The sequence below is a fragment of the Gossypium hirsutum genome, chromosome A05 (genome assembly GCF_007990345.1).
Source record: "Gossypium hirsutum isolate 1008001.06 chromosome A05, Gossypium_hirsutum_v2.1, whole genome shotgun sequence".
Classification (NCBI taxonomy): domain Eukaryota; kingdom Viridiplantae; phylum Streptophyta; class Magnoliopsida; order Malvales; family Malvaceae; genus Gossypium; species Gossypium hirsutum.
The window spans coordinates 109,475,318-109,545,651 of NC_053428.1; the positions used below are offsets into that span (position 1 = coordinate 109,475,318).

General features: G+C 33.4%; 6 protein-coding genes, 1 long non-coding RNA gene, 1 other non-coding gene and 1 pseudogene across 17 annotated transcripts in view; 7 read left to right on the plus strand and 2 right to left on the minus strand.

The window, feature by feature from the left end:
• The first annotated feature begins 1,200 nt into the window (after window positions 1-1,200).
• LOC107962226 (U-box domain-containing protein 62) lies at window positions 1,201-7,446 on the plus strand. 2 transcript variants are annotated; one of them, XR_001701544.2, is made up of 8 exons: window positions 1,201-1,884; window positions 2,004-2,292; window positions 2,943-3,024; window positions 5,769-5,826; window positions 6,310-6,398; window positions 6,564-6,659; window positions 6,747-6,827; window positions 7,103-7,252. XR_001701544.2 is itself a non-coding variant. In XM_016898544.2 (8 exons), exons 1-8 carry the CDS (start codon window positions 1,374-1,376, stop codon window positions 7,227-7,229), a joined length of 1,323 nt encoding a protein of 440 aa, XP_016754033.1. In that variant the 5' UTR covers window positions 1,201-1,373; the 3' UTR covers window positions 7,230-7,446. The 2 variants fall into 2 exon arrangements, 1 of the variants encoding a protein (XP_016754033.1); XM_016898544.2 differs by having other exon boundaries at window positions 6,757-6,827; window positions 7,103-7,446.
• A 9,652-nt stretch (window positions 7,447-17,098) lies between these two features.
• Window positions 17,099-21,058, minus strand: LOC107962224 (uncharacterized). Of its 2 annotated transcripts, XM_016898543.2 has the most exons (8): window positions 20,764-20,982; window positions 20,533-20,603; window positions 20,344-20,446; window positions 18,930-20,087; window positions 18,765-18,827; window positions 18,465-18,685; window positions 18,007-18,125; window positions 17,099-17,509 (listed from the first exon to the last, which is right to left on the minus strand). In XM_016898543.2, the coding sequence occupies exons 2-8, from the start codon at window positions 20,599-20,601 to the stop codon at window positions 17,392-17,394; spliced, it is 1,851 nt and encodes a 616-aa protein (XP_016754032.1). In that variant the 5' UTR covers window positions 20,602-20,603; window positions 20,764-20,982; the 3' UTR covers window positions 17,099-17,391. The 2 variants fall into 2 exon arrangements, with proteins under 2 accessions (XP_016754032.1, XP_016754031.1); XM_016898542.2 differs by having other exon boundaries at window positions 20,533-21,058.
• A 5,359-nt stretch (window positions 21,059-26,417) lies between these two features.
• On the minus strand, window positions 26,418-27,765 carry LOC107962223 (uncharacterized). The gene is made up of 2 exons (XM_041114558.1): window positions 26,712-27,765; window positions 26,418-26,638 (listed from the first exon to the last, which is right to left on the minus strand). The coding sequence occupies exons 1-2, from the start codon at window positions 27,312-27,314 to the stop codon at window positions 26,633-26,635; spliced, it is 609 nt and encodes a 202-aa protein (XP_040970492.1). The 5' UTR covers window positions 27,315-27,765; the 3' UTR covers window positions 26,418-26,632.
• A 3,675-nt stretch (window positions 27,766-31,440) lies between these two features.
• LOC121229837 (uncharacterized) lies at window positions 31,441-31,559 on the plus strand (annotated as a pseudogene).
• Window positions 31,560-31,569: 10 nt separating this feature from the next.
• On the plus strand, window positions 31,570-31,793 carry LOC121230202 (small nucleolar RNA U3). The gene has a single exon (XR_005928149.1). It is a non-coding gene; the product is annotated as a small nucleolar RNA U3 (small nucleolar RNA).
• A 5,630-nt stretch (window positions 31,794-37,423) lies between these two features.
• Window positions 37,424-45,040, plus strand: LOC107962222 (uncharacterized). Of its 3 annotated transcripts, none has more exons than XR_005927623.1 (4): window positions 37,424-38,307; window positions 38,390-38,747; window positions 38,854-38,973; window positions 44,736-45,040. It is a non-coding gene; the product is annotated as an uncharacterized lncRNA (long non-coding RNA). The 3 variants fall into 3 exon arrangements; XR_005927624.1 differs by lacking the exon at window positions 44,736-45,040 and adding an exon at window positions 42,306-42,659; XR_001701543.2 differs by lacking the exon at window positions 44,736-45,040 and having other exon boundaries at window positions 38,854-39,016.
• Window positions 45,041-53,203: 8,163 nt separating this feature from the next.
• On the plus strand, window positions 53,204-54,879 carry LOC107962221 (probable chalcone--flavonone isomerase 3). 2 transcript variants are annotated; one of them, XM_041111845.1, is made up of 5 exons: window positions 53,204-53,569; window positions 53,664-53,747; window positions 53,962-54,117; window positions 54,214-54,440; window positions 54,505-54,797. In XM_041111845.1, coding segments are annotated over exons 1-5 (633 nt in total). In that variant the 5' UTR covers window positions 53,204-53,568; the 3' UTR covers window positions 54,670-54,797.
• A 1,791-nt stretch (window positions 54,880-56,670) lies between these two features.
• On the plus strand, window positions 56,671-59,808 carry LOC107962219 (vesicle-fusing ATPase). Of its 5 annotated transcripts, none has more exons than XM_016898536.2 (10): window positions 56,684-56,991; window positions 57,110-57,174; window positions 57,339-57,503; window positions 57,723-57,807; window positions 57,890-57,955; window positions 58,063-58,169; window positions 58,305-58,353; window positions 58,764-58,829; window positions 58,967-59,049; window positions 59,433-59,808. In XM_016898536.2, the coding sequence occupies exons 4-10, from the start codon at window positions 57,742-57,744 to the stop codon at window positions 59,659-59,661; spliced, it is 666 nt and encodes a 221-aa protein (XP_016754025.1). In that variant the 5' UTR covers window positions 56,684-56,991; window positions 57,110-57,174; window positions 57,339-57,503; window positions 57,723-57,741; the 3' UTR covers window positions 59,662-59,808. The 5 variants fall into 5 exon arrangements, with proteins under 5 accessions (XP_016754027.1, XP_040970493.1, XP_016754025.1 ...); XM_016898537.2 differs by having other exon boundaries at window positions 57,140-57,174; XM_016898538.2 differs by lacking the exon at window positions 57,110-57,174 and having other exon boundaries at window positions 56,671-56,991.
• A 7,114-nt stretch (window positions 59,809-66,922) lies between these two features.
• LOC107962218 (transcription factor RF2b) overlaps window positions 66,923-70,334 on the plus strand; it is a 4,232-nt gene continuing 820 nt past the window's right edge. The window contains exons 1-3 of the mRNA XM_016898535.2: window positions 66,923-67,767; window positions 69,221-69,353; window positions 70,154-70,238. Coding sequence (XP_016754024.1) covers window positions 67,298-67,767; window positions 69,221-69,353; window positions 70,154-70,238 — 688 coding nt within the window. The 5' untranslated portion in view covers window positions 66,923-67,297. The remainder of the gene's footprint in view (window positions 67,768-69,220; window positions 69,354-70,153; window positions 70,239-70,334) is intronic.

Below are 70,334 nucleotides of genomic sequence, written 5' to 3' on the forward strand. Positions count from 1 at the left end.
GAGGTAAAATTTAAGACATGTTTTCTATATGGGTCAAGTATTGGACAAGTTTTTTTGACTCGAGCCCAGCGCAGCCTGGCTCAAATATATTATGTTATAAAAACTATTATATTAATTATATATGTTAAATAATAATTATATATATTTATATTTATATTTATATTAAATCACTAACTCAATAACAATTAAACCCATTACTCATTACCTAAAAATTTTTTATCCAACTAAATAACCCAATCCAAAATATAAAAATATAAAAATTATATTTAATACAATAAATTATTTATTATATTCATAGCTTTGTTTTTTAAATATAAAATATTTTTAATGCATTTTTAGTGTGTTAAAAAATTATTTTAGTATATTATATATATTTAAAAATTTTGTTTTTGAATAAAAATAATAATTTGTCAATATTTATTCTATATGCACAATTTTATTAATTTTTTTAAAAAATAATACTTTTAAAATATTTTTATTGATGCAATATGTCAGCATACTACTTAAGGCTAGTTTGACAATATTTTTGAAAAATTCTTTTAAAAGTGTTGTGGAAAAGTGCTTTTGAAAAGTTTAGTTTAAAATTTGAGTGTTTGGTATTGTTGTTAAAAAGTGCTTTTGAGAAGTAAAATGTCTATTTTAGACATGATATTATAAAGTAACAAATATGTATTTAAATAATATTCAAATTAATTAATATTATGATATTTTAGTAATAATATAAAAAAATAATTTATTATAACTTATTGTTAATATTTTAATATATAATATTAATTTTAAATATTTTTAAGTAATTAATATTAATTATTTATTAAGTAAACAAAAGAAAAATAGGGAAACAAAGAGGTCTGCCGTGCATTTGGAAAGAAGAAAAAGAAAAGTTAAAAAAGTAATATAATGCTAAAAGTACTCTTGATTGAGAAAAAGTGGTAAAATTGCTGCTTTTTCATATGTGAAAAAGTATTATTTGCAAAAATGGGAGTTGTTCTTTAATATTTTTAACAAAAAAGGAAAAGGACTTTTTTGACAAAAGCCCATCAAATAAGCATAGCCGAACGGGCCTTAGCTGACAGCTTTGAGTAGCTTTCGTCAATCATATCAATGCGGTTAATAACCAAACCGGTTAATTATTTTTTTACACTGAATCCGAACCCGAACACCGAACCATGAAAAAATAAAAAATCATGATGAAAGTGACGTCGTTTAGGTCTAATTGGAATTCCGCTAGTTTCCCTTTCCTTCGCCTTCTATTCCACCTGAATCCGAAGAGAAATCTAAAACCCTACTGCTCCGCTCTGTGGGAAATCAGTAAAGTTGGTACCTCAAATTCCCAATCTTACCCCTAAAAAGATGCTAAATTTCCTTTAATTACCATGTCTTCCGAGGAAATCAGCCTCCAGAACGGGCTCAACGTTTTCCAGGCCGACCCTATACGGGCCTTTAATTGCGGACCCCAATCTGCTAGTCGACCCGGCCCCAAAACCCGAGAACTCACCGGCTTCATCGACGACAAGATGTTCTCCTTCCCTCCTTCCCAACCCTCCGAGTTTCGCTCCTCTAACATCTTCTCCGCCGCCGCCGCTGCTGCTGCTGCTTCCGCTGACAGCCGAAACCCTCCAAACCACCACCATCGGAATTGGGAGAGAAGCGCCGGTGGTTGCTCGACAAACAGCGGCGACGACGAATCTGACGAAGATGATGTGGATGATGAGGAAGACGAGGATGATGACGGCCACGACGGAGGAGATGGCGACCAAAATGATAATAACCACAATAATAGTATAAACATAAATAATAAAAGTAATAGTGGAAATGAGACTGTTAATAATGCAGGAAGTGGAAACCCCGAAAAAATGGGAAACGGAAAAGCAAAGCCTTCCTTCGGTTAGTTTTCTCTTCTTTTCTATCGTTTCTATTTTTGAGAAATTTTATTGTTTTTTATATATAAAAGAAGGAACTTTATTGATTTATTTTTGTTTCTTTTTATAATTACTGTTGGAAAGTTGGAGGGAGCTGCAGGGAATCGGTAGTGAAGGAAGGAGGGATTGGGCAAGGTGTGAGAGAGGGTAATAATTATCAGAATGCGGTGACGATTGCCGATCCTGATGGGGATATTTATTACACGCAGTTTTTACAAGGGGGAGAAGGGTCTGCTGCTAGTGGTGGTGGTAACGCTCAGAAGGATATCTTGGTGGAGAATTGTGGTGGATATGGGTTTAGTGGGAGGAAAGATGTCCCATTTTTTAGTGAGTCTGGTGAGTCCTTGCGGGCCATTTTATCCGACCCTGTCACGTAAGTGATGATTTTAAGAAGTTGAAGGAAAAATAAGTGCTTTTGATAGATTTCTGCTCCCTGATGTTGAATCTGGCTATGGTTTTATAGCAGCCGTGCTTTTTTGGTTAATTATAGTTTGGTTTAATGTGTTAATGTGTAATGTTAATTTACAGTTCATGTAGTTGTGAATTTTACAAGTCCCTCTACTAGTGAGCTTCAGCTGAGATTATGAGATGCAGGAAAATTTATTAGCAGTAGTGCAGTACAAGTTATTGTAGCTAGTCATGTATGCAGTGCTACAAGGCTAGTGAACTATTAGGACTGTGGAAAAACATGCTTTCTTTTATCTGAGATCATTTAGATATGTTTACCGGTAAAAGATAATGTCTTTGAACTAGGAGTTTTACTCATTTGGTTCATGCAGTCATCCTTTAGAGGTGGCACTAGCTGATTTCAGGTTTAAATCCTAGTATTTATAACCCTCTTCCCATCCCTAGGCTTGTCTCCTTTGTTAAAAGGAAAATGTCTTTGCTCTTTCTGCACATATATTTTTAATTGATCCATTGATTTTTAGTCACTACTTATCAAGGAGTTGATGTACATACAGAAAAGAAAAAAAGGTTAGATTGATGTTTCAATCATTTGTTTCCTTTCATTTAAAATTTCAGGGGAGCTCTCATGGATGATGCGATGATATTACCTTGTGGACATTCCTTTGGTGCTGCTGGAATACAGCATGTTCTTAGAATGGTGAGTTCTTGATAAAACCTATTTCTTCTACTCTGTCATTAGTATGATGCTTAGTTGCGGATGAAGTTTGTGCCATGCTTCAAAGAATTATCTTTGATTGGCCAAGGGATGGTTTGAATCAGTACAAATTATGGATAAAAGTATAAAATAGGCCATTTATATATGGGTTCTAGGTTGTTACAGATATGAATGCCCTGTTTTGTGCCATTTCAGAGTGATTAAGTGCTCATGGTTACTATATTAGGTACAATCTTATTAACATCACTAGAAATAAAAGTAAAGACAGCAATCTACAATATCGCTGTTTAGAGATGGAGAGAAAAAAGGTAGAAGTGGTGAAAGTGAAGTAAATTTACCTTGAGAAATAAAAGGCTTAATACATCATTTGGTACCCAAGTACCTATTGTTGTTGCTTTTCTTTTGGTCCTATAAGGTACTTGTGTTCAACAAAAGTTGTACATTTTGGTATCTGAAGGTAACGGCAGCAATTTTTAATGTTTAATTCGAGTTTTAGGATTGATTTGCTGAAAATTCATAATTAACTAATAATATTAATAATTAACTTTCATCAAATCAACTATAAAACCCGAAAAAAATCACAGCCATCAGATTATATTTAACAAATTAAACATAAAATTAAACAAATGTACAACTAACACTAAATTATTCTGTTAACAAAATCATGAAAATTCAAAAAAGTATATTAGCTATTAATTGTCATCAAATCAACCTTAAAACCTGAATTAAACACTAAAAAATTAACACCGTTACCTTTAGGTACTAAAATTATAACTTTTGCCAAATACAAGTACCACATTGGACAAGAAAAATGTAGGTACCACATTAGAAAAAAATGTTAAACTCGGGTACCAGAGGACGTATTAATTCATAATAAAAGTATATGATCGTGTAAGTATGTTTATAGTCACCTTAGTTTGATAGGAGCCAGTCGTGATAATGTTTTGCTTAATTTTATTCAGTTATTACATAAAGTAATTAATTTACACATTTAACAACAAACAAAGAAGAGCCGTGTTTTGTAAGTAGCCAGAGACATGGTATGCGCAAAGAATTTCATTCAATTATCAGATAAACTAATTAATTAATATAAACAAGTATTTGTAGCCTAAATTGCTTGCATTCTCTTCTTTCAAATATCATAGATGTCCAAATTAGTTTCCACCTTACTAATAGGCCTTTCATTTGGGAAACAGACACTAAAGAATATGGAATGATTACAATTTGCAATATTTAAGATAATTCCTACATCACAAGAAAAGACACTTCCTACCATTAACAATACAAGATAGAATTGGATTTGACACAATAGAATGGAAGTCTAATGAGATCTTCAAAGAAAAAACTGTAAATGATTGAGAAAACACTTATGTCTTTCTTCAGTTATTACAGCCTTATCTTTTAGAATATCTGTCAGAATAATGTATTTTTTATTCCTTAATTTTCCTGTTTAAATACTACTATTAGTGTATTTTAAGATGAAGGCTAAACCAGTTCCAATCAAAAACTAAAATGTTAAAGAAAGAAAAGTTCTATTACCCCATCCAGCATCAAGGTTTGTCCTGATACCGTAAATTTCAAAGGTAAAACTATCTAAATCTCCTCAATTTAACCCTTTACTCCATTTGGAAAAGAAGTCCCACCACCTTTAAATATTAAGTGATCATATCTTGTCTAACTCAATTCTGTACTTTCTTGTACTGTGCCAGTCCCTTAAAAGGCACATTATTGAACTAACCAGGGCCCTATTTTGAGGTCAATCAAGCACCTTTCTCATAATTTTCTGGAATGACTTTCCATATGAGAGAATTTTGGAGCACTACATTCTTTATCTACATGGATATGGCAATGTAAGTAGGTGAAATTTACAGGGGAAACATTCAAGTTTTTATGGTTTTTTTTGGTGTGGAGGGAGTTTGTGGAGTGGTTCAAAGTTAAGAGGAGGTGAAAAGTGGTTGTGGGTATTAAACTTTAGCTGTAAACAGTGAGGTCACTTATAGTCTTGCTGCTGAGGGATAGTGAAGTTAGAAGAGTAGCTGTAAGAGCAATTAGGTAAGAAAGGGAACTGAAATGGTAAGTTGAAGGAGCCTCAGGCCCTCAGTAAAGGTCTTTTGAAAGGATTTGGAGATGGAGCAAGGGCTGCATTGGTGCTACCATTTCATGTTCAGCTTTGGTAGAGATTGCAGAGAGGATTTAATCTTAGTTTCAGTCAGATGTCAGATGTCAGTACTGATGTTTTAATGTGACAGATTGACATAGGTTCAAGATTGATAATAAAAGAATCAATAACTCGTAAATGCCTCGAAATTCACTGACATTGTAGACCATCTGGGGCATTGATAATAATACCATTATCCTTTGTTCAATGTGAATTTCAAGGGTTTTATTCCTTATCTGTTTTGTGTGTTTATTTGTATTGACTTATAGGCAAAGTTTATGCGGCAGAACATGTTGCAAGCCATCTAGAGCGACTTACTGTGCATTGATTCAAGTGTTTATGCAAGCTGATGATAGACATGATTTATGAGGTGGCTTTGCATATTATTTTCATTGAATCACTGTTGAATGATATGTATTTTTTTTCTCCTTTAAATGTATTAACATTTATCTTGTTTTCCTTGATTACTTAACTAGCTGTTGGGTTGAAACTTTGTGGTCTGTCTGAGTCATTTGTTAACAATGATTATAACTGCATAATAATTTTGATATTATGAATGCTTTATCAGAAAGCTTGCTACACTTGTTCACATTCAGTTTCAGAGGAGTTGGTGGCTCCTAACTTTTGTAAGTAATATTCTTTGGCTTCAAAGGAAAATCTCTTCTCCTTTGTGGAATTTCAGTCGTAGTTTGTGAACTATTGTAATTTGCACAATTTTCCAGCAAGGATAATATGCATAGATTAGTATCTTATTGATGTTAAGCACTCCATCTTTGTGTCTGGCACATTATTTCCCTGGTTGTCAGTTGAGGCACTGGGCACATATTTTTCTTGGATGTCTATGTTTATCCCTTGCTCTTACATATTATATGAACAGTTTCGGCAACAAAACCTAGGTTTCCTGAATGTTAGGTGATCGTCTACAAGATATGGGTGAATTTTGATACGCTTTAAAGGAGGAGCAAATACATGGTGAAATTATTATGTCAGGAAGGCTATTAAACATTTTAATATGCATAAGCTATCCGTGTTCTATGCTACATGTATACATTATTTCTGTTCTTTGGAGATATTTAGTTATTTTCTATTTTGTTAATGTTCATGAGCAGCTCTCCGAGCTGCGGTGCAGGCATTTCGTCGGGAAGAAGAGTTACAGTTCTACCGCTCACCTAAAAGGAGGAGAGAAAGATTTGAACAGGTGTCTCTTTTTTATACCTCCTTTTGGTATCAATAGCTTTCAAAACTCCCTTTCTGAATTCGATAACCCTTATTGGTGCTTTATGCGTTTTAATTTCCTGCCATTGCTTATACCATTCCTGTCGTATCATTGCTGACACTCTCTTTTACTTGTCTGTTCATATAGGATAAGAGTAGCTATGGCGAATCAAATATCATGGATCCGCCAAGGGGTAGGGGTATCCAGTTTCCATTTGCTGTGACAGACCGGGTTATCATAAAGGTATATCTTCTGAAATCTTTTTCTTGTCAACTTTTTCTCTGCTTGTAATGCCTGTTTTAGATGGTCGAATTTGGTGAGTGGAGATAGATTGATACAGGGTAACAAGAGGACACCACAACGCTTTGTTGGACGTGAAGCTATTGTAACTACACAATGCTTGAATGGATGGTAAGTACCAGCCTTCCTTCCCTCTTCACGTGACATGTTATCAATGTATATTGGATTCTGCATTTACATCATTTACTTTTGAAACACGGGATCTCTCTCTGGCACACACAAATGCACTTTCTAGTATTGGTTACAAAATCTTGAATCCTCTTCCGAGATACTAATCAATTGGTTGGAAAGTAGAGTTAACGTGACATTGCCCTGAATATCTGCTTCGGCTCAAATCCAACGCCGAAACCAACCTTGTGGCCTTATTACAAAATTTTGATTTACAGGTATGTGGTGAAGACGTTGGACAATGCAGAGAGTGTTAAACTGCAGTATCGCTCGCTTGCCAAAGTTGCAGGTGAGACATTGTCATCAAAGCCAATGTCAAGCAAGATGGGACCGAATTGGTTGTAGATCACCTATGCTGCACATTGTTAAATGGGGGTCTTGCCAGTAATCTAACTTCAAATGTTTATCTGTGCTATTATTATTAGTGTTTCATGAAACCGAACCTACAGTGTGGTATAATACCTATAAATTACCCAAACGCTTCTATCACTTTGTACCTTACATACAATACTTGAACATATGTAATCATTTTTGTTTTATATTGTACTAGTATGGTTTTCCACTTTGGGTTAATTATAGAATAGGTTCATTGAGTTCATGATCTAGCAACAGCATCCAAGGTCCTCTCAGCTCAACTCATCCAATGTTTGTATTGTTCATTTTGAGTAATAGACGTGTTGGCATGTACCTAAGCTACTACGTGGTCATTAAGTCTATTATGCCATGTTGCTCTTGTGGATATTGTTATGATTGTCTAACCTATGTCAAGTAAGTCATTAAGTGTGTGTGCTTGTTTTAAGTTGTAATTAATGCTTTAAAAGGAGAATTAGTATGATAAATGATGAATAAAATCATGTTTGGCTGGTTGCTTGATTGCCAAGTAAAATTGATTGGTGATTAAACGTGGTAGTTTTGATTGTAGGTGTGTGGATCTTATGCTTTGGAAGTGTTAGTCTATGAATTTATGTTCTAAATTTGGTTTTGAAGAGTTTCAACTCATGGTTTCAGTTTGGTAATGTTTAGGGCCAAAATAGGTAAGTTTGAGATGATTTTTGGGTTTTGGCATACTATATTGGTACATAGGTTAAGTTGTATCGCAACAAGTAAGATAGTAATAAAAAATAAATAGTAGCAAGGGCTTGTATCGTTACAAGTCCCCACTTTGTACTGATGCATCTATGCCAGACAAGGATCTCTCTTTTGTTTTGAGTTTTGACTCTCGAGGAGCCATACTCGGTCTCAACCACCTCCATAGTGTTTTTAAATTGATTTTAAAGACTTAATAATAATTTAAAATATTTGAAAAAGTCTATATAAAGGATTCTTCATTGATTTTTTATTGTATTTAAAGTATATTTTAGTTTGAGTTGTTCAAGTAGCGAATGCAATGTATTGCATTTGGATCCAACGATCAAGTCGAATGTAGGGTGTCACAGGATAATTTCTCTATGTAGGCACTATTGAGTTCAATGGTCTTAGAGCTCAACCTATGATGCATGCTGTGTCGGTTGATTTTCTTGCCCCTTTAGATCTATCCTACAAAGTTATTCGATATTTTGTGGGTGTTTTGAAATATCTAGGGCGAATTAAGACTGTTGTTTCACCTAATTAGGGTGTTGCCTTTCCATGATATGGTAACAAATGATGGGCACCCATGCCTCGAATAATGCATATTGCTTGAAAGTTATCTTCGATAAGATGGCAAACATTGCATCATTGACGAGGCATTACCGTGCTTTACAAAAGCATGCAAATAACAACAAAATTTCAACAACAAACATGCATGGGATCTCTACTGCAAGCAGTACTACGAGTACAGTTTTTGTTTTTGTATTTTTTGTTTTTTTGCAATGAAACACAGGTAAATATTTCAAGAATCATACACAAAGAAGAATGGATGTTGACAATGACACTAAAAGGTTCCTATATGATGCAAAAGTCTATCAATCTAATAGAAATTCAAGTTATTGAAGCGGTTCATACTAAGATATGAGTGTTAACAATCTAGATTATTAAATTTTATTACGAAATACTAAAACTATGAGTTACTCTAATTAATAACTTCTCACGAGATCTTAGCAGTGACTGGTTATTCTTTTGATTGTCAATGGCGTCACAATAAATTGATATTAATGCTATATCTTTCCCTTAAATGATATTTCCTCTCGATTTCACTCGAGTAACGCTGGACCTCTCGGTCTTAAACATTTGGCTCAACTAATTTAATTTTACTCAATAAAATCTCTTTTTTCAGTCTCATCTATCTAAATTTTTAGATAGATTTCTCAAGTCCAACTTATTAACACAAAGCATCAACACTAATTTCATGAAATAATCACATAAACATAGTCCAAATAACCAATCACTTAATGGATTTAGCTCATGATTATATCAAGCATATCCATAAACATGATCTCTATATCCAGATTTTAGAAACTGAAGTAAATAAAAATAATATTAAGTTTAGAGATTGCTCATTCAAGAAGAACTTCCTCCATGATGAACATCCATTAAAGCCCAGCTTGATCTCCATTCCAATTTCATTGCCCATTATAAATTGTAGTAAATCAAAGTATAAAACTAAGTCAGCTAAATCAATGAACATGCAAACTTCATAGCTAAATCAATAAGCATCTTGTCGCGACAAGACATTCTTTGTGGTCGTACGACAGTGATTGGAAACAAGAACTCCATGGTTGAGTCAGTAACATCCTTGTCGCAACAAAGCTTTCCTTGCGACAAGGACTTTTCTTGTATAATTTTCAAGCCACTTGAATCCCTTATAATGTCAGTCATTTGTTTTGACCTACAATGTCATTTTCACATAAAGTAAATTCATAATTAAAGTGCATAGAATGCAATTGCTCAAAATACATATAAAAACATCCAAAAAAAGTGAATTCTACTACAACTCGTATTAGATATGCAAAATGACTCGAGAACAAGTTCCTTAAGTGTAAAAACAGCCTAATTTACTTTATCAATTTACAACGCATCAGTTGTCTAGGTACAACATCCACCAAAACTGCATATATATACTGTTGAAAAGTCAACAAAGGTAGGAAGCAACTTGTTAAAAAGGTGAAGCAAGTTGCACCGAATGTTGAAAAGTTGAATGGGATAATTGCAATTTTGGTCCCTAATTTTTAGGCCATTTACAAGTTAGTCCCTGAACTTCAACTATAAATAGGCCTTTTCATTTTTCATTTCAACCATCCCAACCAATCTTTCTCTCTTAGTTTTCTCTCTTCTCCCATTTGAGAATTCTTAAGGAATTCTATTTGTTTGTAATATTTTGGAGATAGTAAAATTATCATCTGGTGTTAGTGCCCGAGAACGTAGGTATAATTTACCGAACCTCGTTAAAACTCTTGTGTTCTTTCTTGTCCTATTTTTCTTTCAATATTTGAGGGTATAATAGTAGTATTTAATTGTGCTATTAAATTACTATAGAAGGGATATTCTGACTAAGGAAAGACTTGGTATTTAAGAGATCCTTATGATCCACCTCTCTTCCCTGGGAATTGAACTTTGTGTGATTTTTTAGTACAATAATTTACACGCTTCTGACCCTATTGGAATAACAAGTGGTATCAGAGCCAAAGGTTAATCGTAGTATGCTCTGTAGTTGCAGTTTAAACTGATCTTCCACATCAGAAAAAGGTTTCCTTAGGTATATTGAAAGATTATGGAGAAAACGGTCGGTGTAGGAGCTTCAACATCGTCCATGTGGACAAGACCGACAATTGCAAATGCAAGATTGGCCGTGGAGATCTTTGATGGCACGGGCCATTTTGGTATGTGGCAAAGTGAGGTTCTAGATGCCCTTTTTCAGCAGGGTCTAGCCATTGCCATTGATGAAGAGAAACCAGATGATGTACAGGAGAAAGATTGGAAGGCGATCAATCGGTTGGCATGTGGTACAATTCGATCATGCCTTTCTTGAGAGCAGAGGTATGCTTTTTCAAAGGAGACTTCTGCAAATAAGTTGTGGGTGGCACTTCAAGAAAATTTTTTGAAGAAAAACAGTCAAAATAAGCTCCACTTGAAGAAAAGACTGTTTCGCTTCACTTACGTCCCAAGTACCACAATGAATGATCACATCACCAAATTTAATCAGTTAGTCACTGATTTGCTAAATATGGATGAGACATTCAAAGATGAAGATTTGGCTTTGATGCTGTTGGGGTCACTTCCTAAGGAGTTTGAGTTCCTAGAAACTACTCTACTTCATGGCAGGAGTGATATATCTCTGAGCGAAGTCTGTGCGGCCTTATACAGTTATGAACAGAGAAAGAAGGACAAACAGAAAAACTCAATCAGAGATACAGAAGCTTTAGTAGTCCGAGGTCGTTCATACACTCGGAAGAAAACTCAGAAAGGGAGATCAAAGTCAAAGTCCAGACTCGGGAAAGATGAATGTGCTTTTTGTCATGAGAAAAGCCACTGGAAGAAAAATTGTCCAAAGCTGAAAAATAAGGGAAAAGCTGCTGTAGATGCTTGTGTTGCAAAGCATGATACCAGTGACTCTGAACTATCACTGGTTGCATCATCATCGTCGTTCCATTCAGATGAGTGGATATTGGATTCGGGTTGTAGCTATCATATGTCTCCTAACCGGGAGTGGTTCTTTGATTTAGTAGAACTAAATGGAGGAGTTGTTTATATGGGCAATAACAAAGCCTGTAAAACTGTTGGGATAGGTTCAATCCAATTAAATAATCAAGATGGATCAACCAAAGTTCTGACTGATGTTCGGTACGTGCCCAGTTTGAAAAAAAATCTCATCTCATTGGGAGCCTTGGAATCCAATGGTTCAGTTGTTACTATGAGAGATGGGATTTTGAAAGTGACATCTGGCGCACTTGTGATATTGAAGGGCATTAGGAAAAATAACTTGTATTACTACCAAGGTAGTACAGTTATTGGAGCAGTCGCTGCAGCTTTCGATAACAAAGAATTGGACTCAATGCAGTTGTGGCATATGAAGTTGGGACATGCCAGCAAAAATCCTTGCAAATTCTGTCAAAGCAAGGATTGTTGAAAGGTGCAAAGGCTTACAAATTAAAATTTTGCGAGCATTGTGTTCTGGGAAATCAAAAGAGAGTGCAATTCGGCACTGCTATCCATAATACAAAAGGTATTTTGGAATATGTTCACTCAGATGTGTGGGGGCCTTCCAAAACACCTTCGTTGGGAGGAAAACACTACTTTGTTACTTTTGTTGATGACTTTTCCAGAAGAGTTTGGGTGTATACCATGAGAACTAATGATGAAGTGCTTGGAGTTTTTTTTAAATGGAAAACTATGATCGAAAACCAGACTGGCAAGAAAATCAAGCGGCTTAGGATGGACAATGGAGGGGAATATAAAAGTGATCCGTTCTTCGATGTGTGCCAAGAGTATGGTATTGTTCGACACTTCACAGTTAGGGATACACCGCAGTAGAATGGAGTGGCAGAGCGTATGAATCGAACATTGCTGGAGAAAGTTTGATGTGTGTTGTCCAATGCTAGGTTGGGCAAGCAATTTTGGGCTGAGGCTATGACATACGCTGGCCATCTTGTTAATCGTTTGCCATCATCTGCATTAGAAAGAAAAACTCCTATGGAGGTATGGTCTGGAAAACCGGCTATAGATTATGATTCCTTACATGTGTTTGGATCCACTGTATATTACCATGTAAAGGAGTCAAAGTTAGATCCGAGGGCAAAGAAAGCTCTCTTTATGGGAATCACTTCTGGAGTGAAGGGATTCCGTCTTTGGTGCTTAAGCACAAAGAAAATGTTCTGTAGCAGAGATGTTACCTTTGATGAATCTGCCACATTGAAAAAGGTAGCAGATGAAGATATTCAGACAAGCGATACTCCACAGCGGGTGGAGTGTACTCCAAAACAGGTGGAGTTTGAGCAGATGGGGATTTGCCCAGTTAATAAGTCTAATTCTCCAGCCACAATGGAGGAATTAGAGGTGGAAGAGGTTCTGACCCAAGAACCATTAAATACACCAGAACCAGTTGCAGTTGCAAGGCCACGGAGAGAAATTCGTAAACCTGCTCGATTTACTGATATGGTGGCCTACGCCCTTCCCGTTGTTGATGATGATATTCCTATCACTTATCAAGAAGCAATGCAAAGCTTAGAAAGTGATAAATGGAAATGCGCCATGGATGAAGAAATGCAGTCTCTTTGGAAGAACAATACTTGGGAGTTGGCGCAATTACCGAAAGGTAAAAGGGCAATCGGATGCAAGTGGGTATTCGCAAAGAAAGATGGATCTCCTAGCAAGAAAGATGCTCGCTACAAGGCAAGATTGGTAGCTAAAGGCTACGCTCAGAAGGAGGGAATTGACTACAATAATGTATTTTCCCCTATTGTGAAGCATTCCTCCATTAGAATTTTGTTGGCCTTGGTAGCACAGTTGAATTTGGAGCTAGCTCAACTTGATGTTAAGACGGCTTTCTTGCATGGTGAGTTAGAAGAGGAGATCTATATGACTCAGCCCGAAGGATACACAGATGCTGGTGGTAGAAATTGGGTTTTTAAGCTGAACAAGTCGCTATATGGATTGAAGCAATCCTCGAGGCAGTGGTACAAGCGATTTGATAGCTTTATGAGAAGGCAGAAGTACACAAGAAGCAAATATGACAATTGTGTGTATTTGCAGAAGCTGCATGACGGATCTTTCATTTATCTACTCTTTTATGTTGATGATATGTTAATCGCTTCGAAGAGCCAAAAAGAGATAGATAAGTTGAAGGCTCAGTTGAATCAAGAGTTCGAGATGAAATATCTATGTGAGGCCAAGAAGATTCTCGGCATGGAGATAAGTAGAGATAGACAGAGAGGCAAGCTTTGTTTAAATCAGAAGCAATATCTGAAAAAGGTATTACAATGTTTTGGTGTAAATGAAAACACAAAACATATAAGTACCCCACTTGCTTCTCATTTGAAACTCAGTGCTCAATTATCTCCGAAGACTAAAGATGAAAGAGAATATATGGCGAAAGTCCCATATGCTAATGCAGTTGGGAGTTTGATGTATGCGATGGTGTGTACAAGGCCTGACATTTCACAAGCTGTTGGAGTTGTGAGCAGGTATATGCATGATCCTGGAAAAGGACATTGTCAAGCTGTGAAATGGATTCTACGGTATCTTCGAAAAACCGTAGATATTGGTTTAATTTTGGAACAGGATGAAGCACTTGGTCAGTTTGTAGTTGGATATGTTGATTCCGGCTTTGCTGGTGATTGAGATAAACGTCGTTCAACTACGGGGTATTTGTTTACTTTTGCGAAAGCCCTAGTGAGATGGAAATCTACCTTACAATCTACAGTAGCAGTGTCTACTACAGAGGCAGAATATATGGCAGTTACAGAAGCTGTTAAGGAGGCTATTTGGCTTAATGGATTGTTGAAAAACTTCGGAGTTGTTCAAAGTCACATTAGTCTATATTGTGACAGTCAGAGCGCTATTCATTTAGCGAAAAATCAAGTCTATCATTCAAGAACCAAGCATATCGACGTAAGATATCACTTTGTGCGGGAACTCTTTGAAAAAGGAAAAATTCTACTTCAGAAGATTCCGGCAGCAGATAATCCCACAGATATGATGACCAAGGTGGTAACAACAATCAAGTTTAATCATTGTTTGAACTTGATTAACATCCTGAGAATTTGAGCACCTTCAGGTGTATGGCGCTCGAGAGTGCATTTGTAGGTACTACAAAAGATAGGTTTATCGAATTTGGGGAGTTGAAGTAAGTGTGTGATGATGTGTTTATCCTAATCAAATCTTCAAGGTGGAGATTGTTGAAAAGTCAACAAAGGTAGGAAGCAACTTGTTAAAAAGGTGAAGCAAGTTGCACCGAATGTTGAAAAGTTGAATGGGATAATTGCAATTTTGGTCCCTAATTTTTTAGGCCATTTACAAGTTAGTCCCTGAACTTCAACTATAAATAAGCCTTTTCATTTTTCATTTCAACCATCCCAACCAATCTTTCTCTCTTAGTTTTCTCTCTTCTCCCATTTGAGAATTCTTAAGGAATTCTATTTGTTTGTAATATTTTGGAGATAGTAAATTTATCATCTGGTGTTAGTGCCCGAGGACGTAGGTATAATTTACCGAACCTCGTTAAAACTCTTGTGTTCTTTCTTGTCCTATTTTTCTTTCAATATTTGAGGGTATAATAGTAGTATTTAATTGTGCTATTAAATTACTATAGAAGGGATATTCTGACTAAGGAAAGACTTGGTATTTAAGAGATCCTTGTGATCCACCTCTCTTCCCTGGGAATTGAACTTTGTGTGATTTTTTAGTACAATAATTTACACGCTTTCGACCCTATTGGAATAACATATACAAGTTCAATTATATTCATTAATAGGAATATTGAATTGTAATGAATGCGGATACAACATCAATCTACATCTTTATCAACTCGTCAATTGATTTCTTATTGCATCCAAATCAAATCCCTTCCATAACACATATTATCCAAAGGACCTTTAAATTTGTTTAAATATTCAACACAATAATGGATTATAAATCTTGATAGTTGAATACATTTCAAAATATTATATACGATTATATTTTTCCTTCCTTTAAGAGAGAACTCCTATGATTGATGTTTAGGTTTGTAGAAGAAAGCAATAACTATTTTTTTTTTGTTAATTGATTCTTGCATCACTTTACAAGGCGCCCTGTATAGGTGCACTAGAGTTGCAAAACCTTGACTGAATCAACCAACTTCCTTAAAAGAATTCAGTAGAAGAAGATACATGCAATGGACCCTGTTGTCAGAAAAGTTTGGCAACAACATTCCCCTACCATTTGGAGCATATCGATTCATTTCCTTCACAATTGCATGTAGGGGAGCCCGTTGGACAAGTTTGTCTAAACCATGTGCGCTTTACTCGATTCCCATCTAATTTCTTCTTTGTTTTATCTTTACTCGGATGTCACATCAACATTACTAAATTCGATTACCATCTCCTTAACAATTGGAAATTCGGTTATTAAAGCAAAATCTGTTAGTATTATAGTTGTTTCCCGTATGAAAAAAAGGAATGTATGTGTTTCCAACCCTCATCTCTCCAACAAGGTGACAAACAATTCCAGTATCATAGTGAACATTGTCATCGTAGATGCTACATATAAATCAATACTCTTCAAGAGTTCTACGATATGTCCACCGACCTTTAGAAACTTTAAATTATACTGAGCTTGAAATTTTCAATCTTCTTACAACAACAAAAAAATCACAAAAGAATTTACCAAAAGCAAAATCTTAAAAATATTTTTACAAAAATTGCAAAAAAAAAAATAGAGTTAAAAATTTTACCATATTAACAACATAATTTGCAATATGTCCTTCCTGAAACATTGATGCGACAATTTTTCCTCAAGAAAAGAAGTTCAAAATTGAGTGGGGTACTATATTGGGGAAGTCAACTCCCATGGTTTTTTATTTTCACTTACTAAATAAGTTGGTTGGGACAGCAAGAAATAAATTTCCTAGTTAAATTTCAAATCCCTAAATTCAACACTTATGCTTGTTGAGATATCGCTGATTGTACTTTACAGTATTTCCCTTCTAACATGCAAATAACATACAAGCAACTAACTATTGTAATGATTTGATAAAACCCTATATCATTGAGACATCCTTAAAAAACATATTTAGGAAATAATTTTTGAAAAAATTATTATAGTAAATAATAAAAATTTTACAACATTTAAGTAAAAAGAAACCAAATGTGTTGTCAATTTTTTCAGTATTATTAAAATAAATTTCAGCAAATAGATGTGATTTTTGTTTTAATTCTTTTGAAAAATAGAAAATACTAAAAATGAACTATTTGGTTGATAGTTTCAAAAAAAAGTTTTTAAAAAGTGAAAATAAAAAAATATATAAAAATTAAAAAACGACAAAAATGATTTAAATCCATATAAATGTTTCCAACAATTTTTTTTATTTCTCATTATTCAATTATGAGAAATTACGTACAAAATGAGTTTTTATATATTTTAAGTAAATTATGTGTGTACTTTTCGGCTTAAAACTTGCAACATTATTATCCTAGCATGCTAAAACACTTTTATCTTCTTATTTAAAGGTTAAAATAAATTATAAACAATTTTAAACATTGTATCAACCTCTAACTATTAAACTTAAAACCATGCATAAGTGTATTTGAAAATGGCACCAACAGTTGAAACAAAATTTTATTTTTACTTTCAGATTCAGCAAAAGTGTATTAAAGAACCTCAGACTGCATCAATTACAATCCTAAAATCAAGTTCTGCCCCTATGCTCATAAAGCCCAAAGGCTTACAAATAAAAATTGAAAAAAAAAAATGGCCCCAGTTCTGGTGTTAGAATTCACAACCCTTAAAGGCCAAAATCAATCTAATAACTAGTTTCCATAATGAACATAGATGTTTGTAGGATAAGACTATAGATAGCAGTAAGAAAGATCAATTTAGAGTAGGAGCCAAAGTTAAATCAGATTAGCGAACATGCTACATTCTCCTTTGACAACATGAAATCACATGTCGAATATATGGAAGCAGCAGCTGCCCTGACAGCCAATTCCCTGTCAAAGCTGTCCCCACTCCCTGATCTGCATCACAACATATTCATCTCTATCATGTAAAATGATTCATGAATATCAATATCCATCACTAAACACAAAATGCAGGAACATGCAGAAGAATATAATGGAGCTAGCATTCTCAGATGCCTTGGTGGATTTTGTGTTTAGTGATTGATAGTAACCTAAGCTATATTAAGCTATATATTAGCATATATAGAATGTCCTTCTTGGGGGTTTGCAATCGGCCAGATATAAAGGCTAAGGGTTGATATGTATCTGAGGCCAAGGATTGATGTCATGTACTGTGAATGAAAGTGCAAAAATGCTTTAAAACTTAGCAGGGAAGCAAAATTTTGAGGACTTGAATGATGAGCAAGCAACAAACTACTTTTGGACACCCAGTTCCAACATTTTTATATTTCATAAAGAAATTATTAGTCATGGGAGGTTCCAATGGATATAAAAATCTATAGGCATACCCGATCATCGTAATAAAGAAAATAAGAATAAAACTTCACTGAAACCTGATATTATTTGCCGGTGCTCCTTGTTGCGGTAAACTGTAAAGCACGTTCCAGTGCATATGTTGCAAGCCCTGGTCACAATGCAGTTGCATCCCTTTTATTTGGTTGGACCAGATTTCCTGGAATATAAGTGGGAAAATAAGAAGCATCATGAATACATGAAGGTTCTACTTAAAGAGTGAACAGATTGAGAAGAAAACAAAACTTGAAGAGGTAAAATTCAATTAAGTAGCATACCAACCGATGAATGACCTATTTTCAAACAACACCAAAGGTGCTTGGCTGTAATAAAAGGTATGAGCATATCATCCAACTCTCCTATTTACAAGGGATTATTGACAAAAGAATATCTAGGTTTAAATCGGACACTCAACTACTAAACTAGTAATAGAGAAAGTTAGCATAGTAATCTTCTAGGTTTAAATAACGATAAACATGTCAAGTTGTCTGCAACTTACAAGCTGTTTCTCTTCTTCAGAGAGAGCTTTATCCATCTGATCAAACAGTGAACTCCATCTTGCTATATGCATATCAGCAGCAGCATCTTGCGAAAACCCATCAGCAGAAGTTCTGGCGGTATTATGATCACCCCCTTTGTTAGAGGAGAATTCTTTTGATATTAAAAAAGGTAATTCTGTAGTAATTACAGCTCGCACTTTCTTCTTGCTACGTCGCAATGCTGCAAACACAAAGCAGAATACACAAAACGGGAAATACTCATATCCTATCTAAGAACAGTTTGACTGATGGAAAAATACCTGAAAGACGTCCTTTAATATCTTGCTGAAGAAGTTCCAACCATTGAGACGCAACAGTGGCAGCTGAAACATCAACGTGCCATTTATTTCAGTTAGGGCATTCTTTTCTTCATCACAGTCACCATAAAAACATGGATCATCTTTATAAAAAATACAAATTCTCACCTTTTATGGAAAGAGAAGAGGCACTGTTAAAGTTCGTTGATTCCTCATTTGACAAAGAGCTAGCATTCTCAGATGCCTTAGTGGATGATGACAACTTCAGTGCTAGTGCATCATCCTCACTGACTTGGTCTACCATGCTTGAATCACCATCTCCACTTATTTCCTCTGAATTTGAAGAAATCGGCTGATGCATTGGCACTAGATAACCTCTTGCTCTCTTGTCCATAGTTGTAGCATTTGGAGGCCCATCTTCATGGTAGCAACTGAGATGATGAAAACCTGAGTCATCCATATTTCCATGATCCATCTTACCAACATCATCTCTGGTTCCACTTTTGACATGACTTGCCTGCTTGCTTTCTGAATGCAAATTTTCAAGTTTTTCAGACTTCACTAAGGCCTCTATTATGGAATGGACCTGTTTCCGATTTCTAACATGATTTATAATCCCAGGGTTTAATCCATTGAGCAGTCCACTTGGGGCAGCAATTTTTGTGAACCTGTCTACCTGTTCTTTCTTTGCAAGCTCCATCTTCTTCTTGAGCACATCATTCTTACTTTTCCTCCCACGTTGCTTGGGCATCGGTATTCCCCCATGAGATGATGATAGTACACCGTTTTGCATAGATACGCCTGCATGGGATGATGAGAATAGACCACTTTGCATTGATATACCCCCATGAGCAGATGAAAGGAACCCATTTTGCTTCATCTCTTTCCAAACTCTTAACGAGTCTTTCTCCTCCACTGGACCAATAGAACTTCCACACTCTGAAACATCCTTTGGCTTCATATTTTTGACATGTTTGTGACGAGTTAAATCATGGTTTACCGAGCTAGAAACATCTTTCGCATTCAGATCCAAGCGAAAGCCTTTCGAGGTTAGACAATTACTCTCTTGTGAACATGGTCTTTCAAACTTTTCTTCATATTCCGGGTTGTTATCACAGGATTCGGTTATAGCAGTTGGAATGTCAGTGTTAAGATCAAGAGGCAGACAGATTGGAGATAATTTTTCCCCTTCAGCAGTTCTTTTGACTTGAGAACCAAAGTTGAAAGTTACTGGAACCTCATTAACTTGAGATACTACTCCACTAAACTGCAATTGCCGACTAGAATCTTTTCTTTTCATAGATTTGGAATTGTGGCCATTGAGTTCTGCAGTATTCAATGAAAGGGGGAAAAAAACAATCTTTTCAAAGATGCAAAGTTGCATGGTAACAAACAAAAACACTTTCATTCTTGTATAACATTACAATTTTTCCCTTCCAAATTCAATCAGAAAAAGAAAAAGGTATAAAATGAAGCTAACAAAGCAATAATCAGTTCAAATGTTTTAAGAAGATAAATTGACCAATAATTCAAATAAATGACAATTCCCCGCCTACACACACAAAAAAGCATGAAAATTTACCCTCAGAGCGGATGACAGAATCAAGATCTCTCATTTTGATTCCATTAAGTGAAACATCATGTTTTCCTTCCAATTCATCAATGCTTCTCTTCACACCCACAGACTAAAAAACAATCCAAAACCATGAAAATTAATAATAAATTTTAAAACCCAGAAAAAAAATAAGGAAAGAGGAAACACAAACCCAACCTTGGAATCAGATCCAGGCATCAAAAGCAAGCCTTTAGAAACCATGGCAGAATCAGCTTGGTCTTCCATTTCTTTAAAAAACCCAAATTTCAAATTTCAAATTTCAAAACTTGACAAGAATCAAGAAAAGCTCCCAACTTTGGAACAAACAGAGATTTTGCAGGAAAGGGTATTTGAGATTATGTAAAACTGAATGGAAAATCAAAGAGGAAGAGAGATTGAAGGGTTTACCAAGGACAGATCTGCCGGGTTATATTTGAATGTTAGTTCAAAAATTTTGGATTTGAATTTGTAGGAAAGAGAGGGAGAAAGGAGAGAGAGAGAGGGAGAGCTCCTTTATATGATTAACAAACGATCTTGTCTGGGAATGGGATTTTTATACGCAACTAAATTGAAACTCTTTTTCAATTTAATTTAAACAAAAAAGGGGGATTTTTGCTGTGTTTGAAAGAGGAGTTGCATGAGTTTAGTGGTTGTTCAAATTCAAATACAAGGTTTAATGGAGGGAGATTTATTTAACCCCGACTGCCCATCCATTAAAATTTTGGATATTAATTCTATTTATTATTTTATCTCATCAGTATATTATGATTATATCTACTATTTTTAATATAATACTTAAAGTTATCTAACTTATTCTTGCATTGACAATAATAATCATGCCAATCGAGTTAATAAATTATATATATAGTATATTCGTCTATTTAATTTTTTATATGTCCAAAAATTACATTTAAGGCTTAGAATTCAACATTTTCAAATTTTAGGATATCACTTTGATAATAATTAAAAATTGTACAATAAATATATTTATAAAAAAATTATATTAAAATAAATGAGATTTTAATTATTTGGGTGAACTTGAGGTTTTAAGAATTCTAATGACTTGTGTTCAAATCCCGGTATGTATTGATCTAAGTTGGAACTATTAGGCTTTAGATCAAATATAAAAAAGACAAAAACAATAGGGTAAACTAAATAGATAGTCACCCAACTGTAAAACATTTTATTTTAGGCACCCAAAAACAAAAAAATTTACAATTTAAGCACTCACGTTACATAATTTAATCAATTTGGTCATTCCTTTTAAAATGATTAAAAGTGGAATGGAAGTTTCTCTTAAATAATAATATTTTAAAAATTACCTTTCTCTGTTTCATCATCATTTGTTCATCATCACCATTCTTCACCGATTCTTCAACGTGAGTTGAAACCAACAGCATCACCCCCATCGCCATCTTCTTCTCTGACACCATGTAGAAAGTAGTTATTCAGTTAGATGGATAGTTGTTGTTAGTAGTAGTTAAGTAAACAGTTAGTTTTGTCAATTAGAAGTAATATTATATCAAGAATATCTGTAATCTTATTGAGATTGATGAATTGAATTATTCGTCACTTTCAACTTATGTTCAAGCTTCTTATCTATAGTTCATTAACTTCAGTGCTCATTTTAACATGGTATTGGAGCCAAATTCATTGGCCATTTGAGCTCTTCAATCACGGTCAATTCTTTGTCTCTATTATAGGGGTAAGGTTTGGTGATTGTTTTCTTACGTTTTTTCCTTCCCAATTTGATTAGAAGTCCATTATGGTTAATTTGGATCAGTTAACAACCATTGGTTTCAACCATCCATTATATCTTCATCCTTTCGATACTCTAGGAACTTTGTTTCACATCAATTAGTTCAATTGAAAAATTATAATGTTTAGAGCAAGTCAATGAAGATTGCTTTGTTGTCAAAAAATAAACTTGATTTTGTGGATGGTACTTGCGAGAAGGAGTCTTTATCATCAACTCTTCATTCACAATGGGAACAATGTATTGCCATTGTGCTCTCTTGGATTTTAAATACCATTCGTCAAGAACTATATGTTAGAATTGTTTTTACATCAAGTGTTATCCTTCAAGCCCATTATTGAAATTTTAGAGCCCTAAGCAAAACAATAAATTGGACCCCTTTTTTAAAAAAATTATAAAATGTAATATAATAAAAGTTGAAAATTTTTTGGGCCCTAAGAGATTAAGCATTTATGGGAAAAAATTAAAAGCCCTAGACATTTAATTAATTTATTTTTGTTTGGAAAATCACTTTAAAAGCTAAAAAAAAAATTTTGAGGGCCCTAGACGGTTGCACTCTCAAACAACCCCCAGTATCAGATATGTTGCCTTAGTTTGGAAAGATTTGTAAGAACGATTTGATAATGTTGATGGGTCACATGTGCTTTTTATTTATCGTGAGATTGCTTCTCATAATCAAGGTACTTCCTCGATCTTAGTTTATTTCACACGAATGAAACTCCTGTGGGATGAATACGATACTCTGGTCCCTTTTTCATCTTGTGCTTGTGAAAATGCTCGAAAGAACCTGCAACACATTCAGCAGCAACGGTTGTTTCAATTCTTGATGGGATTAAATAAGTCATATGTTGTTGTTCATAGTCAAGTATTGTTAATGTAGCCATTACCTTTAGTCAATCAAGCATACTCTATGCTTATTCAAGAGGAAGCTTAGTGGCAACATTCTGGAGTGACTTATCCTTCTGAGCCAACAGCTTTATATTCTTCCGATTAACAACAAAGTTCTCAACAAAAGCAGTTCAATGGCATATGCGATCATTGTAAAATTCAATGTCACAAAAGAGAGAGAGAGAGAGAGAGTTGTTACAAGTTGGTAAGGTATACGGTTGACTTTAATTTACCAAGAAGAAGTTTGGGCATCCCAACATGGTCAATAATGCTATAGCTAATAGTGTTGATGATGGAATTGCACTTGCTAAAACAGTGAATACACCTGTATTTGCACCTATGTTCACTCGGGAACAATATCAGCAGACTTTACATTTGCTAGGTTTTGAATCTACTGCGTTTGTTGGAGGAACAACTCACATGGCAGGTACAAATACTCGATTTAGGTCTTCTTGAAATTGTCTCTATGAGTACAGTCTTTGGAGTGATGGTTTCATCAACTGCGTATTCCACTACTCTAAATTCTCAAATAATATAGTGATGTAATAGTAAATTCCTTGTATGTAGTGTATGATAAATAACCTCTCATATTCTGTCTTTGTACAAGTACTTCTATTAGTCAAACCTTTAAGTGTATCTAAAAAAGAAGCTTAACTCATAAATTGGTACCTAAACTATATATTTTTCTCATTTTGGTACTTAAACATTTTTTTCTTACAAGTGGTACCTAAACTTTTTCTTTTTCTCCAAATTGATACCTCTGTTAATTCAATCGTTAGTTAAATTGTTAATTCTATTTAAAAAAAAATTAAAAATTGACATGTGACAAAAAAAAAGACAAAAAGTATTATCTCATCTTTTATATATATTGCTTTTATTTTTTTCTTTCTTTAGAATCAGATCAGGCTACTAATTCTTAATTTGATTAGTTCTTCCACTTCGATCAAATAATTTATTAAAAATTCATAAAAATAAAAAATATTTAAAAAATAGAGAAAATCAGTTTGATTGTTTTTTAGCTTGGTTTAATTGGCCTGTATCAATTTGCAAGTCAATCGATTCAACTCCTATCTCCGAATCAATACCCCAATTGGTCCGATTGGGCATTCTGACTTGGTTTTGAAAACACTGGTTCATCAAGGAAATAACATTTTTTATCTCGTTCGGTCAAGCAAGCAAGTAATGAAGTTTGAAAACAGAATTAATTGCTAGCATCTCAATCTTAGGAGGATGAGGATGAATTGCAAGCATCATTTATATTATCATTCATTACAAAAGAAGAAATAAAAAAAATGAAAATAGAAAAAAAAATAAAGAGAGAGAAATAATGTAAGAGAAAAAAATGAAAGAATTAAAAAATATATTTTTAAAAGTTTATATGCGCGGAAAATTATTATTGGTTGCAATTATTTTTTAAGGATATAATATTTTCGTGTAAAATGGGTAACAGAAGAATAACTTGGGTATTGCTTGTGACTAAAAACTGTTTAAGTATCAAAATGGAAAAGAAAATTATATAGTTTAAGTACCAAATTATGGGTTAAGCATTTTTTAAAGTATATTTAACAGTTTGACTAACAGATGTATTAACTTAAAAAAATAAATAACTGAAGTATCACGTGTGACAAAAAAAAAGTGATAAATAACTTCTCATCTATTTATCATTTTTTTACACTCTTTTATTGAAAAAAATAGAATAAAACCTGAAAAATGTGTTAAAATAAATACTAGCTCCACACATGTACCACATTTATATTGATGTATATTGAATAATACTCCAACCAAACGTAATGATAATTATACTTTTATCAAGAATATTCATTTTTTTTATAATTTAGTATTTAATTACGATTTTTCTAAGAATATTGATTTTTTCTTATAATTTATAATTTTATTTTATTTTTATTATATTCTTTTTGTTTTAAGGCTAAAATTAAAATAAACAAATTATATTCCTTTCTCTCTTTTCCTTTTATCAGTAATTTATTTTCGGTTTTTATTTATCTTTTCTTTATTTATATTATTATTTAAGTTTTTAATTGAGTAACAACTCGGTTAGAGAAATTATAGACATGCTTTTTTTTGTAATTAAAATAAGTTATATTATTTAAGGTATTTTAATACTTTTAATTAAAAAAACAAATAAAAAATATGAATATATTAGGATTAAAGGTGCTCATGAGTTGAATTGGGCCAATTTCAAATAAAGCCTATACAAGATATTTAGACTAACTTTTTAAGCTCGGCCCAACTAAAAAATGGGCTTACTATTTTGCCCATACCTGACCTAAGTTAAGAAAAATAAACTCAAATTTGACCCAACTTGCACATATTTGATTTTTTTTTTAGATTAGTTTTTCAATGCACTAAAAAAATGTTAAAATAAAATTTTTATAACATATTAAAATTCCATTAAAAAGTATTTATATTAAAAATAGTACCATAAATGTAATAATTTTTTTATTATATTAAAAAACACAAATAAATATATTAAATATTTTATTGTATTAAATATAATTTTTAAAATTTTATATGTTGAGTTGGGTTATTTAATTGGGTAATTTTTATTTTAAATTTTGAGCAACGAGTTTAATTATTATTGAATTAGTGATTTAATATAAATATAAATATATATAATTATTATAATTTAACATATATATAATTAACATAATATTTTTATAACATGATATATTCAGATTAGGCTTGGGTAAAAGATTTTGTGCCTTAGGCTAGACTTACATAAAAAATGAGCCTCTGAAACCTATTTTTTGACCTTCATCTTTTGTCCAAATCTTTTCTTTTTTTAAACGGATCTTTAGGTCTGAATAGGTGACTCTACCCATAAGCAAGTTTAGGTAAGATATGAACCCGAACCAATTGTTGTATTAGTAAAACTTTAATTTAACATTTATACTTTTTAATTTTATTAAAAATAAAAAATAATTGACTAAGTCAATGACTATCAAGTCAACTCAACATTAATATTATTTAAAAAACAATTAATATTATTATAAATCAATATAACAAGTCAACTCAACATTAATATTTATTTAAAAAATAATTAATATTATTATAAAAAATATTTATTTAAAAAATAATTAATATTATTATAAAAATAATTTTGTTTATTCCATAACTGAAAACATGAAATTTGTTACCCTCCACCCATCATCATTTTCAATAGCCAAGTGACGCGCCGACGCCGTCGCTTCGCTTGTGAAGTGCCTGGTCAACATTCGTAGGGATAGAGCTTATAGCTTCAGTGTATAGAATAAGTCATTAAGACTGACTGCCATGCCTGATTGACCACAACCACCTCTTCTTCCGTTGAAGTCCGCATTGGAAGGCACACTGGCGTCATCCTATATCAGAATTTTTTAGTTTGCCTGGAAACTGGTTCTAATGAAATGCTAGCTGATTTCCATGTGAAAAGTGCTTGCAAATTATAGGAATTGAAAATGAAATCATCAGTTACAGCTTTCTCTTGATCCAAACATACTTGTATTCTAAGTGCTTCACAATAATGGTTGAATACCACCATTTCTATAAGAATCTGATCTTAATCAAGAGACCCAATTTACAGATTGCTAACAATACATTATCAACAAAAAAATATTTATTAAAAAAATCAAATCATCCCTGTTGTTCAATTCCCCTGCAACAGCCAACAATTCTTGAGCTGCGAAAGAGCAGTTTCCCTGAAACTCTTAACCTTCACTAAACAAAAATGGGTGCACTTTAACCCTAACCCTGAACTCACTTTAGAAGTCTTCAACAAATAACAAGCTGGTGCCAGCCCACACCCTTGGCCCTGCACCACAATCCCCCATGCCCTCGATACCTCTTCCTTTTCATCGCTCTCTTCATCATCTCCTTCTATTTGTTCAACAAATATCACCCCATCAGGCATTGGAGTCTCACCTTTCTCCCATTTTTGCTTCACCGAGACCCAGTTGTTTTCATCGGCTTTTTCCGTCCGGGTTCTCGTCGTGTTGTCGTCCGAGTAGACGTGGACCAAAAGCGGCGATTCCGGCAGCTTCTTGACGATCTCGACCACCGAATCTCTCATCCACTCGTCTATTTTCTCGTACACCAATTCGTTCCGTTTCTTCTCTTGTTGTTTCGGCAATGGTTGAAGGTTTACCTTAGACGTCGAGATCTTCTTCGTCGACGTTCTTGGTTTCGACGATTGTGGATTTGAAGCCATAAAAGAACATGGGCGTCCATTTGGGTTATGGAAGTTGAAAAGACCGGGCGATTGTTGGCGTCGAAGACAAACGTTTCCACCACAACCAACACCGCCCAATACCGCCATTGTTGATCCTCTTGTTCCCCTGTGAAATAGATTCAAGTTCGACCAAGGAAACAATTATTAAAAAGAACCTGGGATTTTAGATTGGAGGAATGGGGTATGATTATATATATATATATATAAAGAGAGTAGAGTTATTATGCGGAGAATCAGAAAAGGCGTGTTGGGTTAAAGATGTTTTCTTCACTTCAAGGCTGTTTGGCTTCCACGAAATTCCAACCCAACCTTTGATTCTCTACTCCCAATCCTTACGGGCAATTCGTGCAACCTATTGATTTGGGATAAGATTAAAAACACCCAATCTAAATGGAATGATAAATGGGCTAAATTTTTTGAAAAATAATTATCTATTGGTTGATAGCAAGAGAGTAGAAGATAGGCGAAAAGTAGAGGAAAAATACCCAAGTGGAGGAGGTACAAGAGAAGCGGGTCCTGTTGTGTGATGAAGGCGTTCTCCACGAGGACTGGTCGCATATGACTGTGGGAGAATCAAGATTGTTGAAGTGTGATCGGACGGTTGAAAAGTGGAGAATGCGACAGTTGGTGATGGCACATGGTTACACGCTTACAATGCATGCAGAGTATAGGCAGGCACACGCACCGCCCTCTTACCAACCGTTTTCTTAAACGTTTGCCACATGACTTCCATGTCAGCAAATATCCTTTTCAACACCCAAAATATTTAAAATGTGCAATAATTATGAAGTAAACAAAATAATGTGTTTTAAATTTTATCTGATTAAGTAGTAAGAAAATATTTGAAAGGTTTTTTAATTATCCTATCATGGATAGAGTCGGGTTTAAATATGATGTTGATATATTTTATATTTATTCAAGTTTAGTCTAACAAAAAATATTAGTCTAAAATTTTATCCAAACTTCTTATATTTGTAAAAGATTAACTCAAACTCATTTTAGATTTACTCATATTATTTTTTAAATTAAAAAAATATTTATTTTATTTTATTTTATTTTATTTTATTTTAATATTTAGTATTTAATAATTTTATACATTTCCTATTTATTGAAAATTTTTATACAGTCATCTTAATATTATTTTAATATAAACATTACATTAAAATAATATTATATATTTAGTATAAGTTTGTTTTTTAATGTGTTATAAATTACATAATATATAAAAGTAATATAATATAAAGTATTATAAACTTAAAAATGAGTTAGGCTAGGGCCTTGCAGGTTTAAGCTCGAGCTCGAGCTCGACCTTTATTTTAAATGAGTCTAATTTTTTTGTCCAGACCTATTTTTTGGACTTAATATTTTTACCCAAACCCTCCTAAATTTCGAGTGAATCCTTATGCTTGAACTGGTATCCCAACCATAAATAGATCTAACATTTATTTAAAAATCTGGATTTCCTAAAATTATTTTTAAATTTACAGTTAAAATAAGATGGAAAAAATATTAATTCATTTTTTATTATGTCAAGTAAGATTAATATTTAGAAATGTAAGTTTATTTTTAATCAATTCAATCGGATTCAACGCTAAAAAAAATGAAGAGAGATATTAATTTTTAGAAAAAAGAAAGTAATGGATAAGTAATTGGTTTAATAGGTTCCAGGTCACAACACAAATTTTTTTATTTACGACGTAGGTTGATCAAATGAGTACAGTTTCCTTATTTCTACCTTTTAACCATGACAGTTGATTTAAAAAGGATCTCCACTGTAATAATATCCCACCTTAGATGCTACCTATCACCAAATTTAAGTTAAATTACAATTAATGACATTAATTTTGCACGAGAGTTCAAATTATACTTAGATAAATATTAAATTTATACATGAACTTTAATTCAATGTACAATTCAATACATAAATTTTGATTTGTACAATTATATACAATAAACTTTGATTATGATTCAAATGTATACACCGAACTTTTATTTTGAATATACACCGAACTTTTATTTTGATTCAATTTACACATTTAAAAAATGAATACATCAATTTATTTTTATATTGGATGAATATAATTATTTATGTATGTAATATGTAAATGTAAAATGATATTATATTAATAATAATGTTAGTTAATTATAAAAATTAAATCAAACCAACATGTCATTAATAAAATTGCACAAAATCAAATTTAATGTATAACTTGGCACATTGAACTAAAGTTCATGTGTAGTTTTGAGATTTATCTTTTTTTATGTTATGAAAGAAAAATAAATAAATAGTATTTTTTAAGTAATAGATTATCTATACTATTATTGAAACCCCTGACTGAGTTGGTATCACGAGTCAATCGGGCTCCAACTCAATTAGAAAATTACAAAAAATATTGTTTCATAATTAAATAAGTTACATTATTTGAGAGGACTTTAGTCTTTTTTTTCTTTAAAAAAAAGGGCCAATATATATATATATTTGCACATGTTGGGATTTAAACTCCTACTATTTGCATTGCTTTAGTTTTACCACTTAATCAAAGTTTTATTTTAAATTATTCTATGCATTTTATTTTTATTATGCAAAATTTATTACTTCCATTAATTGTATACATTGATAAAAGTTGTTGGTTGAGTTAGTTTCATAAGTTAACTCGACACCAATTATTAGTGACAATATCATGATAAACAATTGTAATGCATTTAGTATTCTTAACCTGTTGTATTTACGGGTTTAAAATCCGTTTTACTCACAATTTAATCTATTTTTTCATTTTAATATCATACATATTTTATATGCTTTTATTATTTAGTTTCAAATTATATGTTTAATTATTATTTTTATATTATTTTTAAACATACCTTTATGCTCTAAGCACGTAGTTTTCACACGTATGCACATGTGATAGAATTCCTAATACTACTATTTTAGCACTTTACTAGATCACTAGTTCAGTTATAAAATTACAAAATAGCCCTTCTTTTAAGTTATAATTAATATTATGATGATGACACTTTTATATTTTCATACTTTTATATCATTTTTAAATAAAATAATTACAAATTACAAATCAAAGAATTAAACGCATGATCAATAATATTAAAATATAAGTTTGTTACTGCACTCCCTATATTTATTATTGAATAAATTTTGAAAGAAAATATTTTTAATATAATAAATTTATTAATTAGATAATTCTTTATTAAAATTTAAAAGATTTAAATGGTTTTTTTTTTGTACACCATGGCAGCTTACTTCATCTTTAATGACTTTTAAAATTCGTTTTTTTTTTCAATAAAAAATAAAAAAAAAAGCAGATTTAAAATTGGTTATTTATAGATTGAAAATGTAAGTATGTCCAAATACAAAGGCAATTGGGCATAGTGATGGACACAACATGAAATCGGCTCTCAGAAACAATTCATATGATGCGTCATATGTAATTATGTTTAGTTGGGTGCTGATTTAAGACAGTTAGACAGCTTGTTGTATGCTTTTATTATTCGTATAAATAAAATAAAATTTGAGCAGCATGGGATCTCAAGACCTAATGATTAAGATGTTTATCATTCCATATATGATTTGAGTTTAAGTTGTGTTAAATATATTTGTTGTTTGAATTTTACCTTATTAAATAAAAATGTATCAAATAAATTTCTTTAATTTTATATGCTAGTGAATTAAAAGAAATTAAATGAAAAAAAAATCATAATGAGTCCCTAGTCGACCTCTATGAAAAATAGTCACTTCGAAGAAAAATGACTTTATTTTCATTTCGTAGTAGGCATCGATAATAAGGATAATAGCATAAATTACCCCTATACTTTACAAAATTTATCAATGTGGTACATATGCTTTCAATTTTTTTAATTTAGTACATGTACTTTTTTCCATTCACCACTTCGGTACACCTTCCAAACGATATTAAATTCTTACTCATTTTGACACGTGGACCTTTAATAAGCTGATATGTGGTAGAATGGGCCACACCCATATTTTCCAATAGGCAAACATAAGGGCTTCTTTACAAATTTCCCTTTTTATTTTTTTAATGTTTTCCAAAATCCAAAATTGTACCAAAATACAAAGTATTCAAATATGATATTTGGGTTTGATATCAGAGTATTCTAAAACTTATTTATGGGTGTGGCGGTAAAAAATTTGCTTATAACTCCATTAAACACGAGTTCAATCCCTAGAGATGTAAATTTTGGGTGTAATCATACCAACACTAATTCATCAAATTCCATCAGAACTTCATAGTTAAGTGTTCTTGGACAAGACTAGTACTAAGATGGGTGACCTCTTAAGAAGTCCTCGTGTTGCACCCCTTTCTTTTAAATGACTTTACTTGAATAGTATTTATTCTATAAGCTTGTACCTCTATTTCCTTTAGCGTAAAAAAGATAGGATCTCACGTTTGGTTGATGTCCTATGACATTGTGATTGGAGCGTGATTAATTCTCTTTTTTAGGGTATTCCTCTCACCATACTAAAGTTGTATAGGATCGTTTCCTGCTGGGATCAACTAAGCATGGAATGGTTATAAGATTGTCAGACAGACTTTCCAACTCTTTTACTAGAGAGGAAAGAGAACTTGATTTCCTTTGAAGAACTTGATAATTTAAAATGAAGAACTATAAAGATTAAGGCCTCAAAAGTCGTTGTGACCTCTATTACAGAGAAGGTTCCTCGTTTGTATAAGTCGTCATTGTTAAACTTTCCCTTCCTAAATGGCTTTTTTCAAGGTTCGACGACAATGGAGGAGGCTGATGTTGAGTTTGATTAGGACTTGGAAGATAGTAATGATGGTGTTTGTATAATGCTTATGTTGGTTTTGGATAAAAAAAAATGAAGAGGAATTTGAGAAAGCCTTGGTGGAAGGCTTTCATCACCAAACTTTTAGGTAAAACTTTAGCTTACAGAATACTAGTGTCTCGAATCTCCATTCTTTATACTTTGATGGGTAATTTTGAATGCATTGATATGGGTAATGACTTCTATGTCGTTAAGTTTAATAATGAAGAAGACAGGGCTAAAGTTTTGATTGTTACGATGGTGTTCTCCTACGATGGTTTTGGATAAAAAAAATGAAGAGGAATTTGAGAAAGCCTTGGTGGAAGGCTTTCATCATCAAACTTTTAGGTAAAACTTTAGCTTACAGAATACTAGTGTCTCGAATCTCCATTCTTTATACTTTGGTGGGCAATTTTGAATGCAATGATATGGGTAATGACTTCTATGTCGTTAAGTTTAATAATGAAGAAGACAGGGCTAAAGTTTTGATTGTTACGATGGTGTTCTCCTACGATGGTTTTGGATTAAAAAAATGAAGAGGAATTTGAGAAAGCCTTGGTGGAAGGCTCTCATAATCAAAATTTTAAGCAAAACTTTAACTTTCAGGATGCTACTGTCTCAAATCTCCATTCTTTGTACTTTGGTGGGCAATTTTGAATGTATTGATATAGCTAATAGCTTTTATGTTGTTAAGTTTGATAATGAAGAGGATAAGGCTGAAGTCTTGATCAAGGGACTATAGAAAGTTATGGATCACTACATTACGGTTAAAAAATGGCAACAAAATTTTCACTTAGAATTGGCCTTAGCTCTCTCTACTGTGGTTTGGGTTCATTTGTCGAGGCTTCCTTTAGAATACTTCAATGAGGACTGTTTGGCTCAATTTATGAAGTTTGTTGGTAAGTCGATTAAGGTTGACTTTAATACGACCTTTGAACTAGGGGGAAATTCGATAAAATTTGCGATGAATTTGATCTCTACAATCCGCTTATTTCTCAAGTTAGAGTGGGGAACTTTGTTCAGAAAATTAACTATGAAAGAGTGCACACATTCTGTTTTTCTTGTAGGGTTGTGGGTCATCAGACTGATGCATGCATTACTTTAAAAAATAATAATAACCATGGCAGAGGAAAGCTCCATTGTGACTGTGAAGAAGACGAATACTGGAGAGGGGATGTCAGTTTCAGTGGCAGAATACTTTTCTTACGATATGTGGATGTTGGTACAGCGAATTCACGTTGTTCAAAATTTTTGTGGACCAAATCTAATTCTCAATGTAATTTAGGGAGATAATAGATTTAATATTTTAAATAAGGAAGTAATAGAGGGAGATAAGGTGATGGATGATCCTTCAAATTCCTTGATTGGTATTGTTGGATTTGGTGCCCTAAATGTAGCATATTCGTTTGTATATTTCTAATTTTTTCGAATAGATTGGTTAATAAATTATTTATGAATTACACTAATACCCTTTGTATATTATCCTCACATGGTTTTTTTATGTAAAGAAAAATAGAAAAAAATATTAGATTACTAGTTATTTAATGTTTAATTAATACTAAGTGATATAACGTGGTCGGATCGTAATTCGGAAAGACAACTCATATTAGTAGACGAACCTAAACATGTCATTAGTCCAATAAAAAATGAGCAAACTATTGAAATATTAATATGTCATCTATCAAGTCCAATTGGGTACATACTTTGTCTTTGTTGGGAAATTTACCCATATTGTAGTAAAAATATGACTGTTTTCTATGTATTTGAATGATGAATAAATAAATAAAGTTAATTTTGTATCTCACTATTATATCTTTTGTTTTTCTGACTTTCATGTTTTGCATATATGGTGAAATTGTGACAAACAAATGTTAGCTCATTAATTGTCTATATTCAAATTGATGATAAGTGGTATTGTAAAAATGCTTACATTGCGAGAAAAACAACTTACTTTAGTAGATGATACAAATGAGTTCGTAATTCCCCAAAAAAATCAAAGTGAATATTTGATTCGAATACTCAGAAGGATTATTATGTCTTCTACAATTTCAATTTGGGAGATGACTAGTATTGGCTATCGGAGCAATTGACTCCAGGGGTAGGGACTTAGATATACTAATTGGAAGAATGATAAATTGGACTGGATTCAAGTTGAAATAATTCTGAATCCGTTTGTGAATTAATTCACTTGTGACATTTATGGTGTGACTTATCTAAATACTGAGTTATTCACTGATAATGCATATATAACTCATGTGGTCTGATATAAGTGAAGGCTTATACTCTAAAGATGATTGAATCGATAGCCGGTATGTTGGGTACATAGCTTATGTATGTCATGAAATTACTAGCAAAAATGGAATTCATATTTTGATTAAAGAGTTAATGATATCCTTGCATTGACATTGTGTGTATTGAGAAATATGGAACGTGGCCATAGGTTGCTTGTTCTCGAACAAGTAATTTGTCACAGTAATTAGTCATTAAGAAGAAACAATTGTGACAATGAGATAAAATAGGATTGTATTGAGTGAACGGATTTAACTTAAAGGAATCAAGAATATCATATGAGGGTAACACATACATAACGAGGTCATTGGACAAAGCAGTTTGATGAATTGCTTTGTAAATAGTATCTAATAAGGAGTTTTCAATCATGATACTTATTGTGGATTGACTTCATGATTAAGTAAGTTGCGGATTATCGGAACGATACTTTTGGACATAAGTGCAATTACTTGAGCTTAATTGTAAATTTCAGATTGGTCCATTCGCTAGCTCAACAAAAGTTAGATTGGACTGCATTTGAATTAGAAAAAAATTTTACAACTTTGGCAATAACTTAATTAAGTTGATTTAGTTTATGTGAAATTAAATTAGGCGATTGTGAGAATTTGTTGGACTAAGAGAATTTGATTAAAGAATTTTCTTGAAAAAATAATTTGGAAAATCTTTGCGATTTTTAAAAAAAATTAATTTTGATCAAGTAAAATTAAATTAATCAAATTAATTAAAATAATTATGATATTTTTGGAAATTAATTTTCAAGTCAGACAATTGCCCAATGGATAATTTAACTTGAAAATTGGACCCGAGATTAAAAATTGAACTCGAGAATCAAAACTCAAGACTAAAACCCAAAAACTGGTTGAACTAGGCCCTATGTTTGAAACTGGGCCGACAGTCCAATCATTGGCTGGACTGGACCGACTGGGTCGTCACTAGCCTGAACCGAACTGACAACAACTGAACCAGTCAAGCCCATTCGGGCCAAACGCCGCCTGTTCAAGGTGCCAAGGGAGTTGTGCTAGCGATGGCATTGTTGGCATAGCGGCTACAATGACGATGATCTGGCAGCCGACGGATGGTCGGTAACGATGGTTCTTCGAATGTAGAGTAAGAGAAAAATTAGACTCCTAGTGGGACTCTATTGGGTAACTTGATTTCAAATTAACTTTCCAAAGATAATATTATTTTAATGGAATTAATATTAAACTAAATTTAATATTTATGTAGATATTAATATGAGATATTAAATTTAACTTAAAATTTATCTAAATAGTATTTTATTAATTTAATATTAATATGAGATTAAATTTAATTTAATATTTATCTAGATAAAATTATATTAATTTAATATTAATTTGATTAATTCTAATATTAGTTGAACTGTCTCTAAACTTAATTTAATATTAAAGAGAGTATGAGTCATTATTCTCATACACTTGAATTAAAGAAAAGTTGTAGAAAGAAAATTCTCTAAAGAAATTATTTCAGAAAATTTGTAGAGATATTCTTCTTATTTACCACTTGAACCTAGAACTTTAAAGAAATTACTAAATTATGAAATTACGAAATTACCCCATTGGAAATTTTGTGAAATGTTTTTTAATTCAAAACGAGCCCACACTCAGCAGACGTGCATTTGAGGATAGTGAAAAATACTACTCGGTTGAAACGTTCATCTTAGATAGATCATAAATGCACGATTTTGATTAAGTGTTTATTACTTTAAATAACACAAAAAAGTTATTGTTTTTGGAAAAAAAAATTAAAACTTTAGTTTTCCTTTAAAACCTATTTTCCGTTACTTTTTCAAAACCTAATTTTCCAACGGTCTTGGGCATTGGAATGGATGACTCCCAAAAGGTAAATACATACATATGACCAACTAGACTGACAATACATCAAATAGGACTCAAGTAGAATAAATCTTGAATCCGTTTATGGATTTATTCACTTGTGACATTCATAATATGACATACCTTAATCCTGAGTGAATGATGGATTATTTATGCGTGACTTGTAAACTTTGATGTAAGTAAAAGCCTGAATTTGAATAGATAAGGAACTGAAAGCTAATGCATTGGGTACGACTTTTGCAGTATGTAGCATCATTCATAATAGTGAAATTCATAGCCCAATACATGGGTAAATGATATCCTCTCATTGACATTACATGGTAGATGAAAAGTAAACGTGCCAACGAGTCGTTTGTCTTTGTGACGAATGACTTAATTACTATTTGATAGTAGTTGACTTTTTATGAAGGAAAATGTAATGGTTACCTTGAGATAAAATAGAATCGTATTGGGAGAATGGATTTATCCCAAAGAGATTAAGGATATTCTATAAGGGTAACAGACTTATGACAGTCATTAGACGAGCACTAATCGAGTAGCTTTCATAATGATATATCATTAGGGAGAGCTCAATCACGATACTTAATGAAATGACTTCATGACATAATGAGTTTATAATTGATAGGCGAAAAGCTAAAACTTAATTATAAATCATTTGAACCCTAATCACATATGTTCAATCGGTCCCTCTGTTAGCTCATTGAAACCATAAATGAATTGCATGTTGAATCAAATGTACATAAATTGATGAAAATGATAAAGTTAGAGAAATGTGTTACATTCAGAAATGTATGTAGTTTCTCACTAAGTATGGAAAGAACCTGAAAAATAATTTGTGACTTTTCAAATTATTAATAAATTGATGTTTGAAATTGGATTTAAGTTAATTGATTATTGTGAGTTCTTTTACGGTAAAGTTGTAATGATTTTAACAAAATTAGAATTGGGTTAATAAATTTATTTAATTGGAAAATTAATTAATTTAAATTAATTTAGTAAATAATGTTTATTTAAGGAAATAAAAAAAAACATATACTAGGTTAGACTAAATTATAAAATATTAGATTTTTTTTCTGAAAAATTCGACTGGAATATAACTTAGAAACTGTAACACATAAAAATCCATTGGGTTAAACCCAACTAATTGGTCCTAAGAAAATAGAATGAAATCGGGTTACCAGCAAATTGGCCCATAAATTCAAAAAACGAAATCAAACAGAAATTAAAATTCTATCTTTACTCCAGTCAAACAGGTACAGCTGTTCCTCATTAATAGTTCTGTAGTTTCATCTGCCCAATACAGCTATAAAGCTATAGTAGATCTTCTGAAAAATCTTTTGCTTATCTGCCTTCTTTTCAAACATCACCAGTTCTTTCATTTCAAAAGTCACAATTCATTTTCCCTCTTCCATGCCGATAGACTTGTTCATTTCATCTTTTCTTTTAACTTGAAGATCCCAGACGATTTTGCTCTATTTCTCCTCTAAACGGCCTTGAAGTTCCTCCCTCCAGGTATTGTTCCTCACCATTCTTGAGTGCTTCTTTTGCTAATCGATGGGCTTCTGTGTTTTCTAACCTTGGGATGAAGTAGAAACTTATTTCTTGAAAGTGTGGCTTTAAGCTTTGAATATCACTTATAATTGCTCCTATTGTTGACCTGTCGCGATTTGCATCTTGACATTTTGTGATAACCGTCTTCGAGTCGCCTAATATGTCCAGTATATGAAAGCCCATATTAATCCCTAATTTTGTTGGTTGGAATCCTGCATGTGCTTACGCCACGAACGGAGATGCAACGTTGACATAAAGGATCGATTTTGTTGCTATGGTTCTGCCTCCCTCATCTTTAACAACTAAGCCTGACGTTGATCGGAAGTTTAGTGAGTCAAAAGCCGCGTCGAAATATATAACCACGTTCGCCCTTTGTACTTGCTGTTTGGGTCTCGCATTTGTTTCCAAGATAAATGCCTTGTTCTTTATACCGTCCAGTTCTGAAATGTAACTATTAATTTGTTTGGAGATATCGTGACTAGTGCTTGACTTGCCTTCATATATTACCTTGTTCCTATTCGCCCAGATGAGCCAAAGTCCGCAACAAAAAATTCTGCATTGCTCATTCGTCCATTGATTGAAAACCCAGGTAAGCCAATTCCAAAGATCTGGAATGCTATTGTTAAAAACCCAGGTGAAGTTTAATTGATTCCATATTTCTTTCGTTGTAGGACACAATCGGAAAACGTGGTTGGTATCTTCTTCTCCTTGATGGCATCTTACGCATCGATCCTCGACCGTCACTCTTCTCAGCTTTAGATTAGAAAAAGTGGGCATGTAATTCCACGAAATTTTCCACATTGTAATTTTGATTTTCGAAGGCATGTATAGGCTCCACAGTTTCCTGTAAAAAATTTTAGTCTCTACCTGTAAATAATTACTAGGATTCATTGTAGAATCCTGTAATAGTTTATAGGCACTTCTTACTGAGAAGTTCCAGATGGCTCTCCTCTCCACACCTGAAAGTCTTCATGGGTAGACTTTGTTAGCGAAATTTGCAGTATTTTCCTAGCAATATCTATAGGAAAGGTACGGACTATCAAACCGCTTTTCCAAGTTCGATTATCTTTGTCGATTAAGTCAGACACTAATCTAATATTATCATTACTGCTGTTGTTCTATATTCTGTCTTCAGTTGCTCCCGACACTCGGAGATCAATCCATACTGAAATATGGTCCCCTTTACCAACCCTCTAGCATAATCCTTCTTCCAATAGTCTTTTTGCTGACCAAATACTCCTCCAAGTAAGTGAAGGTGAGTTACTTAAAGGAGCATTTAATAAATTCGTTTTTGGATAGTACTTAGCTTTTAAAACACGGGCTAACAAAGAATTTGGATTATTAATAAGACGCCAACCCTGCTTCGCTAGCAATGCTATATTAAATTTATCCAAACTACGAAAACCTAAACCGCCCCATTCTTTCAACGAGCACACATCCTTCCAAGCACACCAATGAATCCCCTTTTTCCCCTTATTTTTCTGCCACCAGAACTTTACAATTATACCCTCCATTTCCATGCTTAAAGATTTAGGGAGAAAAAAGCACGTCATTGAATAAGTTGGTATAGACTGTAAAACAGCTTTGATAAACACTTCCTTACCACCTTGTGAGAGATATTTGATACTCCAATTATCAATTCGTTGCCTTAGCCTATCCTTCAAAATTTGGAACGCTTCCTTCTTTTTTCTACCCACCAGGTTAGGTAGCCCTAGGTATCTTTTCGGATCACTTAAACTTCGTACTCCAAGCACTCTACCTATTGTTCTTTTTTCTCCCTCTTGCGTATTATTACTAAAAAAAATAGTGGATTTTGAATAATTAACTTTCTGGCCCGAGCATACTTCATATTCGTGCAGTATCTGTTTCAAAAAAATTGCGCTCCTCTCAGTAGCTTCCCCAAACAATATACAATCATCTGCAAAAAGTAAATGTGAAACCTGCGGCCCGCTTCTACTTGCCTTGACACCTCTCACTTTTTCCTCCCGCGTTCCTAACTTCATTAGACTAGAAAGCTCCTCTCCACAAAATAAAAATAAGAACGGGCTCAACGGGTCCCCCTGTCTTAATCCTCTAGAAGGAAAAAAGTTTTCTCCGCTGTACCCATTTAAAACCACTGAGTAAGAGACTGTATTAACACAGTTCATTATTAAAGCCACCCAATCAGAGTCAAATCTCAGTTTCTTCATTATTTCCTCCACAAAATTCCATTCAACCTTATCATATGCCTTACTCATATCCAACTTTACTGCCATAAATCCTTTTTTCCCTGTCCTATTATGTCTCAATGTGTGGAGTATTTCATAAGCAAGCATAACGTTATTTGAAATCAATCTCCCGGGGACGAAAGCACTTTGTGCAAGATTAATGCATTTGTCTAACACCTTTCGGATGCGATTTGCCAAAACTTTGGCCATCAATTTATAAATGACATTACACAAACTGATAGGCCTAAAGTGCATTATATTCACTGGATTTGAAATTTTCGAAATCAACACTATATTAGTTTTATTGATTGAGCCTATTTCCATACCTCTATTTAAATGAGCTAGGCAAAAATTAGTGACATCTTCCCCAATAATTGCCTAACACTTCTGATAAAATAACGTCGAAAATCTGTCTTCTCATGGTGCTTTTGTGGGGCCCAATTCTGCCAAAGCTTTCTGAATCTCCTCTTTTGTATATATCTCCTTAAGCTTTAAATTATCTTCATCCGAAATACTCCGAGTAACTCCTGATAAAATATGCTCATAATTTCCTCTTCTTCCGGCTGAAAATAGCTGCTGAAAGTATGATTTGCCTATCAGCTCCATTTCCTTTATTTCATCTGTCTCCCTCCCATCATCATGCTGCAACTTACGGATCAAATTTCTTTGTCGTTTCTGTGTTGCTTGTTTGTGGAAAAAAGCGGTGTTTTTATCCCCAAATTTTAACCAGTTAACCCATGCCCTCTGTTCCCAATAGCACTTATCTTTATCAATCTCAAAATTAAGTTAAATTTTTGTATCAATAAGATCTGCTAAATTCTCATCATCTCTCTCAGTTTCTAGTAACGTAACCAACTTGGAAATCAACATCTTTTTTCTTTCTTTTCTGGTATATCGGATTTGACTAGCCCATCGCTTCAACCTCCTTTTCATACTATTAAGCTTAATAAGTCTCCCGCAAAGTGTTCCCAAATATTTTTTACCTCAATAAAGAACGAGTCCTCCAATACCCACTATGCTTCAAATTTGAAACTTTTATAAGTTCTCTATGTTCTCATCCTCTGTTTTAACTAGTAGTGGGCAGTGATCTGAAAACGTATGTGGAAGATGTTGAAGCTGAAATTTAAGAAATAATTGAAACCATTCTTCATTCGCCATACCATTGGCCAATCGTTCTTAAATATTTGTCTCGGGTAAATTCCCTCTTTCCTAAGTAAACCAGTTTCCAGTAAACCCCATATCTGACAAGTTACACTCCTCCAATACCATACGAAAAGCTTCCATTCGTACTTCTTCCCGAGGTAAACCACCATTTTTCTCAAAACCATATAAAATTTCATTAAAGTCCCTACAAACTATCTATGGTAGATCCCGAACCGTAATTAAATGACGTAATAGATTCCATGCATCAATTCTATCATTTGGGTAAGGGGATCGATAAAAACCAGTAAACCTCCATTTGTGTCCTTCTTCTACTTCATCAATGATCACGTCAATATGTCTTTTTGAAAACCTTTGAAGCTGTATATTTTTATCTCCACATCAAGCCAGACATAGCCCGCCTCTAGATCCAATTGAGTCAACATCGATGCCGTTTAAAAACCCACAGCTTCTTCGAACTTGTTCTATCTGACCACTACAAATTTTAGTCTCCATAAGGAAGACCACTTGGGGATTATATAGCTTCAGCACATGCCGAAGTCTACGAATTGTCCGAGGACTCCCCAATCCACAGACATTCAACCTTAGGATTTTCATTGCGCCCGGTCGGCAAGCCTCTTGGCTGCTGCCGATGATTGATGACTAACCTCCTCTACCTTCCTATTCCTTACCGCCAAAGTGTTAGTCTCATCTCTGGCGAGGGCGTCTTCAATCTCTGTTCTATTTCTCTTTTTACCATCCTCACCAATAAGCACCTCATCCTCGAGATCATGTTCCATTAAGGTATGCCCCTGAGTTCGACTTAAATTTCCTCTTTTTTTCCATGGATTAGATGCTCTCCCTTCCAAATTAATTCCCAAAACAGGATCCAAGTTATTCCAATTACCCAAAATTTTCACTAGACCCCATGAATTATTCCCCAAATTTTGTCTTACCCCACTGTTGCCTCCCCACCTCATTAGAGCTCGACGGGATTGTGCCCTGAGTGATAATCCCATCCCATCTCAGCAATTTCCACTCCTAAATCCATCTATGCCTCATAAAAAGAATCACTATGGCCCAACCGACCACAATAGAAACAAAAAAGGCATAATCTTTCATATTTAAAACGAACGTATGAGCACTTCCCATAACACATTATCTGTTTTTTCCTTTTCAAAGGTCGTCGTATGTCAATTTGGACTCTTATTCTCATAAAATTGTTATTTTCTTTTCCCAGATTTGAACCATCATACTCCATGAAATTTCCTATAAAATTTTCCATTTGGATTGCCAGACTTTTAGAGAAAAAACCCACAGGAACCTCATGTAATTGAACCCAAAAAGGGGAATAAATTAATGGGATTTTCAAAGGGTCCTCCCCCTACTGCAACTTATGTAACACCAGCAAGTGATTATTGAAAGTCCATGGTGAGCCCTTTATAACCCTTTCTAAATCCATAGGATGAAAAAATTGAAATAAATACCTTTTCTCCCCCAGATCTCTAATTTGAACCTTTCGTACTAGATGCCACAAATTCGCTATTGTACTTCTCATTACTGGAAAGTGAATAATACTTGCTGTTAAGAAGCATCCCACCAATTGAAATCCTCCCTCCTCTCTATTTGTATTCACTCCAACTTGTACTTGAAGAACTGCATCTTCCTCCTCATCAAGTGTTAACCTCGCTAAATCTACTTCCATATTATTGCGTAACGTAGCCATTTGAAACAATTTGCTAAAGCAATAAAATTGAAGAAAATTACAGTCGTCACACCAAAACTATTAAAAACAATAAAATCCTAACAACTGCCAGAGAAAGCAGACAGAGACGTGCTAGATGAGCAGACTGGTAGGATGGGGTTAAAAGTTCATAATTGGACATATAATTAGACTCAGTACGGGAGAGACTCAATTATCTCTTAATGAAAACAAGAGGACTATAAATCCTAATATTTTTACCTAGGGTTATTGTCCCTCTCCAAAATATTAGGAAGTTAAGATTTTTTTCTATTAAATAAATATTATTTGGGTTTAATAGTTCAACAAGGATTCCTTAATCTGTAATTATAAATAAATGGCACTGGTAGACTTCAAAACACACTTCAAAAATAAGAGAAACACAAGTCTCTCGTAAGTTTTCAATATTGTTATTTTGCTAGAAAATAATAAAAATTTATTTTTTAGAATAAATTCTATTTTTTGGAAATTGCAACTCTTCTGATTTCTATTTGAGAGAAAAATTTACTTTCACATTGAAAGTAAAGAAAATAAATTTTGATTCTATATTTGATTTGAAAGTGTTCAAACCTAAACTCGAAGCAGTTTGTGGTACGAAGATAATAGAGAAGATTGTTCGATTGAAAGTTAAAAATGTTTAGGATCTGTCTAACACAGAACACATGTATAATTTTAGGAAAAAATTTATTACTAAAAATATTACCGACTGACTCAGTTTTTAAAGTTTTATTTTTCCGCTGTATAATAAAATCGAACTGGATTTTTTTACAACCGCGGAGGGATTTACTAGTCAACAAAGTCAAACCGTTAAGGGTTCTCGTGGGCCCAATTTTTGACCCTTTGGAGGTAAAGAACGTAAGAATTATGGAGAATATGGGCAGGCCAATACATGTAATGAAACTCACGTGGAAGTCAGTGCTGAGTCGATGGTACCTAGAGTAGTTTTTGATAGAAAGCATGCATCTTCTTCCCTTGCTCCATCATTTATCCCCACCGGTTGAATGGACGTTAATGCCCCCCCATGGAGTTGGATGTGGCCTGGGTTCAACCTTCCATCTCATCCCCGGTTCCTGTTGGAATAATCCCTCTTCCTCAACATCATGGTGATCCTCCTAACTCCTTGCTGGAATGGAAAGAGACGACAATACACCAGGAGTAGTTGGCCTTTGATGACGCTTTGCACGAGCCTGCTATCCGTGTTTCTAAACCTATTAACAATATTTAATTATGCGTGCGATTACTTGAAATTGCAGAGGACAAGGAACAAATTTTTTTTACAGCATTGTAGAGATATGTTGATTAGAGAAAAGCCGAATGTAATTTGTTTGTTAGAAACAAAGACGACTGTGGGTCATGGTGTTTCCTTGGTCTTAAACTGGGATTTGAAGGTTCTTTTGAGGTGCCTACTATGGGGTTTCGTGTTGGTTTAATTCTTTTGTGGAAAAAGAGTTGTTTATAGTTAACAATTATTGAGGCTACTGATCAAGTGATTCACTGCAAAGTTAATAAGGATAACAAAGGGTGGATTGCTTCTTTTGTTTATGTTCAACCTTCTCCAGATGCTAAAAATCGATTTTGGGAGAATATGTCGACTTTTGCGGGTCATGTTACTCAATCACGGACAGTTGTTGGGGATTTTAATGACTTTGCATCTTAGCAGGAACGATGTGGTGGTCATAGTGACTGTTTTAAACGTATTATGAAGTTTCAGGATCGTTGGAATCTTTGTAATTTTTTTGATGTGGGGTGCACGGGTTCCAAGTTTACCTGGGTTCAACGAGTTCATGGTGTTATATATTGTTTTGCAAGAACGCATGGATTCTGTTTTGATCAATGCTTCTGTCATGCATTATTTTCCTGAGATGAATGTTGTTAATCTTCCTAGGTTATATTCAGATCATAATCCTATTCTTTTTGTCACCTACGCAGGATGTGTGCCCCCCAAGGATAAACGACCTTTTCTGTTCGAGGCAAATAGGTTGACTGATGCCGTGTTATCTAGTATCTATGAGTCAAGATCGTCGGATAATTCTACTTCTTTGGTGTTGGCAATTGAGGGGTTACTAAAGTAGTCAAAGAATGGAAAGAAACGGAAGCTTTTTCGGAGGCTTCGTGGTATCATGTGTCATTATTTCTTCAACAATTAGATGTGGATTTATTCAAAGAGTATCAATGGGTTCTTGCTCGTTGATTGGATTGCTAATGGTGAACGTAATACTAAGTTTTTTTTTTCACTACCAAAATAGCTTTCTAGCCGGGCGTAACACCTCAAATGATATTTGTGTTAATCAAGAAGCGTTGCATTCTATGATGAAGATGCAGGATAGACAAGGGGCTATGCTTTTAAAAATCGAACTTTTGCCTCTTTGGAATGGTCAGGTCCTTAAAGAATTTACTCCCTAAGGAGGATTAAGGTAAGCGGATCCGCTTTTGCCTTATCTTTTCATCTTAGTTATGGAAAAGCTTTCTCATATGATCCTTGAAATGGACTCTGGAAACCTCTCAAGGTTTCTCGTAATGCCCCGACTTTGACTCATTTATTGTTTGTCGACGATCCCATGTTATTTGCGCATGTGTCTATTGGTCAACTTGATTACGTTCGAGCTTGTCTTAAGGAGGTTGGGGATGCCTCCTGGTTGGTTGCTAATTTAGACAAGTCAAAGCTGTTTGTGTCACCAAATATTCACCGTAGTGTGGCGGTTATGTTGAGTAGTCGATGTGGTATCCCCTTCACTGAGGATTTGTTATGTATTTGGGGGTTCCCTGTTGAATATTGGCAATATCCCACATTAGGAAAAGATAGAAAGGGAGGGGGTTTGGTTTGTTATATATAGAACCCCTCCCCCTTTGGTTGTATCATCCCTAAATCTTCTCCTTTGTAATATTTCTAGAAGAAATATTGATTTGGTAGTGTCCGAGGACGTAAGCTAAATTGGCCGAACCTCGTTAAATCTCTGGTATTTTATTTCTTATTTGTTTGCTTTTATTTAATAGCTTTATGTTGGTTATATTTATTTAGTTATTATTGCTATAAATATCTAAGTGAGTTCTGTCTAGTTGTTGGGTTTTAAGCGGGACCATTGTGACCCCTCCAATTTAACTGGGAATTTTCTTAGTATAATTGTTGGCATAATAATTATCTAAATATTTCTGATAATATTGTTATTAATATTATCGTCGCTTCCGCAACAATTGGTATCCGAGCCAAGGTTTTGTAGTATGCTCTGTGTTTGCAGCTTAGTCTGATCTTACACATCAGAAACATTTCCTAAAGCTTGTGGGTATTCTGCATTTGGTGGCTATTAAGTAGAAGCTATGGCAAAAATGACAGAAGAAAAACCATCCATATCAACAACTTCCACTTCGTACATTTTGCCGAGGATTGGAACTGCAAATACGAGATTTGTAGTGGAAATTTTTGATGGAACAGGTCATTTCGGCATGTGGCAAAGTGAGCTTCTAGATGCCCTCTTTCAACAGGGTCTAGATATTGCCATTGAGGAAGAAAAACCAGAAGGGGTTGATGATAAAGAATGGAAGACCATCAACCGATTGGCATGTGGTACAATTCGATCATGTCTTTCCAGAGAGCAGAAGTATACATTCAGTAAAGAGACTTCTGCAAGTAAATTGTGGAAAGCATTGGAGGAGAAATTTTTGAAGAAGAACAGTCAAAATAAGTTACATATGAAGAAAAGACTGTTTCGTTTCAGTTATGTTCCTGGTACCACGATGAACGAGCACATTACCAATTTTAATCAGCTGGTAGCTGATTTGTTGAATTTGGATGTGACTTTTGAAGACGAAGACTTGGCGTTAATGTTGTTGGGATCGCTTCCTGAGGAGTTTGAGTACCTTGAAACTACTCTACTTCATGGAAAATCGGAAGTAACTTTCAATGAAGTAACTGCTGCATTGTATAGCTATGAACTACGCCGAAAGGATAAGTTGAAAGGTTCAGGTGAAGCAGCAGTGGAAGCATTGGTAACAAGAGGTCGTCAGCAAAGTCAGTCTAAGGGGAAGAGAAGAAAGTCCAAAGGTCGAGCTGTTGCCAAAGATGAATGTTCTTTTTGCAAAGAAAAAGGACATTGGAAGAAAGATTGTCCAAAATTGAAGAAAAAAGGGAAGACTCCGCAAGATGCAAATGTTGCAGAATGCAATAGTGAAGCAGAGTCAGACTTTTCTCTTAGTATGACATCTTCAACATTATATGCAGATGAGTGGATCATGGATTCTGGTTGTTCCTATCATATGTGTCCCATTCGGGAATGGTTCTTTGAATTTCAAAAACTAGATGAAGGGGTTGTTTACATGGGTAATGATAACACATGTAAAATAGCCGGGATAGGTTCAATTAAACTGAGGAGTCATGATGGATCTACTAGAATTTTGCGGGATGTACGATATGTCCCAAAGTTGAAGAAGAATCTCATCTCTTTGGGGTCGTTAGAATCTAAAGGCCTAGTTGTGACAATACGAGATGGAGTTCTTAAAGCAACTTCAGGAGCATTGGTGATGTTGAAAGGCATAAGAAAGAACAATCTGTATTACTACCAAGGTAGTACAGTGGTCGGGACAACAGCAGCAGCAATTACGAGTACCAAGAAGGACGCTGAGGCAACACAGCTGTGGCATATGCGTTTGGGCCATGCTGGTGAAAAATCCTTGCAAACTCTAGCCAAGCAAGGATTATTGAAAGGTACAAAGACTTGCAAACTTGAATTTTGCGAGCATTGTGTTCTGGGAAAACAACGAAGGGTGAAATTTGGCACTGGGATTCACAATACTAAAGGTATTCTGGATTATGTGCATTCTGATGTATGGGGACCGTCCAAGACTCCATCACTTGGAGGAAGACGTTATTTTGTCACCTTTATTGATGATTTTTCCAGACGAGTTTGGGTGTTTCCTATGAAGAACAAAGATGAGGTGCTTGAAGTTTTCCTTAAGTGGAAAACTAAAGTTGAAAATCAGACAGGAAGGAAGATTAAGGTTCTCCGATCAGACAACGGTGGAGAATATAAAAGCGATCCTTTCCTGAAGATATGCCAAGATTGTGGCATAGTAAGGCACTTCACCGTAGGTGGAACACCGCAACAGAATGGGGTGGCAGAGCGTATGAATCGAACGCTTGTGGAGAAAGTTCGATGTATGTTATCTAATGCTGGATTAGATAGAAAGTTTTGGACTGAGGCTGTGACGTACGCTCAACATCTCATCAATCATTTGCCATCATCTGCTATAAATGGCAAGACTCCTTTGGAGAAATGGTATGGAAAACCTGCTACTGATTATGACACCTTGCGCATTTTTGGTTCTATTGCATATTATCATGTCAAAGAATCAAAGTTAGATCCAAGAGCAAAGAAGGCTCTATTCATGGGCTTCAATGCTGGTGTTAAGGGATATCATTTGTGGTGTCTAGAGGCAAAGAAGACGATAATCAGTAGGGATGTTACCTTTCATGAATCTGCCATGTTGAATAAGGTAAATCCAGAAGGAGTGAGTAGTACTTCGCAGCAGGTGGAGTGTACTCCGCAGCAGGTGGAGTTTGAGCAGAGTGTGGTAATTCCAGCAAAAGGTACCACTAGTGATTCTTCATTGGCAGATGCAGAGTCAGATGAGGAAGAGGTTTCTACCCAAGAACCTCAACAGCAATCAGAGCCAATTGCAGTCAGAAGGCAGAGACGAGAAATTCAGAAACCTGCTCGTTTCACTGACATGGTAGCTTATGCACTTCCAGTTGTTGATAATATTCCATCCACTTACACCGAAGCCATTCAGAGTTTAGAGAATTATAGATGGTTAGGTGCAATGGAAGAGGAAATGCAATCTCTAGAGAAAAACAAGACGTGGAAGCTGGCACAACTACCAAAAGGGAAGAAGGCGATTGGTTGCAAATTTGAAGACACTATTGAAGTTAGTGTTATGAGAAGATGTTCGAAGATGTGGAATATCGCCAAGGTGGAGATTTGTTGAATATTGGCAATATCCCACATTAGGAAAAGATAGAAAGGGAGGGGGTTTGGTTTGTTATATATAGAACCCCTCCCCCTTTGGTTGTATCATCCCTAAATCTTCTCCTTTGTAATATTTCTAGAAGAAATATTGATTTGGTAGTGTCCGAGGACGTAAGCTAAATTGGCCGAACCTCGTTAAATCTCTGGTATTTTATTTCTTATTTGTTTGCTTTTATTTAATAGCTTTATGTTGGTTATATTTATTTAGTTATTATTGCTATAAATATCTAAGTGAGTTCTGTCTAGTTGTTGGGTTTTAAGCGGGACCATTGTGACCCCTCCAATTTAACTGGGAATTTTCTTAGTATAATTGTTGGCATAATAATTATCTAAATATTTCTGATAATATTGTTATTAATATTATCGTCGCTTCCGCAACATTCCCATCATCCACAAAGAGCTAATAAAGACTTGTGTGCTCCGTTAAACGTCTTGACGATTTGAAAGGGAAGGTTTTATCTTCGACGTCTTCTATTCCTTTGTACTCTATGCAAACAACCTTACTTCCGGCTTCTGTTTGTGATGAATTGGGTAGGCTCAATCGCAATTTTCTTTGGGGAGAGTCAACAGATTATTCTCATAAGTCTGTCGTACGAAAGTGAGTGGGGGTCTTGGACCGCGTAAAGCTCGCTTAAACAAGATGGCCATGCTTGTTAAATCTAGTTGGAGGATTTTCTTTGGTGTCATGTATTCTGGTCAAAATATTTGGCCAATCAATTTTGAAAAAGTAATAAAATAAAATATATTTAAGATTAAAAAAATAAAAAAGAAGAAAATTCATAAAATTTAAAAATTAAAAAAACTTAGAAATTCAGAAAGCAAAAATTGACCAGTCAGTGTCAATAGTAAATTTTTTGAATTTTTCCATTTGTTTTCAATTTATTTTAATTTTTAATTTATTTTGTAATTTTCTAAAATTTTAATTATATTTTAATTTATTAAGCCTAAATCATTTTAACACTGTCAATCTTATACAACATGATTATATTACGTATAATATATGAAAAATAATCAAAACAAGGCTTAATCTTGGGGTGAGCATAATTTTGATAATCAAAATAATCAGTTAAGCGAATTTCAAGCATTGTTAGACATTATAAATGAAGAAGAATGAAAAAGGAAAGAAAAAAAAATAGAAATATATATAGAGAGAGAGAATGAGAGAGAGAAATGATGTAAAAGAAAATAAGAGAATAAAAATTGTTTCTTAAAGTTTATATGGTAATTTAATCAGTTGAATTTTAATGAATATAATATTTTGGTGTAAAATGGCAATAAAAAAATAATTTGGGTATCACTTGTGATAAAAAAAAATTGGTATCAACTTGAAAAAAATGGTATAATTTAGGTATGAATTTGTGGGTTAAGTTTTTTCTTTTTAAATATATTTTTAACCAGGGGCAAAGCAGAACAAATTTTTAGGGGGGCTGAATGAAATTTTAATTTTTTATAGTCTATATCTTTATAATTTTTAAAGGATTAAATCGAATTTTTATAATTTTAGGGAGGCTAAAGTACAATTTTACCTTTACTAATTTAAAATTTTAAAAAACTTTCAAGGGCCTAAATAGAAATTTTTCATTTTAGGGGGGCTAGGGACCCATTTGGTATGAATAGTTTATCAGTCTGGGCATGTATGTTCTTATTTGGACATATTGTTTGGGCTACAGGATTTATGTTCTTAATTTCTTGGGGTGGATATTGGCAAGAATTGATTGAAACTTTAACATGGGCTCATGAACGCACATCTTTAGCTAATTTGATTCGATGGAGAGATAAACCAGTGGCTGTTTCTATTGTGCAGGCAAGATTGGTTGGATTAGCCCACTTTTTTGTAGGTTATAGATTTGTTTATGCGGCTTTCTTGATTGCCTCTAGATCGGGCAAATTTGGTTAATTCCTTTTGCTAGCCTCCTGTATCCCCCCTACTTTTAACGGTTTGATTAACGAAGATACTAATTTAAAAGAAAAAGTAATTTAGGTACCACTTATTTTTTTATATATATATAGATACATATATACATATATCACCAAAATGACACACACCCATCCACATGTAAAATATAAATTTTAAAAATTTTAAAAATCATATAAATATATGATACCTTAAATACATTTATTGAATTAAAATTTAATAATAACACACAAATATACTATTTTTTCTTTTTTGGTTAAATTTGCTATTAGTTTCTATATTTCGTGAAAGCTATGAATTTAGTCCTTGTATTTTAACTTAATCATTTTTAGTCTCTATATTTTTAAATCTATTTATTTTAGTTCCTATACTTTTCAAAATTTGAAATTTTAGTCCTAACCCCCACAATAGTAGTTAAATCATTTGATTAAATTCAATTACTAGTCATGTACTTTATATGCAATTGTAGATTTAGTTCATATTCTCTATTGGACCATTATAAGCCCCTATACTTTTTGAATTTTGAAATTTCCACCTTGACACAAATGACAATCATTAATCCATTAATTTGATTTTTAGTGAGTAATATGTGGAAATAATATGTTGGGATGATATTACACATATGATAGTATGTTTGCCGCATTAGATTTTGGAAATAACATAACTAACTTAATGAATTTAAAGTTATCATTTGGTGAGTACTGGAATTTTAAACTTTAAAAAGTACAAGGACTAAAAATGACCATTCAAGTATAAAGACTAAATCCACAACTTTTGTAAAGTACAAGGGCAAATAGAAAAAAAAATACATTTTTTTTCTTTCCATTTTTTGGGGTTAAATCACTTTTTGGGACCTAAACTTGATAATTATTCGCACATTGAAATTTGAACTTTTTTTGTCTAAGTTAGTCTCTGAATTCGGCAATTGTTCCCACATTGGAGCTTGAATTTTTTTTTAAGTTACTCCATGAACTTGGCAATTATTTTCAAATTAGGGTTTAAACTTTTTTTAGTCCACGTTAATCCTTAATATTTCCTTAAAAAGGCTAAAACTCAGGTTCCAATATGAAAACACTTACCAAATTTAGAAATTAACTTAAACCCAAAAACTCAAACTCCAATATAAAAATTATTATAAAATTCAAATCCTAAATAGTGATTTAACGAATTTTTTGGAGTTTTCCTTTTCCACAAAAGGCAAATGAAATTATCTTTTAAAAATAAATGAGGTCTTCCATGAATCCACAATTCAGATTAAGATATCCCGGTGGGTAGCTTTTATAAGAGACAAAAACATTTACCCCACTAACAAATTATTGTTTTAGGGTGAGTTTGGTTGGGAGGTGGGTATATTTACTTTACTTTTTGCTTCACGCTATAATGTTGCTACAGTATCTAATCTCACCGTCACCGCTGTTTTTACACTAAACGCAGTTAAACGCACCGCCCATCCAAACTCACCCTTACTGTTGAAATATGTTTCAAGTCTTTATATTTTTTTTGTACATTTAAATTTTAGTTTTTTTTTATATTTTATGAAATTTAATCTTTTTATTTTTTAAATTTTAAAATTTAGGTCAATATTGTTAACATTTATCTATTAAAGTTTGTTTTATTTCAAAATGTCATATCAATGTATTTAATAAAAAAAATTTAACAGTGTTGACTATTGAATCTGAATTTTGAAATATAAAAAAGTAAAATAACTAAACTCCTAAAAATAAAAATAAAGAGACTAAATTTCAAATGTACAAAAAAATCACAAGAGTACGGAAATTAAGTACATGTTTAACCTTGTTTGAGGTGATAGCAACTTCCTCTTATAAAGATAAAATAAATAAATTCAAAAATTACCAAATACATTTGTTGAAAAAAATCATATTTAAATACTCCGGAGTTGATAGTTTAATCTAAGCCTTTTAGAAAAAAATCGACTATTGAACTTATTAGACCATCGATTTTTGATTCAATCAGTTCGATTTGTTCGTCTAATTCGATTGAATAAATTATTAAAAATACTAAGAAAATAGAGAAAATCAATTCAACCGATTTGATTGCCAATTTAACTGATCTAACCAATTCACAAGTCAACCGATCTAATCTTTTATTTCAAATCAATATTTTTGGCCGATCCAATTCCGAAAAGAGTAGATTAATCTAAAAGTAAACGATTAGTTGAAGATGGCCTGAATCTTAAAAGAAAATATGTGCTACACAGTTCCTCATAGAGACACTCACATTAATAATATTAGAGGAATATTAGTGATTGGGGTATGAGACAGAAGCCTAAGGTAAAGGCTTTTTCTTGATGGGTGATTGATTCTTACAGGCTGCCTGTGCTGGACCTACTTTGATGATCTAAAATGTAAATGTAAGATAAGGGGGGTAGGTAAAATGAAAGGTTGTTAGCACTTCAATCACGTGGGTTCACTAATGCCCTCAATATCAAAGCCTCAAATCCACCCAATAATATGACAAAGGCAGCAAAACAGACAAGTCTGCTAAACTCTGTTTATGCTTAAACCAAATCAAAGCAATCACCCAGAATTCATAAATCCTATCTTCCTGCAAGTCAAATGGGGGAAAATTAGATGAATCACAAATGACAAGCCCTTAACTTACCTACCAACCACCATCTGCCCATCCAGGAGGCCCCAAGTCTTAGTCTTTGTGCTATGTTGAAATGCTGATGTCCTATGTCTATGCCATTTATGCTTTGATATAAAAGGCATCACCACTCTTTAATTTCTCATTTCACTTACAAACTCAACCATCTTTGCCCTTTCATTGCTTCCTTGCCTGCCTTAAACCTCCTTCAAGCATAGCCAGTAAGTGGTTTTATCTTTCAATCTTAATGGTGCTTTGGTTTTTAGTTTACCATCTATTTTTTCTTAATTCAAATGTATTTTTTGGGTGTTTCAGTGACTACTGAAATGGTAATGGTTGATGAAGTCCCTTTTCCTCCACAAATCACAACTACCAAGCCACTATCTCTTTTGGGTCATGGTAAGCTTTTTTTTTTTTTTTCATACTATGTTTCGTATAATTACACAAATTAATCGAGTTAAACTCTATGTTTTTAGATCGAAACTCACTGTGTTAAACTTCAACTATATATGTTTTTCATGATCCTTAACGTGAAAACTAGTCCTAGTCTCTTTTCCTTCAATCACTACGTTTAGACCCTAAAATCTAATTTCACTTTGTGGGGCTGGGACAGGAATTACCGACATTGAGATTCACTTTTTGCAAATCAAGTTCACAGCAATTGGGGTTTACCTTGAACCAGAAGTTGTAGGACATTTGCAACAATGGAAGGGGAAGCCTGGGAACGTGCTAGCTGAAGATGATGACTTCTTCGAGGCTCTTATTAATGGTACAAACAACCAATTCCCATAATTCATTCTTCAAAGTTGTAAGAACTATCATAGTTACAATGTGATTTATAAACAACTATAATCACAACCTGCAGCTCCAGTGGAGAAGTTTCTGAGAGTTGTGGTGATTAAGGAGATCAAAGGTTCCCAATATGGAGTGCAGCTAGAGAGTGCTGTGAGGGACCGATTGGCAGCTGACGACAAATACGAAGAGGAAGAGGAAGAAGCCTTGGAAAAAGTTGTTGAATTCTTCCAGTCTAAATATTTCAAGAAGGATTCAGTCATCACTTACCATTTTCCAGCAAATTCAGCCACTGCTGAGGTATATTTTGAGTCCATAAGAAAAACCATTCATTCATTCATTCATTCATGTTTTAATATGATAGTTTTTGTGTATGTGTGGATGTGCTCAAACAGATTGCATTCACGACGGAGGGAAAGGAGGAAGCAAAAATCAAAGTAGAGAATGCGAATGTGGTCGAGATGATCAAGAAATGGTACTTAGGAGGAACAAGGGGAGTGTCTGCAACTACCATTTCCTCCTTAGCTAATACCCTCTCCGCTGAGCTTTGCAAATGAACCTATGCTGTTTTGTTACCAAGTCTTTCCTACTAAGAACCATCCTGTTTGTTGTGCTTTCTCTTCCAATAAATTATGATATCATTGGAGTTTTCGCTTATTTACAAATCCATTTCCTTCACTCCCATGATTGAGTGAAGCCCAAAAATGAAAATGCCAGACAATTTGCTTTCATGTTTTCAGATGTGCTTCATTGCCTATAAAAGCAACCGCATTGCACAACTACAATCATAACTCCTATAACTCACCCAAAAAGAAACGATCTCTTCTTATACGCAAATAAAGTTGTTTTAGAAGCAACACATTAACAAGTGTGTTAAGAGATGTGCTGAAGCGACGCTTCTGCTTGAACTAAATATAAGAACCAATGATTAACCATGCTCATGCGGGTTGTGTTCTATTTAAATACTAAAATTTGGGGAATAAACAGTTCTAATCCACTAAGACTTTAGTGGAAAAGTTTTATTCTAACTGAAACTCTGATGAAAGAGTTTTACTTCAACCCAAACTTTCAACAAGTTTACTTTAATTCAGATTCTTCGAATTAAGACTCTTACGGTATGTTTACTTTGTCATAATGGAATGTTATTATGTGAGAATGGAATAGAGTTATAATTGTATAGGACGAATATTTCAATAGTTTGGTTGGGTGGAATGAAATGAGTAGTGTAATAGTATTCCTAAGATTATATATATAAAAAGTTATATTAACCTACCACCACAAGCATAATCTTTAATGGGTAGAAATAAATTTTCTCACCACTACATGAAAATAGGGCTTTAGCGGCGTTTTTAGCGGCGTTTTATAAAAAACGTAGCAAAAATTGTAAAACACAGAGCAATAGCGGCGTTTTAGTAAAAAATGCCGCTAAAAATAGAGCATTAACGGCGCTTTTGGTAAAACGCCGCTAAAGACCCAAGCATTAGCGGCGCTTTTGGTAAAACGCCGCTAAAAGTCATATAACCCCTAAACCCAAAAAAATCATAAACACTAATGTATAACCCCTAAAAAAATATTTATTAAAATTTATGGTTATACAATATATTAAATATTTTCTTATATAATCGTAAAAGAGATAGTATTGAATTTAAAATATTAAATTAATTATCATTATAGTTTAAGGTTTATAGTTAAAGATATATGGGTTTAAGGTTTATGAGTTAACTATGGTTTAGGGTTTAAGGTTTAAGGGTTAGGGTTAGAGTTTAAGGTGTAGGGGTTTAGGGTTAAGGGTTTAGTGTTTATGGGATACGGGTTAAGAGGTTTAAGGTTTAGATTAATTAGTATTTTTTAATTTATATATTAAACGATTTCTTATATAATTGTAAAAGAAATAATATTAATTTGAATATATTAAATTTATGAATATAGTTTAAATTATTTAAGAGATAATAGTAGGGGTTTAGGGGTTGGGGTTTAGGGATAAATATAGTGAACTACTTAACTTGTGTATCTTGGATTTTTTTATAATATAAATCTAAATAAGATAAATATAAATTATTATTTTAAAAATATATATATCAAAATGGGTTAAATCCCAAAAGCATAAATTATGAACACAATTATTGATATAACATCATTTTATATTTATATATTGCATACATAAATATTTATATTTATTCAATATAAAAATATATTGATGTATTTATTTTTTAAAACGTGTATGATTAAATCAAAATTAAAGTTTCAACTATACATTTAAACCACAATTAGAATTTCACGTCTACAATTACACATTAAATTGAAATTCATATATAATTATGAGATGTATCTCTATCAAAATTTAGGTGTATACATATAATTAAATATAATTTAAATTATTTAAGAGATAATGATAAAGTTTATATATATTAAAACAAAATAAAAGATTTTTAATAGAGCAAAAAGGCGGGAAAATGGCTTTTTGTGAAAAAAAAGCAACAGTGGCGTTTTTTATAAAAAACGCCGCAAAATTTTTTACAAGAAACGGTATCTGTTACCCCAAAATGCATTAGACTTTTTTGTTCCCCCTTCCCCAAAATCCCAAAATTTGACGAGAAATCTTTCTTTTTTCCCTCCTTTCTTTTCCCAAAATCGGTTCCCTCCCCCTCCCAAAGAAATCCTAAAATTTCACTTGAAATTTCTTCTCTTTTTTTCCCCATTTTATTTTTCCCAAACCATTTCTTCCCTACCCCGATTCCCTTTATTTTTCCCCCAATTTCCCCAAATCGGCAGGCCTCTGCATCTCCGTCGGTAGCCCGCTGCTGTATCTCTGTCGACATCTGCTGTCAAGTATATTGAAAGAGGACCTAAGGTATGTACTAGGATTTTCTTTTCTTTCCTTTTTGCTTTCATTTCATATTTACAGTTCTGATTTCTTCGGGTTAATGTTCTTGATATTGTATCTGTTTGCATTTTCTTTTTATTCATAGGCTAAATTGGGCTCCTTTTTTCTTGTTTAGACTCAATGGATTGATTTCAAGGGTTTCTTTAACTAGTAAACTCCCCTCTCTCTCTTTGTTTACTATCACTGTTTTTACTTGTAATTTTCATATTAATAACTATCTCTTCAAATGGGTTTTCTTTTCAATTTACATGCCATCGGGGATAGACCTCTTTAGTCTTCGAAAACACTTTCCCTGATCGTTAATTTTACTGCAGTTGCCCAATACCTTGATATCCATGGCGAGAAAGGCATCTTCTTTTAAAAAGAAAAAGAAAAAGAAAAATAGCTTAATTTCTTCTATAAAAGGGTCATAGGTTACTACTGAAAGGGGAAGAGGGCTAAACAAGGGTGCAAGAAGGAAAAGTTTTTTCTCTGAAAAGGTACTCTTGTTCTCTTTGCTTAAATGGAAAAGAACTGAGGAGGATATTCTTCTTCTTTGAAATTTAACTTTAAATTTATTAGGATTTATGTAGTTTGTTGCAGATCTGCTAGAGTTTCAAATTGAACATCTGGTTTCTAATTTAGATCTTATTATCTTTTTTATGTTTAGTTTTTTTTCTCTAATTTGTCATTTATCATTTTTTCTCTTAAATTCTTAGAGTATACCGTCTGCAAAACATGGAGGGTAATGGCAATGAACAACCAAAATGTCAAAGAAGTTTTGATCATCGTGGGAGGAAGAATGTAATTTGTTTTTGAAAAAGTTTCCTCTTTTCTCATAATTGACTACTGAACACTTTACCTTTTTTTTGTCCTCCATATGCAGAATTGCTGGGAGTTAGTTATCCAGATTTTATGTATGATACTGGATGATAACACTATTCCGAATATAGTAACGTTTTCTCTCCGCTTTATAGTTTTTCTTTTAAATTCTTTATTATTATAATTCGTTTTCGATAAAATTTCAAGTAAATATTCCCTTCTAAATTTATTATGCAGCGGTCTTGGGACAAAAAAAAAGAAGAGAAATTAGAAGAGGCCTTGACGCAGCTGGAAGATATTATGATGAAAAATGACTTGCTAGAGGTTGAATCATTTCTAAAACTGTAAAAAAATTCAACTCAGAACGAAGAGTACTTAGTTCTTTATTTATTTGGGTTTGGGATATGAATTGTGAGTTTTTGGTTTGTTCTTCACAAGGATCTATTTTAAGCTTTTGGGTTTTGTTTTTGAGTGTTTAGAGAAAGAGAAATGGCTGGAAGTAATGAAATCAACCTCAACGAGTGCAAGGTACAATATTTTCTCCTTTTTTTTTTCCATTTACTCATTGTTTATATTCTTTCTAGAATTGGGTTGTCAAAGTTGAGTTCTATAATGAATTCTTCATATATTTGCTGTCCTCTCTTTTGCTTTTTGATCTAACAATAATTAATGCAGTCATCTGTTTTGACAATTTATTATGTTCTTCATCATATATATGTTGTTGTGTTTAAGATGCTAATAAAATCAGGGGAAATTTCACAAAGGAGTTATTTAAGTTAGATGCAAGCTTATTTCTTGATATGTGAAGGAATATATTATGTGGCCTAGTTATGTATAAAGATTCAATTATAAAGAGTATTTAGACAATTTATTTGAATCTGTCTAATTGTATTATTGAACTGTCTTAGTGAATTATGTGGTTTACTTTGTCTTTGTAGTCAAGAGGCTCAACTAGAGATGGTACCGGAGTTCATGACAGCATTGTGAACCAGCTGCTTACCAAGGTCAGTAACTAGACCCAGGGACAGCTTCTTAGTCTTAAAAATCATTACTCTTTGTCTTGTGTCATTTTCTTGGTTCTTGTGGTAACCATGTCTTATTAATATGACACTTTTAACTAAAGGAATAATTTGCTTTTCAGATAGATGGAGTGGAGTCTCTAAATAATGTTTTGCTTAGTGGAATGACCAACAGAAATGATCTGCTTGATGAAGCCCTTTTGAGGTTACTCCCTCCGTCCTCCATCCCTCCTTTCTCTCTCCCCCCCACACACATGCAAAAAGCAAGCTATCTGTCTAGCTCTTTGTCACATTGGATCTTCCTCTATATAAGAAGCTTGATTAACAACCAAAGACTAGAAACAAAATATTGATGCATTTTATAGTTACAACAAACTGTTAGTTATTATGGAGAATTTGATGGCCTATGAATAAGGTTTATACTTTTGATCTGGAGTAAGCATGCTGCATTGTAAGCTAAGTAATTTTTTATGTGCATAATTTTGTGTGCTTTGCGAACTTTTTGGTTTGTGATGGTTGATGCAGTTACATTATGAACTGTCTTGTCTCTTGATCTCAGCTAAATCTTTGAATACTTTTCTTCTGTAGGCCAGGACGTTTGGAGGTTCAAGTTGAGATAAGTCTTCCTGACGAAAATGGTCATTTGCAGATTCTTCAGATTCATACAAACAAGATGAAAGAGAATTCTTTTCTTGCTCCTGATGTTAACCTTCAAGAGCTTGGTATGTTTGTTAGTAATTTATGGTTGTGGGATTTACATTCTTTTCTTGTATGGGAGAATCAACTGTTAGAATGTCAAAAGTGGGTTCATTTTTAGATAGTTTTGATTCTTTGGCATTTTCTTCCATTTTTGTTACTTTGAATTTGGTATGAGCTTTTTGTTTTTCTTTCTTTCCATAAATGTAAATGTGCTTAAAATTTATCTAAAAATTCTCATCGACAGAAATTTTCATAAATTGTATTATCTGTTGCTGGTAGATTGTCCATTTATTTAAACATAATATTTAAATTCTAAATTTAAATTCATCAATTTTTATATTTAGTTTTAAAGTTAAAATTTTAATAGAAAATTTAATTTAATTTTAAGAGTATATAGTTTAAAGTTTCAAAAATAAAATATAATATAGAAAATAAATATTATTTAATAAAAATATATTTTTTAAAGCTTATATTCTTTAGCGGCGTTTATGAGAAAAGTGCCGCTAAAGGTTTGTTCCGTAGCGGCGTTTGTGAGAAAAGCGCCGCTAAAGGTTTGTTCCGTAGCGGCGTTTGTAAAAAAAGCGCCGCTAAAGGTCATGGTCTGTAACGGCGTTTTCGAGAAAAGCGCCGCTAAAGGTCATGGTCTGTAGCGGCGTTTGCGGGAAAAGCGTTGTTAAAGGTCATGGTTTGTAGCGGCGTTTTCGAGAAAAGCGCCGTTAAAGGTCATGGTCTTTAGCGGCGTTTGTGAAAAAAGTGTCGCTAAAGGTCATAGTCTTTAGTGGCGTTTTTTTAAATAAACGCCGCAAAATTTTGCGGCGCCGTCTATAGCGGCGTTTTTTGCGGCGCTTGTGAAAACGCCGCTAAAGGCAAAAAAAATGCCACTAAAAGTCTGTTTTCCTGTAGTGCACCCATGCTAATCGTATAGGAGGTGGTAGACTTAAGAAAACAAGCATATACGCTGAATGATCAGGAATTTTGTTAAATGCAACATCTTGTTCATTTTTTGTTAAGCCTTTTATTTCACCTAAAGCCATATATATTATTTGTACCTTTTCTTGAATGAGCATTTCAGAGTCAATGCTCTCATTTAATTTAAGGTCAACTTGTCTAATTTTATCCTCCAAAAATGTGGCAACATCGATAAGTGAATTAGATGAATTTGGTTCACTTACATAATAACTCTTTCTTTTCTTCTTTGGATTATACTATTGCAACTATTTAGCTGAGACAACTATCTCATCTAGAGAAACATTGTTAAGACCTAGTGCCCTAAATTTAGTTTATTTATCATTTGTATTTATAATTTTTTGAACATATTGATTTAATAAAATTTCATTATTTACATTAATGTTGGGACCTATTGCTTTTAGTGTAATATTTTCGTCAATGTATACTTGTATTTTTCGAACAAATTGGTTTAATAAAATATTAATTGATTACATTAATATTATTTGTATATTGTTCTTAATGAGTTTTACACGCAAAACAAAATGAAAGCAAATATTGACTCATTTGTTTACTAAATGATATTACGTGGTTGGATCGTAACACAAAAAAGACAACTTGTATTAGTAGACCTTAACATGCCTTTTATATAATTGGAAACAAGCAAACCAATTAAAAGACTAATATGTCATTTATAAATTGTGGAAATGCTTTGTCTTAAGTATCGGAGCAGATGACTCTTGGAAGATAGAGACATGGATGTGATTAATTGGACTGACAGTACCTCAGACTAGAAATCTTAAATCTGTTTATGGATTTATTCACTTGTAACGTTCATAGTGTGATATACCTTAATCCTGATTGGATGATGAACTATGTATGTATGACTTGTATACCTTGATGTAAGTGAAAGTCTTATTTCAAATATAGAAAGAACTGAAAGCTGGTACAAGGGTATACGACTTCTGCAGTATGTAGCATTATTCCACAATAGTGGAATTCTTAAGCCAACTAAAGGGTAAATGATATCTTCTTATTAGTATTACATGATAAATGATAAGTAAACGTGGTAATGAGTCATTTAAATGGCTTGATTACTCTATTTGATAATGAGATTTAATGGTTACTCTATTTAATTACAGTAACTGTTGCCGCCCTGAGTCGTGTTTTAGCTTTTCTCCACTGTTATAGTCACTCCCTCCTTAAAAGTCTTTTTGCCTCCACCTCTGACATAAGTTTTGGACAATTAGGTTAAGATATTACTTTGATGGAAAGAAAAAAATAAGTCAATTATACTGGTAAGCCTATTTTTTCCCTATGAGTATGATATCAAACTTAAGTATGGGGTTTATAAAGCATCATTTTTTGGTGGCATGAAATTTGAACTCGTGATAGTATAATCACCATGAACTAGGAGCTTGAGTTATAATGTAACATTTTTTAAGGTGACGGTGCACTTTGATAAACCGTAATTTATACATATTTTTATCCCATACTTAGCGTATTTACGGATGATTTCTCCTTAGATTTGGTGAATTCGATGCTTCTAATCCTTTAATTTCATGTTTTATACTTAGGTGAGCATAAGAGAGTAAAAAGAGCGAGAAACGGGCCGAAAACAGAGAAAATGGACCTACATGGGAAAACAACACGGCCTGGACTTCCTTACACAGGCGTGTCACATGGTCGTGTCAATTTGGCAGGATCGAAGCACGACTTACACGGGTAGACCACATGCCCGTGCCTATTTAACAGCCTTGACCACGGGCTGGAGTAATTGCACACGGGCGTGTCCCTGCCAGCCCAAGTTTAGTCCTATTCGGAAAAGGCCAATTTTTAGGGCTCTTAGGCATTCAAAAGCCTATTTAAACACTTGAGGAGGCACTTAGGACGGGGACGCAAAGTAGGAAGCAATGAATTACTCAAGGAAAGCTGATTGATCCATCTCAAGAGCCGGATTCATCATCAAGACTGGAGATCTCTCTTCAAGTTCCTTCAGGAGTTTTGGGTTTTCTTATGTTTTGTTATATTTATGCTTTTAAGATTTTTTCTTTCATAAATATAAACAAAACCCCAAAAATACCTAAGGAGAATGAAACCTAAGGCAAATCTTGTTATTATTATCTGAATTGTATGATAAATATTTGACTTGTTATTAATTATGTGTTCTTAATTCTTGTTTTAATATTCCAAGATATTGACTCAAGTTAACACTCTTATTTAGAGGAGGAATAGACCCTGTCTAAGAGTAAAATTGTCATAATTAAGCGAAGTTGATTGCACGCCTAGAGATAGGATGACAAGATTTTGTCGGATTAGGGTGAAACTTAATAAGGGAATCCATAGATCAAGTTAATGCAATTCTAGGGTTTTAATTAGAAAAAGATTTCAATTATTCAACCTAGGGTTAGACGTTATTAGTCTCGAGAGAGATAATAATATAACTTAGGGATTTCTACAGATCAAGTCAAATAAATAAATCGTCTGATTCAGAGTCAAATAACAAGTGAAGTCTAGGTGGATTTTTCCTTAGGCATTGTCTCAATCAATCGAATTTTCCCGAAAGTATTTTCCCGAGTTTTCTTTCTGTGCATTCTTAGTTAGTAATTAGTTTAGATAACCAAACCTCTCAATTTTTAGGCTAGATAATATAAAGGAAGGAAGTAAATACTAGTACTCGTAGTTCTTTTGGGTTCGACAATCCGGTCTTGCTGAACTATACTATTGTTCGATAGGTACATTTGCCTTAATCGTGATAATAAGTTAGTCTCAAGAACATTTCATTTATAAATCTTTAAAACCTGTTACGAATATCACGCAATCACACTCCCTATACGAAAAATGAAATGTGTGGATCTCTAAGCATCACCATATCACCGTGAACTTAAATATACCTTAAAACTATCACAATGTGTCCTTAAGACTCCAACACAAACAAAATTTTCCTCCCAAACTTTCAACACTCAACCAAAAATAAAAACAATTAAAACGAAAAACATTTTTTTTCTAAAGGAAGGTGGACAAGAAAATTGATGGAGTGGGGGTAGCAAACGCCCCATTTATATAGGCAACAGGGGGAAAAAAATTATGTGAGAGCCCATGATAGTCAAGGGTTCTCGGGATGGGGTGTTTGAAAATTATCCTGAGATTTTCTAGTTCTAAAATTTTGTGATGGGATTCCCTATTAGGGTTAGGGTTAAAAATTTGTGGAAAGAAAATGTCAGGTATAAAGTCAAATAAAATTTAGACATCACTTTCCAAATTTTTTAGAAGCCTTTTTTAGACTTGTCATGTCCAATCTTTTCCAAGATTTTGAAGTTATGTTTGATATTCGAGGGTAGTATTTCCTATAAAATGAAGACATTTTGTGTAGAGGTTCCATACTGAAATTTCGAACATATTGTTTTTATAAGGAGATTTGTATAAGGAGAAGATTGTTGATATTAAAAATATGAAATTTTCATAATAAATGATGATTTATATGAGAAAATTTTAAAATAAAAAATTCATCGACGTCGTCGGCCCGAATGTATGTCACAATCCAGTGGTTGTCGGTTACGAGGATGATTTCATCGTAGTTGGGGTTTTGGCTCCTCATAATTCTCGTCCTCATCTTTACATCCACTTTTATCTTGATTTTGATCTTCATCTCGTTCCTCTGTGCTAGATTGCATTTGTGTCCTAAGTTCCCATCGTATATCGTTCGGGGTATTAATAAGTGGTTGCAAAGATTACCCATCTCTAAAGGACAATGATGTTCAGGGTGTTTGCGACACTATTGGCAGAGAACTGAATGGTGTTGAATAACATGATTGTGGATAGAATGTTGGAATTGTAGGCGATGGAGGATACATTGGTGCTATTGTTGGTAATGGTCTTGGGGATGAAGGTGGTGCAAAAAATATACATGGAGAGGGTGTTGATGCATGGTATGATGATGCTAATGTGGTGCATATGTAGAAAAATGGGGTTAGTGAAAGCACAAGAAAAATGTAAACCATATTGATTGGGAGGAAGTGCACGTATCGGTGCCTCATGTGGGGTTGGAGTTGATAATGATTCCATTGACGCATGTACTCTTAATTGCGGCCTCATGTGGGGTCGTCTTGGCTTTCTACAATGACATTACCTACTCATTTCCTCCTCCAACAACAGATATGACTTACCGTGAAGTCTAAACCATGTCATGTAATATGGAGAGGTTGCCAAATATGGTTGGACAATTGGTTCATGCATAGGTATAAAATTGTACTTATGTTACCAAATGTAGATGCATTTGACATGGAATTTAAACCAATTTTCCTCTGTTCTCTCTCGTAAGTTGATCTTATGAAGTTCATCGAGCTCCTGGGGTAACAGCAAAATACTTTGCATAAACTTGAACTGACGCATCACTCGATCATATTCATGCATCTAAATTGTTGTAAAAACTATCAATGACACTTTGACATGCCAGATATTGCAATTAGCCAAAAATTCGGTCGAGATGCATTCTTGAATTCTCGAATCAGAGTATGGCATCCATTCAAACTACAATACAAAATTATAAATTTTATTATGTACATAATATTAAATTTCAAATCCTTACGTAAATATAATATAATTGAAAAATAAAAAAACTAATTTCGGCTATTGATCGCTGATCTAACAATAGTTGAATATCTTCAAGCTTGTCTGGTATACCTATATGAATCATGCCATTATTCCACCTATTCAAATAATATGTTATTTCTAAAATATAATAATGAAAAAAATATTATGATAACTATATTATTAAATGAATTTTACCTTATTACAAGTGAGAATTCATAAGGGGCATTTACTAGGGGACGTAAAAATGGCAAGCGGTACCATTCCCATGATTGAAGAAGGAGTTGCTTGACACATCTCTCGGTACAGTGTGTTTAACATAGAATTGATTATACTTTAACAAGATTTTAATTTGACATATTTAATTTTTGAATTTAACTCGAACAATTTCACTCGATTCAATTCAACTAAACTTGACTCGAATTTTATTTCACTCAATTCGAAAAAAATTCAAATCAAGTTAGGATGATAAAATATGACTCCTCGACACGATTAACTCGAAATTATTTCACTCAATTCAATTGAACGATCATTCTTAATGGTGTAGTTTACACAAATATATATTTTAAAAGCCAACTTTTACTAATATCTATTTAATAAGTGTTGTTTGAACCGAACTGACTGGTTAGATCGAGAATCAGTTCGAAAAGTGACTTTCAATTAGTTAGATCAAGAACCAATTCTAAAAAGCCAATTGAACTGACAATTGAACTATGATTTTTAATTTTCTTTTTTAAATTTTAATAATTTTTTAATCAAATTAGTCGGATTGATAACTTGATCAATTTGACCATCAAATCAGTTTAAAAAATATTAATTTTAATAAATAAATAGCAACAAGGCTTAAAAGTGTAAAAAATCTCAAAATAAAAAAAAATAATTAAGACTCTCCTATTTGTTTTGCACTCAATTGGATACTTAAACTTTCAAAATGCATCAAAAATGCCTTCAAGCTTAAAAGAAAAAAACAATTAAGCCCCTGCTTTTTTTTTTGCACTCAATTGTATACTTAAATTGTCAAAATGCATAAAAAAGAGCTTCAAATTTTTTCAAAAAAGCAATTAAGCCCCCCTTTTTTTTTCTTTTTTTTGCACCCAATTGCCAAAATGCATAAAAAATGCCATTTGACCGTAAAGATTGATAGTTGACCGTTAAAGTTAACTACCCCTAATCTTGTTCAATTAAAGTCACCCCGTGTCACACCATTGCGTCACATATGACAAAAAAAATTATAAAAAATAAAAATCAATAAAAATTATAAAAATTATTAAACTTTAAAAAAAATAAAATTTTATAAAATTTTATAAAAATTATAAAATGCATAAAAAGCTTCCTTTAACCATTAACTTCAACCATTGGTTATTAAAGTTAACGTTCCCCAATTTTTTTCCCGTTAAAGCCATTACATATCACATTGTGGTGAAAAATGATAAAAAAATAAAAACCAATAAAAGTTAATTTTTATAATTTTTTATATTTTTTTATCATTTTCTTACTACTTTATAAAAAAATATATTTCTATATATTTTATAATTTTTTTTAAACTTGATAATCTTTTACAATTTTTATAATCTTTTTCTAATTTTTAATAAAAAATAAATATATTTTTTTTATTAAAATTTAATAATTTTTATTTTTTTGGTCAAAATTAACAGTTAAAAGTATTTTTGATACATTTTGACAATTGAGTGAAAAAAAAGAAGAAACAATGACTTAATTAATTTTTTTTTAAAAATTGAATATTTTTTTTATGCATTTTGACAATTTTAAGTAACCAATTAAATGTAAAAAAATAGAAATTTAATTGGTTTTTATAAATTTTTTTAATGGATTTCGAAAGGTGCAATGCAAGTATGTAATTGAGTAGAAAGCAGGAGTTTAATTATTACGCCTAAAAACAATAAAGAAACAAAGCCCCGATGGATGAGTCGTCCAAAAGCGAGAAAATGTACCCATTACTGAGAATCTAGTTGGTTGGTATTTCTGGTTGTGAAAGAAGTGAATTGTCTGGGGGGCACATGGGGATTGCCATTGCTGGCCCAAGGCATTTTCTCCCATGCCCACCTAAACTGCATGCCCACATGTATATCTTCTATTTTATTGAAGTCGTTTAAAACTCTTTCTTTCAGAGGAAAGGAACGAAGAAGAAAGCTTCAAAGGAAAATATTTCAACACTCAGCTCTCTAACTGAGATCTGAAATCTGAGAAGAAACACCAAAATGCAGGATCCGCGAAATCTAAATCCAAACCCGGATCCTGCATTTCCCTCCTTCACCCAAAATATGCCGTCTTTTTCCAACCCAATCCAATATCGTGGTTCTTACCACAGGCGAGCCCAATCCGAAGTCCAGTTTCGGATTCCAGACGACTTGGATCTCGTGTCCGACTCCTTCGAAGGGGTAGGATCCGAAGACGACATGTTTTGTAGTTACATGGACATTGAGATGCCAGGGGAATCGGCGAAGGGAGTCGAGGTGGCTGCTGGGTCTTGGAGTCAGAACCGGAAAGGAGAGGAAGTGAGTGGTGGGTCGGGGATAGGGGAGAAGTATAATGGAGGAGGGAAAGGAAGGCATAGGTATAGCAATTCGGTTGATGGATGCTCCATAATGGAGTCCATTGAAGCTAAGAAAGCCATGGCTCCTGATAAACTTGCTGAATTGTGGACAATTGACCCAAAGAGAGCTAAAAGGTTTGGGAATTACTTCCTTTTTTTTTGCTATATTTTGGGAGCTTTTTTAGTGCATTTGATTTAGGGGTACTTATGAGATTGAAGTTGGAAATTTGTTAATTTTAGTGTAAAGTTTGCCTTTTGTTTGTTTAGCGGAAACTATTAGAAGAAGATCATTTTTTTTTTGTTCAAAGAAATTGTATTTTTAGTTTATCAATGACATATATTTCGTTGGGGTGGGGAATTATGATCGTTTTGTTTAGGTGTGTGTTTATCATAATGGTGAAGTTGACTTCTTTTTATGTTTTTCTTCCTTTTTGGCTGTGTATGGATATGGGGTTTGGAGCAGTTTAGGATGTAAAGTAAGGAACTAAAAACTAATGGAAGTTGATTTTTCTTTTTTCTTTTTTTGAGTTTAAAGAAATTGAGGATTAGTAGAATTTCCGAAAAAAGCATGCATTTTTATTTAATTAATTCATGTCAAATATATGAAAATTTCCTAAATTCCTAATTTTAGGTTCTGCCTTATGGGTTGTCATGTTTCTTAGCTCATTTTCTTGTTTTCATGGCCATTATTATTGTAGTGTTGAAAAGTTTTTGGACAATGTAGTGTTTCACTTCACTTTTCTCACCCCATGATGAAAGAAATTTTGTTATTTTTGAAAGTTCAACTTCGGGGAACTTTCCTATATTTATGCATATTTTTGAATGAAATTCATGTGAATTAGTAGGTATCTTCAATTTATGTGTGCTTTTTAATGGTTATGTTCTTTTTGCCTATGCACTATGATTATTTTCTTCTTCTTTCTTTCCTGAATTTTCATGACCTTTTTTTTTTTACTTTGATTATCAATTAGTAATGTCATAAATGCTTCCTGAAATATCCAAGTAGTCATGAATGCCAAATGGGTTAATTTTGTTGGTGAATCATATCAGACTTTGCTTTGCATAACTTCTACCTAAAAATTGTTGAGTACATTAAGATTACATAACTGCCCTGTTCAATATCACTCAAACCACTTCAATATCACTCAAACCACCAATAAAATGACTATGGGTGGTTATCGATTTCGTTGAAATTATAATTGTATTGTTTCTCTATTTTGTACATTTAAATGTTGTTAGTTTCATTTAAGTTCAATTTAGTGCAATGAGCTTGCACTTTCCCAACTTTGAAACTTGTGGGAATGGAGATTGGTACGGTTTTGCACTCATGGTTTTCTATTCGGAATGTTATAACCTTCTTTGTTGTTCATATTTCGACACATATATATGTTAATGAAAACTTTTATCTTGCTGGTGAGGTGGTCGACCTAAGAGTGAGTCTCATCTATCCACTCAATGCACCTCACCTTTAGTAATGGAAATCTCTCATAGATTTGGGATATCTCATTGTGTGGTGAGATTGGGTTTACATTCGAGTTTTCGCTAAGTAAGTACATCTTTTTTCTTTTTTTTTCTTTTCTTTTTGTAGGATCATTGCAAATCGGAGGTCGGCTACACGCTCAAAAGAAAAGAAAGCCCTATATATGTCTGAATTGGAGAGGAAAGTCCAAACACTTCAAACGGAAGCAACGACTCTTTCTGCACACCTAACCCTATTCCAGGTTTTTGTTAAACGCTTACATGTCTCATTGCATAATTTTGGAGCTTATTTCTGATGATATTTGCATTCCTCATGAGAATATCATATCTACTTACTAAACAATCATTATCTGAGGTTTCTACTTTCAAATAAATCAAAAACTTTTCGCAATTGGGGCTTTAATTATCACTTCCTTGTTTATGTGGACCTGCTTTCACAGGCTTCTAATTCTCTGTTAAAGGCACCTGTGTTTCCGAAAATGCCATTATTTGTGGATATATCCTTGTACTATCTCACTTTTAACGATTGAGTCCTTGTTGTGTAATTTCACTGGATTTGGTCCTTGAACTTTTATAATATGGAATTCAGTTTAAATGTTCACGATGTGAATTTCTGTTGTTAAATCAAGTGACATGGCACGACACATGTAATTTTTTGGCCAGATTGCCTGGCCACATGTTCTAGTGTTCGTCTGTTCTTTTATCGAGTTTTATTATTTAATTGTAATAATCAATAAAAACTAAAATAACTGTTTTGTATAGACTGCCGGCTGGCTGAAAGAATTCCATGTATGCCATGTGGCCACAAAATTTCCATGTCACTTGATATAAAGATTGAAAGTCCATACCATCAATAATTGGATCACACGTTTAATAAAGTATAGGGATCACTATGAGGACTAATTCTAAATCCTCAAAAGTGAGATAGTTGAGGGACCAGGTTTCCGTGGCAAGCCAGCCATCTTATGTTGTTTCATTTTATCTTTTTTTGTTGACTAATACCTGAAGATTAACAGTCTTAATTCGTGCATATATGCTCTAGAGGGATACGACAGGCTTGACTACTGAGAACGCTGAGCTTAAGCTCCGGCTACAAGCAATGGAACAACAGGCTCAGCTATGTGATGGTACGTTCTGTCCAAGATGGCATGCTTTCATTTGCTACAGAAGTTGAACATTTAATGATAAGAAACAAAAAGATTGGCATCGTATTTGTCAAAACT

What these genes read in the sequence shown, in the direction of transcription:
- LOC107962226 (XM_016898544.2), top strand. Translation starts at nt 1,374, where the DNA reads ATGTCTTCCGAGGAAATCAGCCTCCAGAACGGGCTCAACGTTTTCCAG. An exon ending in TACAGCATGTTCTTAGAATG is followed by an intron (nt 3,025 to 5,768) that starts GTGAGTTCTTGA and finishes ATGCTTTATCAG; the next exon opens with AAAGCTTGCTACACTTGTTC. An exon ending in CAGACCGGGTTATCATAAAG is followed by an intron (nt 6,660 to 6,756) that starts GTATATCTTCTG and finishes AGATTGATACAG; the next exon opens with GGTAACAAGAGGACACCACA.
- LOC107962219 (XM_016898538.2), top strand. Translation starts at nt 57,742, where the DNA reads ATGGAGGGTAATGGCAATGAACAACCAAAATGTCAAAGAAGTTTTGAT. An exon ending in TCAACCTCAACGAGTGCAAG is followed by an intron (nt 58,354 to 58,763) that starts GTACAATATTTT and finishes TTGTCTTTGTAG; the next exon opens with TCAAGAGGCTCAACTAGAGA. An exon ending in TGAACCAGCTGCTTACCAAG is followed by an intron (nt 58,830 to 58,966) that starts GTCAGTAACTAG and finishes TTTGCTTTTCAG; the next exon opens with ATAGATGGAGTGGAGTCTCT.
- LOC107962221 (XM_041111845.1), top strand. An exon ending in CTTCGAGGCTCTTATTAATG is followed by an intron (nt 54,118 to 54,213) that starts GTACAAACAACC and finishes CACAACCTGCAG; the next exon opens with CTCCAGTGGAGAAGTTTCTG. An exon ending in CAAATTCAGCCACTGCTGAG is followed by an intron (nt 54,441 to 54,504) that starts GTATATTTTGAG and finishes TTAATATGATAG; the next exon opens with TTTTTGTGTATGTGTGGATG.
- LOC107962223 (XM_041114558.1), bottom strand. Translation starts at nt 27,314, where the DNA reads ATGGCGGTATTGGGCGGTGTTGGTTGTGGTGGAAACGTTTGTCTTCGA.
- LOC107962224 (XM_016898542.2), bottom strand. Translation starts at nt 20,601, where the DNA reads ATGGAAGACCAAGCTGATTCTGCCATGGTTTCTAAAGGCTTGCTTTTG. An exon ending in TATTAAAGGACGTCTTTCAG is followed by an intron (nt 18,686 to 18,764) that starts GTATTTTTCCAT and finishes TTGTGTTTGCAG; the next exon opens with CATTGCGACGTAGCAAGAAG. An exon ending in GCACCGGCAAATAATATCAG is followed by an intron (nt 17,510 to 18,006) that starts GTTTCAGTGAAG and finishes GTTGTGATGCAG; the next exon opens with ATCAGGGAGTGGGGACAGCT.